At 34.4% G+C, this 72089-nt stretch overlaps 3 protein-coding genes across 3 annotated transcripts; 1 reads left to right on the top strand and 2 right to left on the bottom strand.

Moving 5' to 3' along the window:
- Positions 1-24090: 24090 nt before the first annotated feature.
- Positions 24091-28512, bottom strand: LOC131047172 (disease resistance protein Roq1-like). The gene is made up of 7 exons (XM_059208209.1): positions 28424-28512; positions 27158-27820; positions 25869-27039; positions 25506-25772; positions 25232-25397; positions 24687-25003; positions 24091-24570 (listed from the first exon to the last, which is right to left on the bottom strand). Exons 1-7 carry the CDS (start codon positions 28510-28512, stop codon positions 24091-24093), a joined length of 3153 nt encoding a protein of 1050 aa, XP_059064192.1.
- Positions 28513-43620: 15108 nt separating this feature from the next.
- On the bottom strand, positions 43621-45923 carry LOC131047171 (disease resistance protein Roq1-like). Its single transcript, XM_057981029.2, has 4 exons — positions 45730-45923; positions 44443-45610; positions 44080-44346; positions 43621-43971 (listed from the first exon to the last, which is right to left on the bottom strand). The coding sequence occupies exons 1-4, from the start codon at positions 45921-45923 to the stop codon at positions 43621-43623; spliced, it is 1980 nt and encodes a 659-aa protein (XP_057837012.2).
- A 12704-nt stretch (positions 45924-58627) lies between these two features.
- LOC131047204 (uncharacterized) lies at positions 58628-59901 on the top strand. The gene is made up of 3 exons (XM_057981066.2): positions 58628-58947; positions 59136-59619; positions 59791-59901. Exons 1-2 carry the CDS (start codon positions 58807-58809, stop codon positions 59577-59579), a joined length of 585 nt encoding a protein of 194 aa, XP_057837049.1. The 5' UTR covers positions 58628-58806; the 3' UTR covers positions 59580-59619; positions 59791-59901.
- The last annotated feature ends 12188 nt before the right edge of the window (positions 59902-72089 follow it).

The following is a 72089-nucleotide window of genomic DNA, read 5'->3' on the forward strand; positions in this document are numbered from 1 at the left end:
TTTACAAACTAGCATGAAAATGTGATTGATAATAGCTTCTTTGGAAGTGATTTTGTTAGCCCAAAGGATTCTTGTCAACTTACCATGTCATGACCTCTAATTGTCTTCTATGATCGTTTTACTTATCTTGATGAGTTTTTTGTTGGAAAAAATGGCTACGTCATTACCCTGAGGGTAATAATTTGATGAGGTCTTTAGATATATACCATGCTTAACTAGTCAATCACTAATTTGGGTTCAAAAAAGTGTCTAGACATTGTCAGGGATGATGGTTTAAGGGTCAAATCTACTTTTAGTTTTATCAATGAATTCTAGGAATGAAAATTTATTAGTGTCCTTTCAATGCAACTACTTCTATCCACCTGGTGAAGTATTTTGTAGCTGCCAATGTTCTCATTATTTCACTAGGAAAGAAAGCAACTCCTTAGAACAAAATGTAGGCACTATCTACACATACATGCAAACTAATAATGAGAAAAGTTCTCCACAAATGTGACTGATGAGCACTCCACAATGGAGAGACTAAGTACTTTGCATGAACAACAAATAAGGAGGGTGCTCTATAACTCCCATTCTTGACCTTTTAACTATAACTCATTCATACCCACTTGCAACAAGATTCCCATTACCTTAAAATATAATAATAAATAGATATTGTCTCCACTCTCATATGGACATCCAACTATTCACTCCATGAAATTTAAAGAATGCACATTATTTACATTCTACATCAATAATTAAGATAATTAAAATGTAAGATTAGCAAGGTGAATATCGCACCTAACCTTAATATATATCATTTTGATAAAATAAAATAATTATGTTATTAACAAATTGCAAACAATTATATTACAAATCTAGGTGTCTAATCTCCTAATTATCTACTTCTGTCTTTTCTTCTATCATTTGATATTGTAACTTCTAACTTTAAAAAATTTGTTGTAATTTGTCTAAAAATTAATAATTTAATAACCCAAACAATAAAATATTGTTAATTTATGTGACTCTCATATTCTCAATTCAACTTTAATAAAATCCAATATAATTCTATAAAATATTATAATTAAAAGATGCTGTATTGGTGAAAATCTCCCTACTTTTCACTTGGCATCACCTTAGATTGACAACTCATCCCCTGTTTTTCAGAGGGCGTCGCCACCATCCCTGGCAAACCCCATCCTGAGAACTCTGTGGCACACCGCTCTTCTCTGTTCTGCCTGTATCACAAAAGGGACATTTGGTAAGATGATATGGGGGACGAAATGATATTCATTCATGTTATAAAATGAATTCTACAAAAATATATTAGGAGCGCTCATCAAATTAAGGCTTCATGTTCCTTGCAAGGAATGCCATCTAAAGAGTCAAAGCCGAGAGTCATAAGCTACCTTGCGCACTAGGACAGTCTCTTATACATCCTGGAGTGATTAATATAAGTAGATCCCGGGTTTCCTATTCTTTTCCAGGCTATCCGAAGTTTCGATCAGACCACAAACTATGATTGCACTAACAGCACGTTGCGTTCTGAGCTTATCAATCAAAATTGAGTTGAGGCCATTAAAATCCTGTTCAGACACACTGAAATGGATTCCACTCACTGCATCCGCACCAATAACAGAACGAAGTAGTACTGAATTTAAGTATGACCAGTGACTAGTTTCATTCACATCTTTGAATGCTTCCCCAATTACAACCGTAACCTCTGATGGAAGTCTCTGCAATGTGGGGAAAAACATCTTTCAAATAACTTTTGCATATAGACAACAATTTTTCATCAATCTTTAAAGAAACATCTCTATTCAGAACAAACTTTTATTTAGAAAGTTGTGTTTAATAGATAAAAATAATAAAACGAAGAAAAAGAATAACAATATATTTTTCTCAGGATAGTAATTTCTTTATACCTGCAACCTCGGAATGCAATTGTGTAAGGCTTTATTGATGCCAGAAATATTCAAATATTTCAATCCGTTCAACTCTTCAATGCCTTGTAAATTGTGTAGCTTCAAACAATGGTGAAGCATAATCCTCTCTAGGCGGCCCATACTAGCCAGACATCCCCATTCTTCGAGCTCAGCGCAGTCTCTTATGTCCAATATTATAAGATTTGAGGCCGTACAGAGGTTCCCTGTAATTCTTTTCAGCCTTTTACAAGATCTTAATGTTAGAGACTTTGAAAGCCTCAATTCTAGTTCAATCATATTTTCCATAAATTCAAGGTGGAGAAACTCAAGGTTGGGCCACTTCTCTCCATAGATTTAGAGCTTGGATACACCACCTCCTCGGCCTGAAAGATGCAAAGATTTCAATCCTTTTAACTCAACACCTTCTATGTTCTGCAAATTCCAGCATTCGTTAATGATAGTGTTCTCAAGTAAACTGAGATCTTCAACATGAGAGCTCCCCAGATCACAGCTCTTTATATCAAAGCTCCCTGATAGTGTTTTCAGTTTTTTGCTATAAGCCATTAATTCAAGCTGCTGGCATTTCTGTATGTCCAATGTCGCGGACTTTACAGCCGTATCAAAACTTCTTGATATCTTCTTCAACTCACCGCAAAACCTTGATGTAAGAGAATGAAGTCTGTTGACACATATCGAATCCAATTCAATCATATTTTTCATGGACTCAAGGTGGAGAAATTCAAGATTGGGGAAACGCTTTCCAGAAATTGAGACCTTCGACACACCTCTTTCAATGCCTGAAAGATGCAAAGATCTCAATCCTTTTAGCATGCCAATTTCATTTTTGATCTGCAGATTTATACATCCACTAATAAAAATGTTTTCCAGGCAACTCAAACATACAAGTTTTGGAAACGCCACAAGTTGTGGACAGTCCTCAATTTTTAGAATTGCAATCTTTTTAGCCATATCAAAGTTCCCATCTATTGTTATCAAGCTTCTACAAGATCTGAATGTAAGAGACTTCAATTCTGTTACACAGTTCAAGTCCAATTCAATTAGATTTTTCATATTTTCAAAATGGACAGATTCAAGATTGGGGCAATTTTTTTCAGAATTTAAGAGCTTCGATACATCTCCTCCTCTGTTTGAAATATGCAAAGATTTTAATCCTTCTAAGTTTTCAATACCATCTAGAATCTGTAGATTCAGATATCCATTAAAGATAATCCTCTCCAAGCAAGTCAGACCTGCAAGGCTTGGAAACAGTGTAAGATTTGGACATTGCTCAATTTTCAGTGTTGCGAGCTTTTTAAGCCATATCAAAGCTTCCGGATATTATTATCAATCTTCTACAAGATCTAAATGTAAGAGACTTTAGTGCTGTTACACATGTCAGGTCCAATTCAATCAGATTTTTCATAGACTCAAGGTGGAGAGATTCAAGGTTGGGGCTATGCTCTCCAGAAATTGAGAGATTGGACATGTTAGAATAGTCTGGTAATTTCTACCAGTTACCACCACCAACCTACAATTAATGCTCAGTCTAGAAACATCGATAAACAGACAAGTTTAAGTGATGATAGAAGAGTCCAGAAGGGATGATCAATGAAGAAGAATGAAAAACCTAGAAAGATCCTATGGCAGTAATTCTAGATCATTCTCTGCAGAGCTCTATAAATAGAGGCGAAGTAACCTATTTTTGCAAGTAATAAAAAATATATGTTTGGTTTATGTACAGCAGTACACTTGCGTAATATAAAGTTTGTTTCATTAATGCCTCTGCCCATTTCATAGTGGTATCAGAGCCAACATTATTGCAGCCTGTAGGAGAAAAGACTCTTTGGTGAAAAAGTAATGGGATTGCAGGTTCAAGGAAGCAGAGTAAAGTAAAGAACCGTAAAAACAGGAGCCTGCAGACCAAGGAAAGCACATCAGTCAATACGTTTTGCCGAGACAATTAAATTTGTAGCTGTAAAGCAGAAGTAGACAAGAGATAATCGACAAAAATCCGAGGAAGAGCAAGCCGTTGATTGGAGAAGCCACTGAGAATTTGGAATTGAGGAAGGTTTGCCCTCATTATCAACTAAAAAGGAGTCGAAAGAGTGAAAGAGGCCACAACCAAACAAGGAGGAGATTAGTCATATTTCTCAAGAAGAAGAAGAGTTGTTGAAACACGAAATACAATCATGGCATCAGGTACAAATTATATGCAACCTCTAATTCCAGTGTTTACAGGAAAAAATTATGATACTTGGGCAATAAGAATGAAGACATTATTTCATTCTCAAAAATTGTTGGATATAGTATAAAAAGTGTTTGTAGAACCACAAAATGAGGCATCATTAACCCCAAATGAAAAGAATAAGCTTGAGGAGAATAGGAAGGACATAAGGGCCTTACAAATTATTCAACAAGGCATGGATGATATTGTTCTTGCTAGAACTAGTGGAGTTACTTCAGCCAAGAAAGTATGGGAAATATTAGAGAGAACATACTAGAAGGGATTTTGAAAATCTTCAAATGAAAGAATCTGATTCAGTAGAACAATTTTCAGTTCAAGTTATGAATGTTGTTAATCAAATTAGATTAAATGGTGATGAGCTAACAGATCAAAAAGTTGTAGAAAAGATTCTTAGAAGTTTGTCTAGCAAGTTTGATACTATTGTGGTTGCAATTGAAGAATCTAAAGACTTGTCAAAATTGTCTATAGATGAGTTGTTTGGATCATTATATAATCATGAATTCAGGGTGAATAGGAATAGTAATTCTTCATTAGAGAATGTCTTCAAGTCACAGATGACATTTGGTAGAGGCAGAGGAAGATGAAATTCAAGATTTAGAGGAAGAAGAAGAGGCAATTTTCAAAGAGAGGAGAGAAGAAGTCCCGAACCAGGAGGAAGGACAAATCAAAGTTTTAACACAAGAGGACGTAGCAATAATCAATCATCACAAAGGTATGATAAGTCCAATATTCAATGTTACTACTGCAAAAAGTATGGACACTTTGCTAGTGAATGTCGAAAGAAACAAGTTGATATAGGAAAGCAAAATGCCAATTTTTTTGAAAATAGTTCAGAAATATTGTTTATTACATGTCATATAGCACAAGAAAGTCCAAGTGATTCTTGGTTTGTAGATAGCGGGTGTAGCAATCACATGACAGGAAATAGAGATTTATTTGATTACTTGGATAGCTCAATTAAATCAGAAGTGAAATTAGGTAATAATGACATAGTGGAAGTAATGGGAAAAGGTACAATCAATGTGATGACAAATTTTGGTAAGAGGACTATTCCTGATGTTTATTATGTATCGGGTTTGAAACACAATCTCATAAGTGTGGGTCAACTTGTTCAAAAAGGTTATAAAGTTATCTTTGAGAATAATGTGTGTATTGTATTTGATAAATATTCTAGTAACATGATAATTGCAAGGATTGAAATGACAAGGAATAGGATGTACCCACTTTGAATGAAGAGTGAAAAGGTTGGAGAAGCCGAAGTGAATTTAAAGGCAACTTGTTTGGATCAAGCATGGGTATGACACTTGAGGTATGGTCATCTTCACTTCAAAGGATTGTCTTTATTACAGCAAAAGAAAATGGTAAAAGGATTACCCCCAATTAAAGAGCCACTAAATTCATGTAATAGTTGTATTTTGGCTAAACAACATAGAGATAAATTTCCAAAAGGGATGTCATATAGAGCATGGAAACCTCTAGAGATTATGCATACGGATATATGTGGTCCAATGCAAACACCATCATTAGAGGGGAGCATTTATTTTCTAACTTTTATTATGATTTTAGTAGAAAAATATAGGTTTATTTCCTTAAGAACAAATCATAAGCATTTGGAAAATTCAGAGAGTTTAGAGCATTGGTTGAGAAGCAAAATGGCCTACCCATCAAGGTATTGAGATCAGATAAAGGTGGAGAATACAAATCAAATGAGTTCTTAGATTATTGCAAGTATCATGGAATAAAGAAACAATTCACTACGAGTTACACACCTCAACAAAATGGTGTTGCAGAAAGAAAGAATAGAACAATAATGGAAATGGAAAGGAGTATGTTGAAGGGAAAGAACTTACCAAATGAATATTGGGCTGAAGCAGTAGCTTGTGCAGTATATATCTTAAACAAGAGTCCAACAAAAAGTTTGAAAGACAAGGTTCCACAACAAGCATGGAGTGGTAAGTCCCATTATGTATCTCATTTTAAAATTTTTGGATGTGTTGCATTTGCACATGTGCCTAAGGAAATAAGAAGTGAGTTGGATGATAGAGCTGAGAAATGCATCTTTATTGACTATTTTGAACAATCCAAAATATATAAGTTGTTTAATCCCATCACCAGGAAGGTTATCATTAGTAGAGATGTTGTTTTTAAAGAAGAAGAATCTTGGGATGGAAGCATAGACAAAGCAATCACAGGTACTATAGAAATACCTTATGATGAAGAGGAAGGAAAAGAACAAGACCAATTGCATGAACAAGAAGTAACTTCGTCAAGCAATCCACAAGGTGAAAACTCAACAAGGGATCTTGAACAAGATGAATCTTCAAGTCATTCCTCTCCTAACTCACAAGTAAGTAATGACTCTAATCCTACACTTGCATCATTAAGATCAAGGAATAGAAGTAAGAAAACTAGAAGTCTACAAGAAATTTATGATCAAGGAGATGGGATAGATTTGCAATCAAACTTTGCTTTATTTGCTCATGATCCTTCATATTTTGAAGATGTAATTAAAGAAGAATATTGGGTTAAAGCAATGAATGAAGAAATAGAATCAATAGAAAAGAATGACACATGGGAATTAGTAGATTTGCCAAAGGGAAAAGAATGCATAGAAGTAAAATGGGTTTACAAGACCAAATTTAATACAAATGGAGATATAGAAAAGCACAAGGCAACGTTAGTAGCCAAGGGATTTACACAACAATATGGAGTAGATTATAATGAAACATTTGCACCAGTCACAAGACTTGATACCGTTAGAATGGTATTAGCTATAGCAGCTCAAAACAAGTGGAAGGTTTACCAAATGGATGTCAAATCAGCTTTCTTAAATGGTTTTATAGAAGAAGAAGTTTATGTATAACAACCACCAGGATATGAGAAAAATGGGCAAGATAAGGTATACAGGTTGAAAAAGGCACTCTATGGACTAAAGCAAGCACCTAGAGCATGGTACGGTCAGATTGATACATACATGATGAATAATGGATTCAATAGAAGCAGTAGTGAGCCTACACTATACACGAAGGACAACAAACAAGGTTAGATTCTAATTGTTTATTTATATGTTGATGATTTGATTTTTACTGGAAGTTTATCTACTGATGAGTTTAAAATAGAAATGAAAAAGGAATTTGAGATGACAGATTTGGGATTAATGAGATATTTTCTTGGAATTGAAATTATACAAAATAATAAAGGGATTTTCATTTGTCAAACAAAATATGAAAAGGATGTATTGAAGAAGTTTAGAATGATAAATTGCAAACCAGCATCTACTCCTATAGCAATAGGGACAAAGTTTAGCAAAGAAGATAAAGAGTACAAAATTGATTCAACCATATTTAGAAGACTTGTTGGAAGCTTGATGTATCTCACTACAACTAGGCCAGATATTATGTATGGAGTTAGTTTGATATCTAGATTTATGGATAAACCTAAGAATTCGCATTGGCAAGTTGGAAAGAAAATATTGAGGTATATCGCACAGACAGTACACTATGGGATATTGTACTCCACAACAAATAATTTTAAATTGACAAGATATACAGATAGCAATTTTGTAGGGAGCATTGATGATCAAAAGAGTACTTCAAGTTATGCATTTCATCTTGGAACAGGAGTTGTTGCATGGGCATCAAAGAAACAACCAATAGTGACTATTCCATCCGCAGAAGTAGAATATGTAGCAGGAACATCAACGGCATGTCAAGTAGTATGGATACAAAGGATCTTGATGGACTTAAAACATGATAAAAAAGAGTCAACAACAATCTACTATGATAATAAGTCAACAATTGCACTATCAAAAAATCATGTCTTTCACAAAAGAAGCAAGCACATTGACACGAGGTACCACTTCATCCGAGAATTGGTTAATAATGGAGAAATCAACTTGAATTATTATAGATCTAAAGAACAATTGGCAGACATATTCACAAAGGCATTAACACAAGAACAATTTGAATATTTAAGAGAAAAGTTGAATATTGTAAATAGCAACGTAATTAGTAGAAACTAGGGCGGAGTGTTAGAATAGTCTTGTAATTTCTACCAGTTACCACCACCAACCTACAATTAATGCTTAGTCTAGAAACATCGATAAACAAACAAGTCTAAGTGATGATAGAAGAGTCCAGAAGGGATGACCAACGAAGAAGAATGAAAAATCTAAAAAGATCCTATGGTAGTAATTCTAGATCATTCTCTATAGACCTCTATAAATATAGGTGATGTAACCCATTTTTGCAAGTAATAAAAAATATATGTTTGGTTTATGTACAACAGTACACTTGCATAATATACACTTTGTTTCATTAATGCCTCCGCTCACTTCAGGACACACCTCCTTTGCTGCCTGAGACATGCAAACATTTCAAACTTTTTAACTCAATACCTTTAATGTTCTATAAATTAAAGCATCCATTAATCATAGTCGTCTCAAGCCAACTGAGATCTTCAACATTAAAGCTTCCCTAAGCAAAACTCTTCATAACAGAGCTTCCTGAGAGTATTTTCACATTTCTACTATAAGTCATTAATTCAAGTTGCTGGCATGTTTGTCTATACAATGTTGTAGGCTTAGCACCTATATTGAAACTTCTTGATATTTTCTTCAATCTACTACAAAACATTAATGTAAGAGCATGAAGTGTGTTCACACATCTTAAATCCAGTTCAATCAGAAATTACATGTATTCAAGGGAGAGAGATTTGGGATTGGGGCAATGCTCTCCAGAGATTGAGAGCTTGGACACACCTTCTTTGATGCTCGAAGTACTCAAAGATTTTAATCCTTCCAACTTCATAATTTCCTCTACAATATGTGGATGCAGATATCCATTGATGACAATCCTCTCCAGGCAACTCAGACCTCGAAGGCTTGGAAATGGTACAAGTTGCGGGCATTGGTCAATTTTTAGCATTGTAAGCTTTTTAGCCATATCAAAGCTTCCGGATATTGTTATCAATCTTCTACAAGATCTGAATGTAAGAGACTTTAGTGTTGTTACACATGTTAGGTCCAATTCAATTAGATTTTCCATAGACTCAAGGTGGAGAGATTCAAGGTTGGGGCTATGCTCTCCAGAAATTGAGAGCTTTGACACACCTCCTTCCCTGCCTGAAAGGTGCAAAGATTTCAATCCTTCTAACTCAATACCTTTTATGCTCTGGAAATTCTGGCATCCATTAATGATAGTCGTCTCGAGCCACCTGAGATCTTCAATATTAAAGCTCCATAGACCAGAGCTCTTTATATCAAAGCTTCCTGATAGTGTTTTCAATTTTCTACTATAAGCCATCAATCCAAGTTGTTGGCAATTCTGGATGCACAAAGTTGCAGGATTTGCAATCATATCAAAACTTCTTGATATCTTCATTAGTTGACCACAAAATCTAAATGGAAGAGAATGCAGCATGCTCACACATCTCAAATCCACTTCAATTAGATTTTTCATAGATTCAAGGTGTATAGATTCAAGATTGGGGCAATGCTCTCCAGAAATAGAGAGCTTGGAGAGACCTTCATCACCTGTAAGATGCAGAGATTTCAATCCTTCTAACTTTAGAGCACTACCTATAATCTACAGATTTTGACATCCATTAATAATAATGCTCTCCAGGCAACTCAGACCTGCAAGGCTTGGAAACTGTGTAAGTTGTGGGTATTTCTAAATTTCCAACATTACAAGCTTTCTAGCCATATCTAAGCTCCAAGATACTGTTATCAATCTTTCACAAGATCTAAATGTAAGAGATTTTATTTCTGTCAAACATGGCAGGTCCAATTCAATTAGGTTTTCCATAGACTCAAGCTCGAGAAATTCAAGGTTGAGGCTATGCTCTCCAGAAACTGAGAGCTTCAATACACCTCCTCCTCTGCTTGAAAGGTACAAATATTTCAATCCTTCTAACTCAATACCTTTTACATTCCTCAAACTCCAACATCCATTAATAATTGTGTTGTCAAGCCAACTGAAATCTTCAAAACTATCCTGACCAAAGCACTTTATATCAGAGCTACTTGATAGTGATTTCATTTTTCTACTGTAAGTAGTTAATCCAAGATGCTGACATTCATGTATGTGCAATCTTGCAGGCCTTGTATACGTATCAAAACTTCTTGATAATTTTTTCAAATCACCACAAAACCTTAATGTGAGAGAATTAAGCGTGTGGACATTTTTCAAATCCACTACAGCCAAATTTTCCAGGGATTCAAGGTGGACATATTCAAGATCGGGACAATACTCTCCACTGATTGAGATATTGTATGCACATAGCAGATCCCAAATCTATATGTTTTGGAGGCAGATACCTACAAGAGAATCCAAACTAGATGACTCTCCACCATACTTCAAAGATGGTTGGAGATCTAATCTGAGTTGGCATAAAATTAATCTTCTAAGCTTGGTAAGTTTTTTGAGGGTTTCTGATAAGGATCTTCCTGAAGTTAGCATATGATTCTCTTGTTCACTTTTCCCTTTTATCACTAGATCTTGCAACTGATTTATCATTCCTAATGAGCTAGAAATCTCCTCCAATGAGATTTGTTGGAGCACCAACTCTTTCAACTAGAGAGGGGCCTAAAATTTGAGCATAATTTATCTCAAATATTAATTTAACAGCTTTCACAAAAAATATTTCAAGAAGGCATTTTCAATTCTTAATCAAGACAACCTTTATGATAAGAAGGAAAAATCACCTGTGCATTGTCATACATACCACAATATTTTGAGACATCCAAAGATAATTCTTAAGCATTGCAAATTTCGTCAAGGAATCCATGAAGGGATGCTTATGAGTTGCACTTCACATAAGTAAAGCTCAAGCAACAACAAAATAGTTGATGTCTAAGAACAATCATCTAAGTTCCCTAGAAAGAATGTAATTTGACCACCAACAAATGTATCAAAAAATTAATGGAAACCCCTGAAGCTGTAGTAGTTGGTCTCATTGAGAATCTTTTGGAATCCTTTTAATTCCTACATTCAAAATTAAGGTAAAAATGCATTGCATTAAGGAAAAGAAATAAGTAGTGAAACAGAAAAATCTCCTAAAGGCTTTTGAAGAAATGAACATAATCAAATAGAGTGTGCATCTACAGTGAGCATCATACCATAGATTTAAGATCTTGGGGACATCGGAAGTGACAAGTATGTCTTTCTCCATCAACCATTTCTCTTCTGAAATCACGGACGTGGTCATGCATTCCCAGAATTCCATCAAGCTTGTTCATCATCAACCATTTGTCTTCCCAATAGATCATTTCAGCATTAGCTTCAAAAACAAGACTCTTATCCTTTAAAGTCTGAAGTGCATGCTCTATTTTCCATCCAAAACCTTCCCATATTCTTATAGCTATGCTTTTCTATTTTCCAATAAAGAAACATGCAACATCCATAAAAATCTCCTTTTCCTCTCTATCTAGTGCAGCATAGCAAATTTTAAGGCTTTGGTTTATGTCTCCAGGCACCATTTTACAAAGTTTATCTATCTCCATCTGCCAATAATGTCGGTCTATCTTACCAAAAACATGGTTCCCCAACATTTGAAGGGAGAGAGGCAAACCTCCACACCATATCCTGAAGCTCTCAACCAAATCCTCAAATCCCCTAGATGGATAGGGTTGTTGGAATGCATGCCAATAGAAGAGTTCTTTGTTGTGATTCTCATTCATTTCTTTCATCCTATATCAAAGAGGAATTGAAGCCCTAAAGAGCATCTTTTCATCATGGGTGGTGACAATTACCAAACTATCAGGATTCAGCATATCTATCACTAGTAGAGCATCTAACTGACCTATGTGATCGATATCGTCTATAACAATAAGGAAATGCTGAAGGAGGACCTTTGCTAGACAATTCTTGAGATAAATTATTCCTTCATCTGTACTATGAAACTTTGGATGATCCTCCATGAGCAGATACTTGAGGAGCTTAGTTTGCAACCAAGGCAATTCACCTTTCTTAGCCATTTCTCTCACATCAAATAGAAAAATGGATCCATTATACCCTAAACGTTTGCGGTTGAAGAATTCTTTGGCTAGCATAGTCTTGCCAAATCCACCCTTTCGGAAGATCCCAGTGACCTGAAAAGCCTTTTTTCCCATGTGCCTCCTAGAAAAGCTTTCAAAATCTTCCACCATTTCATCCAATCCCACTGAATATTTTGCAACATCTAAAGGAGATATCCTTTTGAACTCTTTTAGCAGAGCAGACATAATGATTTCACATAGCTTTTCGTAATCACTAACAATTTAAAAATGAAAATGAGTAGTCGACTAGAAAATCATTATGCTAAGCTAAAAGCAAATCAGTTTGACAAATGAAAATGATGTAAAGAATATGCAAAATTTCAATGGAAGAATCAAATCTTCAATGCTAGGTCAAAAGGAAAAAAAAATTCTTGCTTATTATGCATGTTGCATTCATAACCAGAGATCTATGAAACGAAGTGGAGGACTCTTTTCGACTCCTCGAGCTGGTCGAGGTATCTGCCTTTCTCTTTAAATGTGGCAAATGTTGCTGCATACACGCCCTTTTCAATGTATCTGAGATCAGAAGGAGACACATCATAAAACACAGGAATAATTTTGACGCCAGTTTGTATGATGATAGCCAGTTCAGCTAAACACCAAGCTGACCGCGCATATCCCTGAGAAAATATAGCAATGTGAACTGATGCAGAATTTGTTAGAAGAAGTTAATTTCTTCTATTCATAATCAGTCTATTCGATAAATCTTTCTCATGCGAATTCATGCAAATTCCTCCCTTCATGCAAATTCCTCCCTTCATGCAGGTAGACAAAATTAAGTTTAATAATCATGCGTACTTTCATGCAAACAGTTGTTTTAAGTTCCATAGTAATTTCTAATAAAAGCATTTGTCTACATGCAGCTGAGACTTCAATTCTCCATGCATGCAAACTATATCGTTTTCCTATGCATAGTAATAAATTATTAGTTTTTTTTGTTAAATCTTCTAATCGGTGGATTAGTCTTTACAACTTGTACTTCCACCACTCATAAAGTTTCTAAGTTATTTTTAGATATTCTGAAAGGATCGTTGGATCCTCTATAAATAAGAAGGGTGTTGTATTCGATTCAATGAATTATTAATAAAAGTCTGATTTTATCTCATTGTAGTAGCAATCTGTTTTTGTGCTAAAGCATGGATATATTGTTTTGTTTTCTATTTTTATTCTGATCTCTGCCTTCAATGTTGGTATCAGAGTTAAGGTTAAATGTTTTTGTAGATCTAAGTTATTTTTTGGTGCAGAATTTTTATGAGAGAGAAAGGAGATTTCTGTAGCAAGTCATGGCAACAAATAATACTCCAATTCAACCTCAAATTCCAATCTTCAGTGGTAAGAATTATGAGTTTTGGGCAATTAAAATAAAGACTTTGTTTTGCTCCCAAGATATTGAGATTTGGTAGAGAAAGGTTTTGCAGAACCATAGGATGATGCAGCTTATCAGAGATTACAACAAACAAAAAAAGACCTCTGTATCGAGGCAATATGTAATGGATGCATGATAAATAAAAATATATTTTTATTTGTTGTAGCATATGTGATTTTTTCTGTGTGTTTTATGTTTCTTCTTATGTCTTCAATTGGTAAAGATAATAAAAAAAAGGATGCAAAAGCCCTATTTTTAATTCAGCAAGCAATAGATGAGTTAATCTTTCCTAAGGTTTCGACTGCAACAAGATCTAAGAAAGCATGGGAGACTCTAGAGAGAGCCTATCAAGGTAATACAAAGGTGAAAGTGGCTAAATTACAATCTCTTAGGAGAAAATTTGAAAATTTACAAATGAAAGAATCTAAGTCTGTAGACCAATTTATGAATCAAGTATTGAATATTGTGAATCAAATTAGATCTAATGGAGAAGAATTAAAAGATCAAAAGGTGATTGAAAATTTTCTCAGGGGCTTGCCTAGTAAATTTGACTCTATAGTTGTAGCAATTTAAGAATCAAAAAAATTATCACAGTTATTAGTAGATGAGTTAACGGGTTATTTATTAACACACGAATCAAGATTGAATAGAAACAATAATACCTCTTTTGAGAATGCTTTCAAAGCACATGGTTCATCAAGAAGACGAAGAGGAAGATCAAATTCCAGAGGAAGAGGAAGAGGGAGAGGTGGACATATGAATACAGATCAAGGAGAAAGGACCAATCATTCCAATCGTAGTTTGAATAATAGAGGACGAGGTAGAAACCAATTTCAAGAACAATCATCAAGGTTTGATAAAATCCAATATTCAATGTTATTATTGTAACAAATGTGGTCATTTTGCAAATGAATGTAGAAAGAAACAAGCAAAATTTGAGAAACCTGGAGCAAATTATTCAGATGTATCTTATAATAATTCAAGTAGTTTATTTGTAACATGCAATGTGGCACAAGAAAGCTCTAAGAATGTATGGTTTTTAGATAGTGGTTGTAGTAACCATATGACTGGTAATAGAGAACTATTTTCTAATTTGGATGATTCTGTGAAATCTGAAATAAAATTTGGAAATGATACTGTAGTAAGGTTTATTCCTGATGTTTATTATGTGCCTGGATTAAAACACAATCTAATGGGTATTGGTCAATTAACTGAAAAAGGATATAGAGTTCTCTTTAAGAATGATGTTTGCACAATCTTGGATAGAAATCCTAGTGACAAGTTGATTGCCAAGGTCCAAATGACTAGGAACGGGATGTTTCCCCTTCAGATGTATGGAATAGAGGAGGCTAATTTCAAGGCAGAAATTTTAGACCAGACATGGCTCTGGCATTTGAGGTATGGATGCCTTAATTTTGATGGATTGATTTTATTGTAGAAGAGGAATATGGTAAAAGGTTTGTCACCTATCATGCAAGCTACTAATTCTTGTGAAAGTTGTATAATGGCAAAACAACATAGAGAAAAATTTCCTATAGGAAGTTCAAATAGAGCAAGAGTGCCTTTGGAGCTAGTCCACACTGATATATGTGGCCCAATGCAAACCCCATCTTTAGGAGGAAGTCTATATTTTTTGACATTTATTGATGATTTTAGTAGGAAAACTTGGATATATTTTTTGAAGGAGAAGTCTGATGCTTTCTATAAATTTAAGGAGTTCAAATCAATGGTGGAAAAACAAAGTGGACTCTTCATCAAGGTACTTAGATCTAATAGAGGTGGTGAATAAAGTTCTAATGAATTTTTGGATTTTTGCAGAGATCAGGGGATCAAGAAACAAATCACAACAAGGTACACACCACAATAGAATGGTGTAGCAGAGAGGAAGAACAAAACCATACTAGAGATGGCAAAGAGTATGCTAAAACCTAAAATTTTGTCTAATGATTTTTGGGATGAAGCAGTACTATGTGATGTATAAATTTTGAATAGAAGTCCCACAAAGAGTGTTAAAGACAGAATCCCTCAAGAAGCATGGAGTGGTAAGAAACATTTTGCATCTCATCTTAGAATCTTTGGATGTGTTGCATGTTTTAGTTCCAGATGAAATAAGGAGAAAATTGGATGATAAGAGTGAAAAATATATTTTTATTGGTTATAGTGAGCAATCAAAAGCTTACAAATTATATAAACCAACTTCAAAGAAGATGATTACAAGTAGGGATATCATATTTAAGGAGGAAGAAGCATGGGATGGAAATATTGATAGATCAGTCACAATTGGAGCACCAATACCAAATAATGAAGAAGAACAAGAAGAACATGTTGATCACCGAAATCGAGGAGGACCAAGCACTCCACCAAGAAATTTTGTGCAAGGTCAATCATCAAAGCATGCAGAGCATCCCACTCCAAAAGAAGGTAATGAGACAACTCCTACATTTACTAAATCAAAAGGTAAGAAAATGAGAAGCTTGAAAGAGATATATGAACAAGGTGAAGAATGCTTGGATTTTAGTTCAAATTTTGCTTTATTCTCTTGTGATCCTATGTGTATTGAAGAAGTAGTTAAGGAGGAACATTGGATCAAGGCCATAGATGAAGAAATTGATTCCATTGAAAGAAATCATACATGGGAGCTCGTGGATCTACCCGAAGGTAAAGATTGCATTGGTGTCAAATGGGTTTATAAAACCAAATTTAATGCAGAAGGTGAAATTGATAAACATAAGGCTAGATTAGTGGCAAAAGGTTATGCATAACAACATGGAATTGATTATGCTGAAACATTTGCACCAGTTGCTAGGCTTGATACAGTTAGAATGGTTTTAGCAATAGCCGCTCAAAATAATTGGAAAGTTTTTCAAATGGATGTTAAATCTGCATTTTTGAATGGTTTTCTAGAAGAAGAAGTTTATGTGAAACAGCCACCAAGTTATGAAGTGCATGGACATGAAGACAAGGTCTATAGATTGAAAAAGGCGCTCTATGGTCTCAAACAAGCAACTAGAGCATGGTATAGAAAGATTGATTCATACATGATTAGCAATGGTTTCAGCAGAAGCAGTAATGAGCCCACTCTATACACAAAGATTAACAAAGAAGGTCAGATTTTGATTGTGTGCTTATATGTAGACGATTTGATTTTCACTGGAAATTTGTCTATAGACAATTTTAAATCAACAATGATGAAGGAATTTGAAATGACAGATTTGGGGTTGATGAGATATTTCTTAGGTATTGAAGTTGTTCAATCTAATAAAGGAATTTTTATTTGTCAATCTAAGTATTCCAAGGATGTATTGAGGAAGTTTAATATGTTGAATTCTAAATCACCACCAACCTCGGTTACAACAGGGACAAAATTAAGCAGAGAGGACAAGGGATCAAATGTTGATCCAACTTTATTTAAGAGACCTGTTGGAAGTCTCATGTATCTCACAGCTACAAGGCCAGATATCATGTATGGTGTTAGTTTAATCTCAAGATTCATGGAGTCACCAAAAGACTCACATTGGCAAGTTGGAAAGAGGATATTGAGATATGTTGTAGGTACCAAGGGATACAAAATTTTATATTCCACCAGTAATGAGTTTGATTTGGTTGGTTATACTGACAGTGATTATGCAAGTGATATTGATGATAGGAAGAGTACTTCCAGATATATATTTCATTTTGGTACTGGTGCAATCTCATGGGCATCAAAGAAGTAGCCTATAGTCACCCTTTCATTAGCTGAAGCTGAATATGTAGCAGCAACATCAGTGGGGTGTCAAGCAATCTGGATGAGGAGAATATTGAAGGATCTATTACAAGCACAAGAGGAGCCTACACCAGTGTTTTGTGACAACAAATCAGCAATTGCATTATCAAAGAACCACATTTTTCACCAGAGGAGCAAGCACATTGATACGAGATATCACTTCATTAGAGAATTGGTCAATAATGGAGAAATCTATCTTGAATTCTGTAGATCTGAAGATCAATTAGATGATATTTTTACTAAAGCACTACCTAGAGAAATATTTGAATATCTACGAGAAAATTTGGGAATGAGTGTTCAAACTAAAATTGTTAGTAGAAGAAATTAAGGAGGAATGTTAGAAGAAGTTAATTTCTTCTATTCATAGTCAGTCTATTCAATAAATCTTTCTCATGCAGATTCATGGAGATTCCTCCCTTCATGCAGTCGGACAAAATCAAGCTTAATAATCATGCATACTTTCATGGAAACAGTTGTTTTAAGTTCCGTAGTAATTTCTAATAAAAGCGTTTGTCTACATGCAACTAAGACTTCAATTCTCCACCCATGCAAACTATATTGTTTTCCTATGCATAGTAATAAACTGTTAGTTTTGTTTATTGAATCTTCTAATCAGTGGATTAGTCTTTTACAACTTGTACTTCCACTGCTCATAAAGTTTCTAAGTGCTTTTCAGCTATTCTAGAAGGATTGTTGGATCCTCTATAAATAAGAAGAGTGTTGTATTCTAATCAATGAATTATTAATAAAAGTCTGATTTTATCTCATTGCAGTAGCAATCTATTTTTGTGCTGAAGCATGGATATATTGTTTTGTTTTCTGTTTTTATTCTGATCACTGCCTTCAGAATTTATGGTATTTTTAAGAATAGAGGCAATTGAATCTCCCAATTCGATCTCTTGAGAGTCAAGAAATGGTCGAAAACCCATTTCTTGATTGAATTATAAAGTAGGAGAGCCAAAGTATGTTTGACATCGGGTCCCCTATGATTGATGAATACATCATACAATCTTGAAGAACCACCTGATCTCGCCCTTGTGGAGGAACTTTCATTCTCATTCAAAGAGCCATATTCCACAATTTCTGATGGAAATGATGAAGCGGATGCCATGAATGAAAGACTGAAATTTGAATCTGGCCCAATAATGGAAAACAGATGAAAAGTTAAGCCTGAAGGAAAGAGGCAGACAAGAAAGTAAAAGTAAATAGAACATACAAATAAAATAGAGATAAACAGAAAATTATACTTATATTTCTTTATGCTCCAAAAAAACATATAGTTGTTTCATTCATTGACTGAGTTGCTACTCACAGATTAGAAGCAGAATCCCCTGTTTTGATCTTTCTTTGGTTCCTGTTGCTACAGCCCTACAACTTTTCTTTCTCTTTTTTACGTACTCTTAACTCACCAAGTGCCCCCAATTCTATTCGTATATGGCCATCAAACAAAGGAAAGTTAAACCTTGATATTAAATGCATAATTTGATGAATCTACAAGGAAGATTACAATCGGACTTCGTATTTTAAATCTGTCCTGTAGATGTTGACAAGATAGATGGAGAGGACAGCAAACCGTGAAGAAATGAGAAAAATCTACGAGAAATAAATGAAGGATTAAAGAATTACAATTAGTTCATACCTACTACAATAAAATTTATTCTATTCTAATTGTTAATTAAATATACATTTATTATTGATTTAATCTTTTTTTTTTTTTTCATATAAAATTATATTTATTTAATTAAGTTCAATCTATAAATCTGTATTTTATGAGAACTAATTAAATATAAACTAACACTTGCATTTCAATGAGGTGCAATGGTTACATCGATAGCAAGATATACTTTTATATTGTATAATCAACATGTGACCTCATCCTCTATTTTATTTTCCTTCTTTTTTGATAGTGAGGTTCTGGGATATATGCCACGTGTCTTCGAGACCTATAGAACAAAAGAAATGAGATGGTTAGAAATGTGTAGATTAGGTGTCACATTCTAGAAGAAAATTTATATCTTGAGTAAATAGTTAAAATGCATAATTATCTAAGAGGGAAATTAGATAGATTTTGAGCACTAATTTTTATTTTTGAAGTTTGAGTTTTGTAATGATTTGTGAGTGCCAAGAGGAGAGTTTTGGAAAAGAGAAATTTGTAACAGTTTAATTGATGCTATGTGGAAAATTGGAGAAATCTAAGGTAGAAAGGACTAAGAGTTTCATACATTCATTTCTTAGAGATAGAGTTGTTTTAATCGAGCTTGCTCTTGTTTCCTTATAATGTTTATTTTGCATTTTGGAGTATCTCGAAGAAGAAGAAAAACATTGGCTAAATGCAAAGGTCGTTTAAGAACCAACTATTGATATGGCTGTAAATATTAGTCCCTTTCTTCCTAGTTTTTCAATATTGATTGTTGCTTTGTACAATGTTAAACCTTGGGATTTGTGTATGGTATTATTGATATACTTTTGGGTTCATGTTCATTCCACAGTGGCTTGATGTAATTATCAATCCTTGCTACAACATACATTGAAACATTAGATGGTTTGAAACCAAGGCTATATATGATTTCAAGAACTTTGCCAAGAACTCCATTTACTAGTCCTACATGTGTCCATATGCTGGTTACGAGAATGATTTATTTCCCCTTACAAACCAGTACTTGTTTTTCAAGTTGTTTATTGTTAGCTGCATTATCTACTTCAATCTTAATGCTTGTCGCAATACTCATTGTAGATAGTTCAACAATTTCAACATTCTTTTGTTGTGCATTCTAACTAAATCATTAGTAGCAAAGAGGTCCATTAAGTTGTCAAATTATTCTTTTTCACTCGATGTGAGTTTGTTTTCTATTAATGCCATTAAAAGTTGTCAATCTTCTTGTGTTGCTTCTACATCTCATATGTTATACAACATTTGACAAAATTATCTTTGTGTTGGAGTCTCACCTTGTTGACAAAATACTATTTGTAAGGCAACAATGGTCGTAAATTAGTCTCATGGTATTTTTGAATTTGAGTGAGATGTGCATATAGGTTTGTCCATCACAAGTGGTAGTTGTGTGACATCACTAATCATTATTATAGACACTCCATCAGAGCACAGTTCTTTGTGAAAAAGAGAGCACTATTGCGTATTAGACACAAGATTGGTTGGTAATCAAGGCAAAAGCAACTTATGCATCTCAAAATAATAAGACAAAAATTACCAAAATTGTATAGCATTTACATCTGACCTACTAGTCGTGTCATCTCATCTCATCTAGCTCTACAGAATTTCACGTACACTTATCTACACCTCTTGCAATAAGAACTTTGCTGTTAATGACACTATTTACAATCATAAACAAAGTCCATATACAAAGATTTTCCCAAACAAAGAACCATTTAAACCTCCAAATCTGATCGGCGGTTGGCAATGGTTTGAATTGATCTTCATTTTCTTGCCCAACTGGCATGCCATCCCTTTCTCACTTATTTAGTTCGTTCACGTACTATCCCCGAAAATTCAATTGTATGTGACTTGTTATCAATTATCGAAGAGTATTGAAGTCTACATTAATTCGATTGTTTATTGTCAGAAATGGACAAAATTGTGTTAATAGTCATTTTGTCTTCCGATGTGTTTTGTACTTATCTAAGGATCTTCACGTATGTGGTAATAGAGTATCAAGTGAGCATAGAGTTCATACTTTTTTTTTCGATAGATTTTTTTATTTAATTATAAATTATGCTATTTGAATCCCTATTTACTTCATATTCTTACAGAAGCTAAGGATGCTATCAGTAAAAAAATTGAATGGAAAGTTTGAATCATATACATAGTTAAAATGAGTATAGTTATGTGAAGTTTACTATGTAATAAAGAGATATCATAAATAAATGATGTATGATTAGGTCATGATTGTATAAATCTAAGAGGAGATTATTTTAATTCTTTATAAGATTTTCTTATATAATAATGTTAATTATTGAAAGGATCTATTATTTAGAAGTTGTGACATATTTGATCTTATTAATAAGATAATGACTTTGCAAACATTGATTTGTGTTTAGATCTAAGGACTCTGTTAGGTTCCTTTCAAGAAACTCCAAGCAATGTACTCAATTACAAGTGGAGAGGTATGATGAGTTTCATGTCTAAATTTTTAACATCATAGATAGCTAGAGACAAAAATAGCTAACACCTAGAGCTTAGAACAACATTGCTTTACTTGTCAATCAAGTTGCCACTTGACATCTAAACCTAAACATTGCATAGATCACATGAAAAAATCATTCAAGCTACAACACCTGAATACACATATCAAGAAGCCGCTTGACCTTTTTTGAGACCTATTCTTACTAGAAACCTTACTATCAAAAGCAAAAATAATTAGCTCAACCAATTGAGACATAGAGTATCTACAAAATAGATAGTGCAACGTACATGTACACAAATCATAGATATCATATGTAGAACCATAACATATTATCTTCACAAATCAAAGGAATACAAGGTAATCTTCTAATGAGATGTTAAATATTATTTCTTGCATATAGAAACTTCCCCTATACAAATCTTCTAAAAACACCACACCTTCTTCACTAGATTACATACCAATACTAGAGCACTCAACACAGTATATAAATACTCTTTCCTACATATAGAAACATCTATTATATTATTCTTACTTCAAATCAATACAAGACAAGATGACTTCAATGACAACATAAGATAGGATTGACATTAATGACAAAAAGTTACAACAAATCAAGTTTCCAACATACTATTTGTAGCATATGACCATACAAATAAAGTATGGATCTATACAACCTTAATTATGACAAAAAAGATTGTAATACTTGGGGTCATAGAGTAAAAACTTAACAATTTTGCAAGCATTACTAAGGGTTTTGGGACTACTAGATGCAACAGTAGATTTTAACTTGTCCCAATCTTCTCTAAAACTTTAGCTACCTCCCAAATCCAGTAACTGTTAGCAAATAAGGTGAACATTGCCCCATTATAAATAACTTCTAGAATGCCACCTAGTACATAAGTAAACTTAACATGTGAATACATCCCTCATTAGATAATTAAAGGATGAAGATATTGACTAGTTACTAGACACTATTTGACGGCTACACTTTGTATGTTGTATTTAACAATTGAGTAAATATTCGATTGTGAGTTGCACAAAAGAAATTAATATTAGAAAAAAATTATTCCAAAAATAAATAGGGAAGACATGATTTTATAAGCTCATGTTATTAGATACATAGTTTATGTGTGGTAGTATTGTATCATTTATACATATTATTGTTAACATATCATGATGGTTATAAATAACAGGATGGAGAACTTCAAACAAGTGCTCAACTGGATTCAAAAGGAAAACAAGGGCATAAAAGTCAAGCAAGCCCATGAAGTTGGGAAAATTGAAACCATTCAGGCCCTAGGTTTCAAAAAATTCAACTCTCTCCTAGATTGTCTTGGTGAGCTAACCAAGGCGATTGGCAATGTAGAGGAGATTATAAATGCCAACCACAACACTTTTACTCGCCTGGAAAATAGAGCTGATGATACCGATCATAGACTGGATGGTATCGAGAATACACTTACAAAAATTGGGGAGCAGAGCCACAGGGTCCCAAAGGCTGCCTCGACGAGCATGAAAACCCTCATCCGCAAGCTGGAAAGCTACCAAGGGTATAAAGCTATGGAGGGTATTATTGAGGTCAAAGACGACACCCCTGAGGATAAGGAAACTGGGCTTGGAAGAAGAACCAGAGCCAGTACTAAAAGGATGCAGAACTAGAGCAAAGAAATAGAGGACATCGAGCTTTTGTCAGTCTTTTTTTGGTTTTTAGTCTATTATGATCTTTTGCTTGCTGGCATTTTGTATGCCAGTCGTCTTTTCTTTTGTTGTTGTCTTTCGTTTAGCTGTGTGTTAATGCTTATCTTTTGATCTTCCTTATGTACTAGGTTTCACGAACCCATCAAAACCTGTTTTCCCTTCATCAAAAACATATCATGATGGTCTTATGGAATTATTCTAATTATATTTTAGACATCTTGATCTTAGGATAGCAACCTCAATAGATCATCCCAACATGGTATCTATTTTAAGTTAACATTGATTAAATTTCTCTTATATAAAGCATTTGGGAAAAGAAACTTTAGAGAAAAAGGTCTACATTTAAAGGTACCTACTCTTATATGGATTACTCATTTGAGAGTCTTCATGACAACACTTTTAAATAAAAGCCTCTTGCTTGAAGATGTTCTACATTTTTTATAATTTGGGCTCATTTTTTTGCCCCATACAACTAGAACACACTATTGTAAGATCGATACTGATTATCTAGATATTGATTTATGAATAAGCATAACAATAAGATATATAGACCAAATATGTAGAGATACACACACATATGATAGACAATAAGCATAGGAAAGTATGTGAATACAACTAGATAAATAAACTCAACTTTATAGAAGATTACATCAATTGTTATAATATACATCAATTAAGACATTTTTTCAAAATATAAAATATTATAAAAATATTAATTTTGTCATTATACCCCACAAATTAATTGTATTTCTTTATTAAATTTTATTTTATATCAATATATTATATTCTTAACATTCACATTTTTGTTCTACACATATTTCTTATTTGCCTTAAAAAAGGGTAAACAAACACTAATATTCTCTCTCCAAAGTAAAACATCACATAGACACCATTACTTTGGACCAATATGTATGTGAAGACTGCCGTAAATTGTTCTTTATGTCTGGTAGAGCTTATACAAAATTATACGTGACACTTTCAAAATGTTATGTTCTTCATCTTTCATCACGGGAATGGTCACCCCTTTCACCATTACATCCTCGAGGGAACCAAGGTAGTCAAAGGGAAAACAGTATCCCTTGCTAGCAATGTAACTATTTATTTCATCTTGGTTGGTGGTTACCGAGGTAATTATCCATTCGCCGTGGCGAACCTCAAATTTTAGCCAGGGATTAATATCACATTCATAGATGAAGTCATTAATTGTCTCTGCTGCCGTAGGAGTATTAACCACAACCAGAGCGCATAAGATGATTGCTTTCACCGTACATCTACTCAGACAATTGCAAGCGTTATCGGTACCAATTTCAATAATTGAATTGGCCCTAATAAAGTCGCAGAAGAGATTTGCGTTGAGAATTGACTCCGCTCCATCGACTGCTCTATCAATTACTTTAATAGAGCTTGACGGCAGCTTCTGCATGAAACAAACGAAATCTGAGTGTATTCTCTTCGTTTACAACAAATGGAAATCCAAAGGTAAATTAAAAACTTTCTTTCAGAGGGAAAATTAAGGAATGTAGAAGTCAATACCTCCATGTTAAGAATACAATTCCGAATTGTTTCATTGCTGCAATACAAGAGCTGCATTCTTTCCAATGAATGCAATTTTACTATATCTGGTATTTTTTCCAGCTTCGGACAGCCGTAAATGTTCAATTTTACTGGGTTCCAAAATATCCCATTTATAGTCACCAAATTTTTGCAACCTTTTACTTCAAACCTCTTCAGTGTGAGAAGATCAGAAATTAAACAAAATTCTAGACGGCTGAGTTGAACAAGACACAACTCCTCAACTTTTTGACAGCTATTAATGTTCAATTCAACTAGCTTCGAAAGACCAGATAATCCTGTCACACTTTTCAGATGCCCACAATTATAAATTTTAATTCTTTCTAGGCAGCTCAGTTGAGTGAAATTTACCTCCTAAACCTTACATAGATCAATGTTCAATTCTACTAGCTTCTTAAGATAAGACATTCCTCCGAAACTTATAAGATTCCAACATTTATAAATTCTAATTTTTTCAAGACAGCTGAATCGAACAAAACTTAAATCCCTTAGATTCTGAAATTCACCAATGTTCAATTCTACTAGCTTCCTAAGATCAGATATTCCTGTGACACTTTTCAGATTCTTACAATCATGTATTGTAATTTCTTCCAGGAAGCGCAGAAACCCCAAACTTAACTTCTTCAGCTCCCATTGGTGGTAGATCCGCAGCTCTTTAAACTGGAACGGGACCTAAAAATCAAAAAAATATTAAATAAATGAAATTCCGGATTTGAAAAAGTCACGTAAGTATTATATAATGATGTACTCCGTTACCAAGACTTCACCTTGCAGACATACCTGAACATCATTCTGCCACAAACTTTCCAGACCTCCACCTCTGATCTGTAAATATTGCAAATTTTGAAGAGGAATCCATGGAGGAATGCTTGGGAGCGTATGCGTCCAATAATTAAGCTCAAGCCATAGTAAAGCGGTTGAAGTCTCAACTATATTGTCCGATTCCTCTAGAAAGTATTTAATTGTGAAACCCATGGATGCATCCGAAAAAGAATGCAAACACCGAAAATTGGCTTTGGTGAGAATATTCTCGTATCCCTTTGATTTCTGCATTCATGGAATCAGTTGAGATTTATATTGGAGTTAAAACTGAAGATTTCAAATATCTCACTAAAAAGCATTAATATGGAGCCAAGTTCATACCAAAGATTGGAGGTGTTGGGAACGCCAGAGGCGACGAGGATGACTCAGTTCATCTGCCATTTCTCGTCCCAAGTCCCGCAAGTGGTCATGCATTCTCAACACAAGCATTTCTTCTCTGGAATCTTCGAAGAGATCCTCAAATTGTCCCCTGAATTTATAATCTTTTATTTCTTCAACCAGACATTTATTTTTTAGTCTTAGCAGTGCATGTTGAGCGCTCCATCCCGATCCCTCCCACGCTCTGATGGCATCTTTAGTCAATTCTCCTATGAAGAAACATGCAACATCCATGAAAATTTGTTTTTCTTCATTGTCCAACATCTCAATACTTATTCTTAATCTTTTGTGTATGTCTTGAGGCAGCGTCTTTGTAACTTTATTCAATTCTAACTCCCAAAACTTCTGATCTTCGCCATGAACATGCTTGCCGAGAACTTGAAGAGACAGAGGTAAGCCACCACACACGTCTACGAAGAGGTCAACCAGCTTCTCGTATCCACTAGATGGATAAGGTTGGCTAAACGCATGCCAACAAAACAGCTCTTTAGCATCATCTGTATCCATTCCTTTCAAATGATAACCAACAGTAATTCCTGCGTTTATGAGAACTCCTACATCACGAGTTGTAACAATTACCAGACTATTGCTAGAATTATTGAGCTCATCACTGACCAATAGGGCATCTAACTGTTCCTGGTGATTGATATCATCTAGGACAATTAGGAAGTTCGGATTGCCGCTCCCTGTGAAATGATTGCTGAGACAGCTCGTGCCATCCTCTACGCTTGAAAAGCTTGGACGGTCTCTTTCATCAAAGAGTTCTCTGAGGAGCTTCATTTGCAAAGAATGCAGGTCCTTTTTCACAGGGGCTTCCCGAACATCAAACAAAAAACATGATCGACTATAATCTGAACGTTTACGGTTGAACAATTCTTTGGAGAGAGTTGTTTTTCCCACCCCACCCATGCCAAAAATACCAACAATCTTTGACTTAACTTCTCCTTGTTCGTTCATTTCAAACTGAGTTTCAAAATCTTGTACAAGCTTATCAATGCAGTGCCTTTCAAAATGTTCCACAAGCTTAGAAAGTCCTACCGGGTATTTGGCAACATGTAGAAATCTCCTCCTTTGTACTTCCTTTTGCACTGCTAACACCATCTTCTCGTAGTCTCTGAAACTTAATAAATAAAAGAATATTCAATGAGAAAAAAAAATGACCACTCTTGAAAGAAAGAAAAACATTTAACTAAGTATAAATATTAGATAAACTGAAGCCATAAAAATATTACCTGTTGAACTTTTCACCAGCAATAAATGAAATAGATTGAAGGGCTTGCTTCCACTCCTCAAGTTTTTCAGTGTACCTCTTCTTACTTTCATATTCACTGAATGCTTTGCCATACACTCCCTTTTCTATGTGGCCTAGTGCAGAAGGCTCCACGTCATTAAAAACGGGAATGATCTTAGCACTACTTTGTAACATGAGAACCAGCTCCGCCAAACACCATGGGGACTCTGCATATCCTTTGGAGAAGATGGCTATGTGAACTGCAGCGGAGCGGATGGCTGTCTCAATAGTGGATGGAAACGAAACTCCGAGTTCCTTCTCTTCCGAATCAAGAAACGCTTGTATTTCTAAATTCTGAAGGAAGTTGTAAAGTTGAAGAGCCAGAGTGTTTTTCACATCTGGGCCTCTGTGGTTTATGAAGACATCATATAATCTTGAAGATTCAGAAACCTTCCTCCTCTTGTTGGGAGGTTCGATTCCAGAGAAAACTGGACGATCCTCACCTTGTTTGTGGGACGAGGAAAAAGATGCCATAGATGCAAAATATGGTTGGGACAGAAAACTTGAAACAGGAGAGATTAGTTTTGAGGAAGGAAGGACTGAGTTGACTTCAAGAGAGCGTGCATGCAAATAGATGGGGTTGATGAAGCTTCGTAGAAACAACCTGGAAAAGAAAGAACAATTCCTGTAAATAATGAACGGAAGCAACGAGGAAAATTGTTAGGGAGATTTAGGTACGGGCCGTAGGAAAGAAAGCTATGGATTAAAGACTTCCGATTATTTTCTATGAAAGAAGATTCCAGAAGTCACGGGGTACCTCACTTTGCCCTAAAGAGGATGTAGAAGATTCCATAGAAAAGTCATGCTGTGCCTTGTATTGCTGGGAGGCGAGGAAGAAACGTTATACATGCACAATAGGGTTGAGGTAGAAATCTTGGAAAAATCGTGGTTAGTCTTGAGGAAGGGAAGGCTGAACTTACGTCGAGCAGAGCTTTCATATAAATATATGTCATTGATGAAGCTTCGGAGAAACAACTTGGAAAAGAAGGTTCATGTTCCTGCGCATATCATGAGGGGATGGCTTAAACAGCACACACTAAGCATTGACCGCACTTAGGTGGCTGGTGGGCCCTCTTCAACCATCCCATTTACCGTTCATAAGCTTCGTTTCTGTTGGCTTTCGAGCCCACGTAAATTTTAAATGTTTTTGAATGGTTTTATCTTGCCGCCCATATTATGTTCTTATGTGACAAACAACTTTCCAAACCGAACTGTTTTATGCGTACTCCCGGCTGCCAAAAATGGCAGCTTTGAAACAGGATATGGGTGATCCTCAGGATACGCTCTGGTAGACATGTATGCAAAATGTGGAAGAAAAGACAACGCATCTGAACTGTTTGTGGGATATGCACAGAACCCTGGTCTCCTTGAATGCTACGATTGTAGGATGTACACAAAATGCATTTATTGAAAAAGCTTCAGAAACCTTCAAGAGGATCTAATCGGCTGCAATCTTTGCCAACATCCTTCCTGCCTCTGTCAAAATGGGAGCTTTGAAACAGGGTTTGTGTTGCTCTTTGGTACTTTTGTCCTCGATGACAAGAAAGAAAAAAGGTGATGTGTTGGCATACACGGACATACTGACTTGGCTGACGTGTTAAGTGTTTTTAAAACATGTTCTTTGGAGCCATTTGGTGACACGATAGCTCTGACTTTGCATTTATGTTAATGACATTTTTGGTTTAAAATTGCTACGGTTTAAAGGGCATATTCCTCATGATACTTATTGTATCGAACAAGTTAATGTTTTTCTTGGAAGTTGCATTTGGCGTTTCATTTGTTTTGGTTTGGAGTCCGTCAAACCCTAACGCCGTGTGAGTCACAGTGCCGCTGGAGCTACAGAGCTCGAATCAGTTACAGAGAATGGTGCGAACAATGGTTTCATTCAAAAGATTAACGGTTGACTGGTTAGTTTATTTGTTCAGTTTGCGTTTAACAGGTATGGTTCTTGAAACACATGATTTAAGAGATTCTGTTTACCTTGGTTCGAATTTTTTAGTTATGCAAAATAAAAATAAGGAAGTGGTTGTGCTTTATTTTTGTTTTTCATGACTGGGAAATTAAAATGTCTTCCGTTTCTACTGTTTCCGTTGCACAGTTAGAATCAGTTATTTGTTTTTCAGTTTACAAATCTTGTAAGTTAACAGGTTATTTAAGATGAAAACGGGATTCTTTCTGGGTGTGCATAAAAACAGATTGACAAATCAGTCTGTGAGAAGAAAAACGGAGAAACACAGTGCCATAGTTTGAGTGTGAACAAAGTTCTAACATTAAAACAGAGAAATACAGTGCCGTGTTTTGAGTGTGAACAAAGTGGAAGCGTTAAACAGTGCCGTAGTTTAACAGAACCAGCCGAGGGTTTCTTGAGAATCAATACTCTATTTTTGTTACAGAGTATATGAGGCTTCATTGAATTGAAACCATATTATTCAGTGTTTATTGATTTGAAATCATACAGTACAGAGTATTTGAGGTTTTATTTGATTTGAAATCGTATTGTTCAGGGTTTGTTGATTTGAAATCATACTGTTCAGAGTATATGAGATTTTATTGATTTGAAACTATATTTTCAGAGATTGGATAGTGTTGAAGAATATTATTGCAAAATTTTCATATGTACAGACTGATAAAAATATTCTCGCTCCAATCCCTGATGGTTTTGTGACTGCAAGAATAAAGTGCATGCATAAAATCACCAGTGGTTGTAGCTCGAGTTGAAATATACATTGATAAGAAGAGGGGTTGGTGCTCCTTGAGGCCTTGTGGTTTCTAAAACATGTGAACTGAGTTGGTGCTCTTTTTGAATTAATATAAGGGATCTTCCGAGTGGTTTTTCTACCCCAAGAGGGTTTTCCACTCATGCAAAATATTGTGTTATGTTGCATTGTCGTGTTTCATTCTGTTTACTAGTGTATGCTCTGATACATCATATTCTAGTCCTCTTTATCTCATACTCTGTTTAGTTGGATATATGTAATGCAATATTGAAAGTATTTTTAATGTTTCAAGTTTGTGTAATATTTTTAATACCATTTTGTTAAACAAGGTCTGAATCAGATGTTTTAGTTGGTTCAATGGTATACTTTATGCTGCATTAATGTAATCCTTCAAAGTGTTAAGTCTCAGCCATCTGTTCACACTGTGAATTAAAATTGTCAAGGTCCATAAAAGTATAACTCGTTAAAATTTTGTCACACTCTGATTCACCCCCCCCTCTCAGAGTGTTTTCCACTTCCAACAGTTTGGTCATCCACCACAAGTGAAAGGTAAGGAATTTTATGGGATATTGTAGTTGCAACGGCTTTGTTATACATTATGCAAAATGCCTAAAACAATGTGGTCTCATGAAATGTCATGCTTGCAGGATATATGTAAAAGGGATTTTTTCAAAAGGCTTCAGAAACTTTCAACCAAATGCTATCATCCGATTTAGAGCCAGACTGTGCAACCTTAATGGACAGAGGACTTTTTTCATATGTATAAAGCTTAAGGGAAGGTGGGTTTTTGTCAGATACTATCATTCCAGAAATGCTCTAATAGATAGATATGGAAAATGTGGAGGCATAAACGAGGCACGTAAACTATTTGACAAAATGAAAAAAAAATTGGTCTCAGAGAATGCAATGTTTGTAGGATATGCTCAAAATGAATTTTTCAAGGATGCTCTCTAAATGTATTTGAACTAGTGAAGCAATTTAGAACATATTCTGAAACTAAATTTTGTGTTAAATGTGCATGCAGCCAGGCAGGTTTAGAGAATGTGGGTTTTACATATTTGAATCACATGGGTAACCTTTACTACGTTACATTTTCAATTGATCATTATGTATGTGCTTGAACTACTTGCTTGTGTTGTCTACCATGAGGACAACTTTAACTTTATCAAAAATATGTCAGTTAAGCCTAAGGTGGATGTGTGGATCTATTTTCTCTTGCTGTCTGCAAATCACATATGAATATAGACTTAGGAGTATTTCAGCAATGATTTTAAGAAATACTTGACAAATGTTCTTTATACTTTGAAACATCACCTCTAATTTTAGATAAAATCAAGGAACCTTTTGTTGATGTTGGTCCTTTTGAGCCCTTACTTTGCATAACATTCTTATTGAAAGGACTCTAATGTGCTTCTCATTTTTTTTAGTTTGATTTTGCTGCCTATGAAGCCTCTTATTGACATTTGATTAAAAAATTATGTTTTTGTCCTTATATTTATGTGATATCTAACTTACCCCTTTCTAGGTGATGTTGGGTTCTATATTAGGAAATGCAAATTTATCAAAGGCAAGTGCTTCCTTTCTTAATAGAACCATGTTTTGGCTACTATCTACAACCAATCTAAGAAATCCTTCAATAGACCTCCTTATTAGAAAATGTTCTTGTTGTAGCATTTTGCCTTTCATACTACTTGTCACATGCCTAAATATCTTAACCTATAGAAATTTATAAGTGTTAGAGGTGATTCTGTCAATTGGTAGCCTTTATTGGGCTCAAAGGTTTCCTCTTGCCAATATTCTCCCTTCATTCCTTGAAACCAAACATTTACATTTTTGTTTAAGACCTTTGGTTATTCTAGTCATTCAGACTCCTCATTACCTATATACTTTATCATCAATTTTCCTATTCTTTTGCTTAATACTTTACCTTTGGCACTAGGATTTATGTCTCCGTGTATTTATGTACCTATTAAGTTAAAAGACTAATCCATGAGCCTCAATTATTCACCATTTACAATTTCCATGATTTCTCTCCTTTAGCATTGAGTATTCACCATCCTTAATTCCTAATTTGAGGATTCACTTATCCTTTAAGTCTAAAAAATTTGAGTTTGTTTATTTTCCCTGCTCATTTTTCTCAACCCACTTCCCATCTCACTTCCTTTTTGTGGAACCCATACTTGTAGGATTACTCATACCATCATACCTAAAAGGTATAAAGCATGTGGTAAAACCAATCTTTAAACCTTGAAAGTCTTCCACCTTATTTCCCTTTCTATTTTTTCTTCTAGTAGTAGATACACCACATTAATAATCCCTAACCCATTTCCATTCACCTAATGTATGAACAAATAAATAAGCAAAATATGGAAGATGACAAACTAAGGAGGAATCAATAGAATATCATGAACAATGATTCAAAAGTATGGTTAGAAAGATACAAGATACCTTGACATAAAAGAAATGAATTTATTGTTTTATTTCAGGGTTAATCTCTCACATTATAGTAGAAATAGATAAGAAGGTTTTCTCTCAATACAAGGATGCAATAAAATTGATTACCATAATAAAATAATAGTCAAATATAAGGGAGAATGATCTAGTAGGAAATGATGAAATTGATCATTTTAATTAGGGTTCAAAAATGTAATATTGAAGTGATAAATTATAATGAAAGGTGAGAAAGTTGAGACTTCTCCCCCACCTACAGGAAGTCCAAATTTTGGTTTAAAAATTACATTAGGGAAGAATATCTAAGGAATGAATATTTGATAATCAAAGGCATGAAGATGGCTACCACACTAAGAGAACTTGAGAAATTATCTAGAAAGATAGCAAGTATATATTATAAAGTATAAAGCTACACCACCGAGTCCTCGAAGAAACTGTCCTGGGACAAAGATGACACAAATAGGTGTCCAATGTTACTCCATTAAGAAGAAGAATATGAACCAATTGTTCATGGATTGACTAGGGAAGAATTTTTTGGATGTGTATGGAGAAAACATAGGGTTTAACTATAAGAGCATTCAATGTTTGTTTGCCCTATGGTTATGGGAACCTTAATTAAGAAAAAGTATAAGACCACTTAACAATACATAGTATATGGTACTATAAATCAAGATATATGACCCTCCATGAGTTACCACAATAACTATTGAGGAGACGATAGGGGAAGCTACCACAATAATAATAGAGGTACCACACAAAGGACCAGAAGGCCAAGATATTATAACTATGCTAAACTAGGACATTATGCTAATAAGTGCAAAATTAAAAACGGAGGAAAATCTGTATATATAATTTTGTGGTGACAAATCATATGATATTTATAATTCTTACAAATTTAATAGCTCTATAATAACATGTTGGCACCATTGATTAGAAAGTGAATAATTATCTAGCCAAATGTAACATATGATGCTAAAGAAGATATGAATAACTAAAATAAAGGAGAAACCAAATCAAATATAGAAAGTGAATGTATAATAAGAGAATCCTCATAGAAAAAACAGGAAATAAAAAGTAATACAAAGGAGAAAAAAAAAAAAACTCAAGAAAAATGTGTCATGTAGAAACTTACGAAAAAAGAGAAAAAGAACTTCAATAGTTACTAGGGTTGGATTAATAGAAACATATCCTAGGAGATTATTATAAAAGTGAAGATGAAAAGATAATATTTAGTTAAAGGGGGACATGATTCAGTAATAAGGAATTCCAAAGAGATAATTAAGAAAAATAGGTCTATATACTAAAAAGAAATGGTGAAATTGGTAGAATAAGAAGAGGTTGGTGTTCAATGGTTGAATAGGATGAAGTTGGATAAGGTAATTTAAATAAACTCATGAAAGATGGAACTGGGGTTTTTTATGACAAAGAGGAGTAATGAAAATTCAATTAGTTTAGTCATTTCTAGGATTGGATTAAGGATAAAACTATAAGCTATTAATGTTCTTTGTATAATTATGGGTTTCTTAAGAAGATGACATTATCAAAAAATAGAGGTATCAAGGTCAAAGAGATGACCTTAAAGTGATCTATCACCTATAATACAAGGTGTTATAAAAGTTAGATATTTATGCAAGATATTTTGATTGCAAAAATTTGGAAAATATTCTTAATAAATACCCTCTTGATACTACAATAAAAAAGAAGATAGGAGATCTATGAAACGGGACATTATTAATAGAAGATAAAATCCATAACATCCTCATTTATGCCTTTATTATAGTGTATTATTCATGAAATTTACCTACAATCCTATATTGACTTGAATGTGTTCCATGAAAAAGATAAGTGAGATAAAGAAAGAAACCCATAGAATAGGTAGCTAAAGAGTAGAAACATTTTAAGGTGTTTTCATTAATGAAGTGAGAAAAGGATTAGCTATAAATTGAACATTAAATTAATACTTAATGCACATTGATCTATAAAGGATTGAATGTGTATATTAGGATCACTTATGTAATTAAATACATACATATATGTCAATGTTTGGAATGATGAGATACAACACTTGTGGATGATTTATTATAGACAAATATATTATTTTGTGGAGGAGGTTTAAGGTTCCAACCCCCAAGGTATATGATAGTGAGGTAATGGATAATTAGCATTTCTTGAAGATGATAAATGATATATACAAGTCCTAGGTTGGGAATATAAGGGTAAGAGATGTTAATTTTTTTGTTGTATGATAAAAGTATGCCAAGGGTTGTGAGGTTTAGGGTAGGATAGGATAGAGGGTGACGATAGTGGTAAGAGAGGATGAAGCAGGAAAAGTGAAGGGTAAGGATTGAGAGGATGACACATAGGGGTAGGACATAAAGTAGTTTTCTAAAAGAACATGATCATAGTTAAATATATGGAGAGAGAGAGAGAGAGAGAGAGAGAGAGAGAGAGAGAGAGAGAGAGAGAGAGAGAGAGAGAGAGAGAGAGAGAGAGTTGGCTAGATAAGCAGATTGTAACCATGCATTTCTTACATGCATTGTTTGTTAAGGAGGGCACAAGTAATCTAGTTTTGATATAAGGATGTTGGTACAGCTGTAGATTGCAACCATGCCTTTATTACATACATTATTTTAGAAAAAGGTCGAATTGATTACAATAATCAAAGAATGCTAAAATTTTTAAAAGAAATAAAGAATAGAATAAGAATGAATAATTCTTTGTAAATGAGTAAGAAATGTGGTCTCAAAATAATTCACACCCCTTGTCTATGCTTCCAAATTTTGTATACATGTCTCTATTAGAGTAGTTCTAACCATAACATCTAATAAATTGATCTATCCTTTATGATTTGAAGGATGTTCATACCATGTCCCAGAGCTCCATTTTTTTTACAAGCTATGAGGATGTGAGAAAAGATTGCAAAGTTTGGCTTTACACCTACCAATTACATTTTCTTGAAAGTTCCTAAAGACTACGTTAAATATTTGATTTTATGAATAATCTGCAATGGGTGCATTCCATGAGTGCACTTTTCTTCAAGACATTCTATCAAATATTTCACATAATAATGCATGTCCTGTGACCATGGCATTCCATGAGACCACATTTCTTTGAGGTATTTTATCAAATAGTTTATGTTCCTTGCTTATGCTTCCCAATTCTCCATATATGTCTCTTAGAGCATTTCAAACGATAATATTTGACAAATATCCTACTTTATTTAAACTTTTATGGATGTCCATACATATGATAAAATCTCTCCAACTTTTCTCTTTTGATTGATTGCATACCTTGTTCCAAGGCTCCATTTTGGCATGGTAAGGAGGACTTTGGAAAAGGTTGTGGATTGTGCTTTTACACCTACAAATTGCATTTTATTAAAAAAATTTGAAGCCTGTTCAACAAATCCCTTTTGTGTATATCCTACAACCATGTCATTCCATGAGATCAAATTTCTTTGAGGCATCCCATAGAATATTTTGTGTGCCTATATATGTATCCAAAATTTACATAAATGTCTACCAAGGAATTTTGAAATGTTATTTAAATAATCACATTCCTGTTATGCTTTGATGGATACCCATACCTTATTAAAAATCTCCTATTTATGCATAGACTAGTATTGCACTAGAAAATACAAATTGATCAAGGGTTGAGATGAAACATTAGAATGGAGAGAAAATGAAGTTAATAATGTCAAAAATAATTAGAATGTATAAAAAAAGAAATTAGATGGTTTTAAAATATGGAGAATAAGAAATTGACCAAAAAAGTATTGAAGTATTGAGACAGAGGAGTTCAATAATTCCCTTATTAATACATCGTTTATGGGCACCAACCCAAAGGAAACTACAATTCCATAATTTGAGCTCCAACTCAATACAAGAGAGGCACCAACCTTTTACAAATCAAGAGGCACCTACCTTAGAACTAATTACAATAGATAATAGAAATCCCCTATCTGAGATAGGATTAGAATGATATCAAATAGAACCTTTGTGATTCTACTTTGTCATTTTGACACTCTCTATTCCACTTGCTACTTTGCACTACACATACCACCTCTGTACTGAAAGATAGATCAAGACTTGCATGGATAGAACCACAAAGAAATTTAATTTGTCATGGATAACCTTAGTTAGTCCTACAAATTCACTCATACAAAAACAAAGAAAATTGATCTTCTTTAAATACATTTCTTTTCAATTCTAGATATGATCCTTATATTGGCTTAGATGCAATAAAATTATCACAAACAACATTTGTCCTCTATGCACTACAATAATCGTATTCGATCAGAGGCTAGCCCATTTTTTATTTGATTAAACACTTTATTATAGTAGCTCAAGAACAATGATGAGTTTGAATCTGAGCATGAATTTCCTTATGCGTAGGAACTGCTTGATAACCAGTGACTCTAATGGCAATTGTTTAGGAGAAGTGACTCTATATTCTAGGTTGTAGATGCAAAGGGGAAGTTCATACCATTAAGTATTTGTGATTGCAATTTTTTTTTAATTCTTTTGGTCTTGATATTTATTCTTACCAAACCCTAGGAACATATTAGTCTCCAAGTCAAGTAATAGGTGAGTGAACAATGACTTTTATGAAAAATAAAACTTTGGCCAAAGTGTTATATTTGTCACTCTATAAAGTATGGTTATGGAATCTTTAATAACCATGGACCCATGAGCTAGTATTTCTTTCAGTCATTGCTTCGTTACATTAGCAATATATTTCATCTCATCAATTTTTAAGGCATGCTCATTAAAGATAATAGTGGATATAGAAAACAACATTTGAGAATATTGAAGAGGTACATGACTCTAGGTGTTTAATATAAGAGGTCAATTGAAGTACTTATTCTTTTAGCTTATGATAGGTCTAGTTGCTTATTCATTTTAGAAATGATGGAAGTAACGATAGAGAGATTATTCTCAATTTATAATTGTCTTATCTATATTCCAAAATGAACCTTTAACACTTGATAGTCAGATGGTTGGAGGTCCCTTTGTCTTTATCCATAATTAGAGTGTACCAATATTTTATCGTTGACTATGGTGTATTAGTATAAATTAATAAATAGCTATATTTTTCTTTGCTTGAGGTGGTTTGTATAACATTGTTGAAATTGTTTACAAATCTATTACTGAAGGTTTGGAAACCCTCTTCATTTTCTTGGTAGTGATATTAGGCCATGTTAAAAATTCAACAAGAGATAAATCAACTTCTTTTGACTCTTTCCCCTACTCCTGGCATCTTGAACATTTTGCACATAAGTTTGTAGGGGAGGAGAAGAAATAGGTAGGAATTATATGCAAACATTAGAAATTAGATGAACCAATTTCCTAATTTTGAAATTGTAGTTGTATCCTCTAGAGGTGGGCATTTCTTTATATTTTCTCTATCAAATTGATCAAATAGAGCATAATAGTTTTATCCTTTTTGAAAATGTTTTTGTCTTGCCTAATTAAGGATAGGATTCATAAACCTTTTTTTTTCCGAGGCAATAATTCCAACTTTAACTAATCCAAGGTAAGGATCTTTCCTTGCTATAAGCTAAATTGGATATGAAGTCATATAGAAAATTTGACATCTTGAACTTGTAAAAATTTCTTATGTAAGGTGTCACTGATCAGGTTTCCCTAATTATTTATTTCTTTATTTTCAACGATGATAGTCACAAATTTGAACATCCAAGATTAAAAATTTCTAGCATTTTGATTTTCTACTAATATATTTAAAATGGATTGAAAATTATTAATTTATGCTTGGAAATCACTCTTAATTGGCATCTGAGGCACCCTTAAATCATTCTAGGTGCCTTCAACAATAGTTAGTGCATTATACTTTTGCATGATGAGAAATTTGAAATGTCTCATCAATCCACTCGTGCATGATATCTAGGAACACTTACAGACCATCTTTAAGGTTTTTTGCATGATATCTAGGAACACTTACAAACCATCTTTAACGTTTTCAAATATTTGGTGTGTTTTTGCAGTCCATCTTTGGATATTTTGGCAACCGTGAAGACACCCCAAATTCCATTTTGTTAATAGCCTGCAATCAAGGGCGTTCAGATGAGAACACATTTCACATTTCTTTGAGGCATTCTGTCAATCAGTTTGCGTGCCTTGTCTAAGCTTACACATTTTGCATACATCTACCATGGCAGTGCAGCTACATCATCTCTGTGATGGATGTCCATACCCTGTTCCAAAGCTCTCATTTTCCCACAGGCTGGCAGAAGGTCGCATAGTCTGGCTTTATACCAGCCAATCAAATTTGGTTGCAAGTTTTAAATCCTTTTCATCAAATGCGTTTTGTGCATATCCTGCAACCATGGCATTCAATGAGACCACGTTTCTTTTGAGGCATCCATACTTCCACATTTTGCAAACATGTCAAACAGAGCATTTCCAATTGTAGCATCTGATAATAATTGCCCTTTCGCCCTTCTTTAATGGATGTCCTTACGTTCTGCTTTAATCGATGCACATACCCTGTTTCAAAGCTCTCATTTTGGCACAGGTAGAGAGTATGTTGGCAAATAATACAGATCGGAATGGAAGCCTGTTTGCTGCATTGACTGCGTTGTGAGGATCCCCATGTTTTCTGTCCGCTGCATAAAGCAGAAAAGGTCGTGAAAATATCTCAGCGATGAGGTATTCAATTACAGCTGCGAGGTAGACGAGAGTGCCCTCTCCCATTCGGTTTATTCTATGCAAAGAAACACGCGGGAAGAGTGTTCAAATTCAAAATTCAAAATGTTAATGGTGATTATTTTCTTAACGGAAACGGATGGGAATGAACTGTCAGGGGAAGGAATGGGCCCACAGCCACCTAAGCAGTCAAAGCTTAGTGTGTGCTGTTTAAGGGTGGCCTATAAGGAGCGTAAGCAATAAGGAAAATGATCCCAGAAATAAAATGTATCAGCCGTATGAAAGAGAGCAATGAATTAAAGAAAATTAATTCCTGTAAAATACCTTGATTTGTACGCCCAGCGTTTAGATTAATCCAACTTAACTTACGCGACACGTTTGTGAAAGTTCGAGCAGAATATAATATTTAATTTAGTGTAGCTAAAAAGCTCAACAGGTAATAAAATATCAAGTATAATAGAATCGTATACATATAATTTGATTTAAATAAATATGTTGATCATAAAGGATGACTCCACAATGTAGTAGTTAGCTATGAGCCTCCTACATAGGAGGTCTTGGGTTCGAGTCTGCTCGAGCTTCATGTGTCCCTACACATAGGCAATGGGGAGATAAAGTGATGCTTGGGCGTGGAAGACATGAAGACACAAGGAGATATAAGGGTGTTAATGTCGAACAAATATGAGGATAGGGCTCCTCAAAAATGTGGTTTCACTGGTTCATAGCTCCAGTCAAAAGTGATTCGGCTTCGGCCCATTACCAAACAAAATAAATAAATAAAAATATATGTTTACCATAAAATACAAGCGTTTTGAAAGATTGTTATTACTGTTGTTGATGGCCAAGCATAAGTTTCTACTAAATGTGTACAATATTTTTTTGTACTTATCACTCTCTCTATTCAAATTTTTAATAAACAAAAGAAATGTTGAATAGGGATTTAAGTAATACTAAAAGAGGTGCTCTCCAAGATTTGAAATTTTCACATATAAATCCATTAAGTGTAGCAACAAATAGAACCATTTTCACCAAACTTTGTCTGTAAACCATAACCTATACCCATTTATTGTTAACAAATCTCTTAGTTATAAAACAACAACTAAGTTCATGAATATATGGCCACAAGAACAGTGAGAATTCTTCCAAGTAAATCTATAAGAATAAAACAAAGGAATAATATTCTTGATTGGTTATAGAGTTCTTTCATCATAGGATCTATTACTTGATTAGCATATCCCTTATTTCTCAATGGCCTTAAGGAATGTTCCTTCATTCTAGCATCTATTTATTGCATCATTAAAAGTCAACATAAACATTGTTGAAATTTGAAAGAAATTACATGGAATAGGGTTAAATATGGTATAAATTACATTGGATCCACTATTGGTTCTACCCAAAATTTTACTTGTAGCCTTAAATAATGAAACATTAAGGATCGCCTTGATCTTCTATAAAGATCCTTTAAAAGGATTTTGTAATGAGAAAGTTTAAAGTATGTCATAGATTCTATTTGAATTCTCATCAATATATGCCCGAGGGTTAAAATTTATCGTATATGTTCAATATTTTTTGTTGTTGTTACCATTATTAGAATATTTACATAGAGTATTGATAGTAAAATTGATATCTCTATTAGTAAATTTTTATGATTAATTAAGCTATATGTTTGAGGTTCACATAAGGATCGATATTTAAAGAATGTCTAGGCGAGAGTAATAATACAAGTTGACATTTTTATGAAGGATATAGCTATTCTATAATATTTATTGGGCTATAATTTAAAAATGGATTTGTTTTTCCATGGTTTTTAAGATGTATTTTTGTCTATTTGACTTACCTTGGAAAAAAATTCTACAATTCCAATTGAGCAAAATAAAGTTACAACTAGGGAGAACATAGTGTGATAAATTATATTTAACATGCCAAGGACCTTATTGATAACAAATTAAAGACATAAACCTTTGGCTATGATACAAAGTGAGTTAGATGATTATGGTTTCGTAGTACAAAATAAAGACTATCCCCATTATCATAGTGAGAACAAATATATTTATCAAGGACTAAGCAAGTTCAACGCGAAAGCTAGAGCTACTAGAGGTTGGATAAATTCTATAGTCTCAAGCTATCTTCTCTCCTGAAGATGGTACTTTGCATGAGATGGCAATTTAATATCTATGAATAATTTTGATTTATATCTATGAATAATTGAACATTTCTTAATCCATATAGCAAGAGGTGTGTATCTATGGGTAGTTTTTTACATCTTGATCCATAAAAGAAGAAACATTGTTGGTGAATAGTTGAGTATGTCTCAATTCACAATTGGTTTGTTGTGTTTTATTTTGGATAGTTGAGTATGTTTTAATTCACATGCAAAGTAGGATTATTTTAGATAGTTGAGTATGTCTTTATTCAAAAAAGGTGTGATGCACTAATGAATAGTTGAGTATGTATCAATTCATACATAAGATTTAATAGTCAATTCATCTATTGATGTAATTGATTTTGTGTGTTTTGAGTGACCAAAGAGATTTGGTCGATCCACTTCACCAAGTTTCTAAAGAGACTACTATATTAATTCTATGTGATGTTCAATTCTTTGTTTGGATTGATGTATTATAATTAGGGGACTATTATATTATTACACGAAGTAGATATTGATAATACCTATAAATTAACATGTTAGAATATAAATATTATTTAATAAGTAATAATTAAATTATATTTTCTTAAACTATTAGTTTTGTGAGTTTGTCATTGTATTTGAACTAAATTTTGTCAAGCTAATAAGATTAGAGTCATAAATGACCTAGTATATAGAAATTATATGTCTTTAAGGTAAAGGAGTATTACTAAATCTAATTGATAAAAAAAAATGATTACAAGCTTAGGAAATGTGACTATTAACACCTAAAATTGTCTTGTTTAATTAACTAAATATTTTATTTATTTAATTATTTTATCTTAATTCTTCTATTAATTAAAAAAAATCTTATTTATTTAATTAATTCATTTATCTTCTTCTAGCCTTTCTTCATTTAAATAAATATTTAAATTATCCTTTCCCTAAATTAAATAAGCCTTTATTTATTTAAATAATTCATTAGATTTTTCCCTTCTATGACACATGTCATTTATCTTTTAATAGGAAAAATGCAATATGTTTCTCATGATTTTTTTGTAAAACATCCAAAGATTTAGTATTTTTTGAGTGGCAGGAATAATTTATTTGAAGCAGTCTATAAACACATTCTTTTTAAAAATTGATAGAGTTTGACCATAAGCTTATTCTAATTTGTGGGTCTGTACCTAGTGCAAACAATGACTATTGTTGAATAGGTGGATCCCATAGGAAGGAGCAACAGAGTTTCCATAATGGGGGCTAGTGGGGTATGATTAATATTCATAGGCAGGGACCTGTTCGTTTTTGTTTTATCCATATTTCTCATAGGTAGGAGGAGCAAAAGATCCATATTGGATCCAATTTTAGAGGAGGGGTGCCATACCAGTTTGGTGGGGGAACTCCAAAAGGGTTGTATGGGTAGGCAACCATACTTGTAGAACAATTTTTAAGCTTCAAAAAAAATGCTTAAGGTACAAGATATTCTTAATATTTGAGTTCTCAGTAAAATCAAATCATAGATATTAAAAAAAAAAGAAAAATGGCTAATTTTACCAATTGTGAAGGAGGGAGATGGGGTGATTCTGCATTGGCAAATCCTCCTCCACCTGTCAAACCTTTTGGTTGTGATCATATTCCACAGTGGGTTTTTGTGAACGGGTGTTACATGGACAAAGCTCCAAAGGCAGATCTGTCATGGCAATCATCATGTGGTTTCGGCGGTCCTCATTCAAGGTATTGGCAAGGGTTTCGGCGTCCCCCTAGTTATTCTCAGAGGAAGAGGCGACACAAAAACACACTCCTCGAAATAGATCAAAAAGATTATAGCCTACTAGGGATGGGAGGTCTAGGGAAAATTTTGAATCGAGAGTGGCTCTACAGGCAAATACTAACCCTAATTTGCAAAGGTGTGAGCAGGAGAAAGAATTGCCTGTGAAGACCTGGGTTTCGGTACCTTTGATTGATGTTGAAAGTGATCATTTAAGTTGCAAAGCCTATACCTTCATTATTTTGTGATTATTTTTTAGCTCTGGGGGCAGTTGATCTCGTTGTCTCAACTTCATAAGTGCATTCGTGTGAATTGGCTTGGATCTCCTTTTTCGTCAGGTGCTACTTCTAATACCTTTGTTCTAGATTTTTATTTAGAGGAAGCAAAATCGAAGGTTTTGGAGGACTATTTTTACCAGTTTAGGCATAAATTGATTTTTGTGTTTCCTTGGCATCCCTTTTTGTCTGCCCACACTTGATCTGTTAGATAAAAATCCAATTTGGTTTTCTCTTCCAAATCTACCTTTTGAATTTTCAGATCCGAACATCCTTAGGATTGTGGGGAATTCTTTTTGGTCCTATTTGATGTTTGATGTTTCTATGGTGGATGGGGTTTTCAATATTAAGATATGTGTTTTGGTTGAATCAAGGAAGGCTATGCCACATTGTTTTAACATTAGATCTAAGGATGGACCTTGGCGACAGTCTTTACCTCCTCAACCTTGCATAGACCAATTTTCAATTCTACTAGCTTCTTAAGATAAGACATTCCTCCGAAGCTTATAAGATTCCAACATTTATAAATTCTAATTTTTTCAAGACAGCTGAATCGAACAAAACTTAAATCCCTTAGATTCTGACATTCACCAATGTTCAATTCTACTAGCTTCCTAAGATCAGATATTCCTGTGACACTTTTCAGATTCTTACAATCGTGTATTGTAATTTCTTCCAGGAAGCGCAGAAACCCCAAACTTAACTCCTTCAGCTCCCATTGGTGGTAGATCCGCAACACTTTAAGCTGGAACGGGACCTAAAAATCGAAAAAATACAAAATAAATGAAATTCCGGATTTGAAAAAGTCACGTAAGTATTATATAATGATGTACTCCGTTACCAAGACTTCACCTTGCAGACATACCTGAACATCATTCTGCCACAAACTTTCCAGACCTCCACCTCTGATCTGTAAATATTGCAAATTTTGAAGAGGAATCCATGGAGGAATGCTTGTGAGCGTATGCGTCCAATAATTAAGCTCAAGCCATAGTAAAGCGGTTGAAGTCTCAACTATATTGTCCGATTCCTCTAGAAAGTATTTAATTGTGAAACCCATGGATGCATCCGAAAAAGAATGCAAACACCGAAAATTGGCTTTGGTGAGAATATTCTCGAATCCCTTTGATTTCTGGCTTCACGGAATCAGTTGAGATTTATATTGGAGTTAAAACTGAAGATTTCAAATATCTCACTAAAAAGCATTAATATGGAGCCAAGTTCATACCAAAGATTGGAGGTGTTGAGAACGCCAGAGGCGACGAGGATGACTCAGTTCATCTGCCATTTCTTGTCCCAAGTCCCGCAAGTGGTCATGCATTCTCAACACAAGTATTTCTTCTCTGGAATCTTCGAAGAGATCCTCAAATTGTCCCCTGAATTTATAATCTTTTATTTCTTCAACCAGACATTTATTTTGTAGTCTTACCAGTGCATGTTGCCCGCTCCATCCCGATCCCTCCCACACTCTGATGGCATCTTTAGTCAATTCTCCTATGAAGAAACATGCAACATCCATGAAAATTTGTTTTTCTTCATTGTCCAACATCTCAATACTTATTCTTAATCTTTTGTGTATGTCTTGAGGCAGCGTCTTTTTAACTTTATTCAATTCTAACTCCCAAAACTTCTGATCTTCGCCATGAACATGCCTGTCGAGAACTTGAAGAGACAGAGGTAAGCCACCACACACGTCTACGAAGAGGTCAACCAGCTTCTCGTATCCACTAGATGGATAAGGTTGGCTAAACGCATGCCAACAAAACAGCTCTTTAGCATCATCTGTATCCATTCCTTTCAAATGATAACCAACAGTAATTCCTGCGTTTATGAGAACTCCTACATCACGAGCTGTAACAATTACCAGACTATTGCTAGAATTATTGAGCTCATCACTGACCAATAGGGCATCTAACTGTTCCTGGTGATTGATATCATCTAGGACAATTAGGAATTTCGGATTGCCGCTCCCTGTGAAATGATTGCTGAGACAGCTCGTGCCATCCTCTACGCTTGAAAAGCTTGGGTCTCTTTCATCAAAGAGTTCTCTGAGGAGCTTCATTTGCAAAGAATGCAGGTCATTTTTCACAGAGGCTTCCCGAACATCAAACAAAAAACATGATCGACTATAATCTGAACGTTTACGGTTGAACAATTCTTTGGAGAGAGTTGTTTTTCCCACCCCACCCATGCCAAAAATACCAACAATCTTAGACTTACCTTCTCCTTGTTCGTTCATTTCAAACTGAGTTTCAAAATCTTGTACAAGCTTATCAATGCAGTACCTTTCAAAATGTTCCACAAGCTTAGAAAGTCCTACCGGGTATTTGGAAACATGTAGAAATCTCCTCCTTTGTACTTCCTTTTGCACTGCTAACACCATCTTCTCGTAGTCACTGAAACTCAATAAATAAAAGAGAATTCAATGAGAAAAAAAAAAAGACTACTCTTGAAAGAAAGAAAAACATTTAACTAAGTATAAATATTAGATAAACTGAAGCCATAAAAATATTACCTGTTGAACTTTTCACCAGCAATAAATGAAATAGATTGAAGGGCTTGCTTCCACTCCTCGAGTTTTTCAGTGTACCTCTTCTTACTTTCATATTCACTGAATGCTTTGCCATACACTCCCTTTTCTATGTGGCCTAGTGCAGAAGGCTCCACGTCATAAAAAACGGGAATGATCTTAGCACTACTTTGTAACATGAGAACCAGCTCCGCCAAACACCATTGGGACTCTGCATATCCTTTGGAGAAGATGGCTATGTGAACTGCAGCGGAGCCACCCTTAAACAGCACACACTAAGCTTTGACTGCTTAGGTGGCTGTGGGCCCATTCCTTCCCCTGACAGTTCATTCCCATCCGTTTCCGTTAAGAAAACAATCACCGTTAACATTTTGAATTTTGAATTTGAACACTCTTCCCGCGTGTTTCTTTGCATAGAATAAACCGAATGGGAGAGGGCACTCTCGTCTACCTCGCAGCTGTAATTGAATACCTCATCGCTGAGATATTTTCACGACCTTTTCTGCTTTATGCAGCGGACAGAAAACATGGGGATCCTCACAACGCAGTCAATGCAGCAAACAGGCTTCCATTCCGATCTGTATTATTTGCCAACGTACTCTCTGCCTGTGCCAAAATGAGAGCTTTGAAACAGGGTATGTGCATCCATTAAAGCAGAACGTAAGGACATCCATTAAAGAAGGGCCAAAGGGCAATTATTATCAGATGCTACAATTGGAAATGCTCTGTTTGACATGTTTGCAAAATGTGGAAATATGGATGCCTCAAAAGAAACGTGGTCTCATTGAATGCCATGGTTGCAGGATATGCACAAAACGCATTTGATGAAAAGGATTTAAAACTTGCAACCAAATTTGATTGGCTGGTATAAAGCCAGACTATGCGACCTTCTGCCAGCCTGTGGGAAAATGAGAGCTTTGGAACAGGGTATGGACATCCATCACAGAGATGATGTAGCTGCACTGCCATGGTAGATGTATGCAAAATGTGTAAGCTTAGACAAGGCACGCAAACTGATTGACAGAATGCCTCAAAGAAATGTGAAATGTGTTCTCATCTGAACGCCCTTGATTGCAGGCTATTAACAAAATGGAATTTGGGGTGTCTTCACGGTTGCCAAAATATCCAAAGATGGACTGCAAAAACACACCAAATATTTGAAAACCTTAAAGATGGTTTGTAAGTGTTCCTAGATATCATGCAAAAAACCTTAAAGATGGTCTGTAAGTGTTCCTAGATATCATGCACGAGTGGATTGATGAGACATTTCAAATTTCTCATCATGCAAAAGTATAATGCACTAACTGTTGTTGAAGGCACCTAGAATGATTTAAGGGTGCCTCAGATGCCAATTAAGAGTGATTTCCAAACATAAATTAATAATTTTCAATCCATTTTAAATATATTAGTAGAAAATCAAAATGCTAGAAATTTTTAACCTTGGATGTTCAAATTTGTGACTATCATCCTTGAAAATAAAGAAATAAATGATTAGGAAAACCTGATCAGTGACACCTTACATAAGAAATTTTTACGAGTTCAAGATGTCAAATTTTCTATATGACTTCATATCCAATTTAGCTTATAGCAAGGAAAGCTCCTTACCTTGGATTAGTTAAAGTTGGAATTATTGCCTCAGAAAAAAAAAAGGTTTATGAATCCTATCCTTAATTAGGCAAGACAAAAACATTTTCAAAAAGGATAAAACTATTATGTTCTATTTGATCAATTTGATAGAGAAAATATAAAGAAATGCCCACCTCTAGAGGATACAACTACAATTTCAAAATTAGGAAATTAGTTCATCTAATTTCTAATGTTTGCATATAATTCCTACCTATTTCTTCTCCTCCCCTACAAACTTATGTGCAAAATGTTCAAGATGCCAGGAGTAGGGGAAAGAGTCAAAAGAAGTTGATTTATCTCTTGTTGAATTTTTAACATGGCCTAATATCACTACCAAGAAAATGAAGATGGTTTCCAAACCTTTAGTAATAGATTTGTAAACAATTTCAAAAATGTTATACAAACCACCTCAAGCAAAGAAAAATATAGTTATTTATTAATTTATACTAATACACCATAGTCAACGATAAAATATTGGTACACTCTAATTATGGATAAAGACAAAGGAACCTCCAACCATCTGATTATCAAGTGTTAAAGGTTCATTTTGGAATATAGATAAGACAATTATAAATTGAGAATAATCTCTCTATCATTACTTCCATCATTTCTAAAATGAATAAGCAACTAGACCTATCATAAGCTAAAAGAATAAGTACTTCAATTGACCTCTTATATTAAACACCTAGAGTCATGTACCTCTTCAATATTCTCAAATGTTGTTTTCTATACCCACTATTATCTTTAATGAGCATGCCTTAAAAATTGATGAGATGAAATATATTGCTAATGTAACGAAGCAATGACTAAAAGAAATACTAGCTCATGGGTCCATGGTTATTAAAGATTCCATAACCATACTTTATAGAGTGACAAATATAACACTTTGGCCAAAGTTTTATTTTTCATAAAAGTCATTGTTCGCTCACCTATTACTCGACTTGGAGACTAATATGTTCCTAGGGTTTGGTAAGAATAAATATCAAGACCTAAAGAATTAAAAAAAAATTGCAATCACAAATACTTAATGGTATGGACTTCCCCTTTGCATCTACAACCTAGAATATAGAGTCACTTCTCCTAAACAATTGCCATTAGAGTCACTGGTTATCAAGCAGTTCCTACGCATAAGGAAACTCATGCTCAGATTCAAACTCATCATTGTTCTTGAGCTACTATAATAAAGTGTTTGATCAAATAAAAAATGGGCTAGCCTCTGATTGAATACGATTATTGTAGTGCATAGAAGACAAATGTTGTTTGTGATAATTTTATTGCATCTAAGCCAATATAAGGATCATATCTAGAATTGAAAAGAAATCTATTTAAAGAAGATCAATTTTCTTTGCTTTTGTATGAGTGAATATGTAGGACTAACTAAGGTTATCCATGACAAATTAAATTTCTTTGTGGTTCTATCCATGCGAGTCTTGATCTATCTTTCAGTACAGAGGTGGTATGTGTAGTGCAAAGTAGCAAGTGGACTAGAGAGTGTCAATATGACAAAGTAGAATCACAAAGGTTCTATTTGATATCATTCTAATCCTATCTCAGATAAGGGATTTCTATTATCTGTTGTAATTAGTTCTAAGGTAGGTGCCTCTTGATTTGTAAAAGGTTGGTGCCTCTCTTGTATTGAGTTGGAGCTCAAATTAGGGAATTGTAGTTTCCTTTGGGTTGGTGCCCATAAACGATGTATTAATAAGGGAACTATTGAACTCCTCTTTCTCAATACTTCAATACTTCTTTGGTCAATTTCTTATTCTCCATATTTTAAAACCATTTAATTTCTTTTTCTATACATTCTAATTATTTTTGACATTATTAACTTCATTTTCTCTCCATTCTAATGTTTCATCTCAACCCTTGATCAATTTGTATTTTCTAGTGCAATACTAGTCTATGCATAAATAGGAGCTTTGTAATAAGGTATGGGCATCCATCAAAGCATAACAGGAATGTGATTATTTAAATAACATTTGGAAATTCCTTGGTAGACATTTATGTAAAGTTTGGATACATATATAGGCACACAAAATATTCTATGGGATGCCTCGAAGAAATTTGATCTCATGAAATGACATGGTTGTAGGATATACACAAAAGGGATTTGTTGAACAAGCTTCAAATTTTTTTAATAAAATGCAATTTGTAGGTGTAAAAGCACAATCCACAACCTTTTCCAAAATCCTCCTTACCATGCCAAAATGGAGCCTTGGAACAAGGCATGCAATCAATCAAAAGAGAAAAGTTGGAGAGATTTTATCATATGTATGGACATCCATAAAAGCTTAAATAAAGTAGGATATTTGTCAAATATTATCGTTTGAAATGCTTTAAGAGACATATATGGAGAATTGGGAAGCATAAGCAAGGAACATAAACTATTTGATAAAATACCTCAAAGAAATGTGGTCTCATGGAATGCCATGGTCACAGGACATGCATAATTATGTGAAATATTTGATAGAATGTCTTGAAGATAAGTGCACTCATGGAATGCACCCATTGCAGATTATTCATAAAATCAAATATTTAACGTAGTCTTTAGGAACTTTCAAGAAAATGTAATTGGTAGATGTAAAGCCAAACTCTGCAATCTTTTCTCACATCCTCATAGCTTGTAAAAAAAATGGAGCTTTGGGACATGGTATGAACATCCTTCAAATCATAAAGGATAGATCAATTTATTAGATGTTATGGTTAGAACTACTCTAATAGACACATGTATATAAAATTTGGAAGCGTAGACAAGGGGTGTGAATTATTTTGAGACCACATTTCTTACTCATTTACAAAGAATTATTCATTCTTATTCTATTCTTTATTTCTTTTAAAATTTTTAGCATTCTTTGATTATTGTAATCAATTCGACCTTTTTCTAAAATAATGTATGTAATAAAGGCATGGTTGCAATCTACAGTTGTACCAACGTCCTTATATCAAAACTAGACTACTTGTACACTCCTTAACAAACAATGCATGTGAGAAATGCATGGTTACAATATGCTTATCTAGCCTGATCTCTCTCTCTCTCTCTCTCTCTCTCTCTCTCTCTCTCTCTCTCTCTCTCTCTCTCTCTCTCTCTCTCTCTCTCTCTCTCTCTCCTCTCTCTCTCTCTCTCTCTCTCTCTCTCTCTCTCACTCTCTCTCTCTCTCTCTCTCTCTCTCTCTCTCTCTCTCTCTCTCTCTCTCCATATATTTAACTATGATCATGTTCTTTCAGAAAACTACTTTATCTCCTACCCTTATGTGTCATCCTCTCAATCCTTACCCTTCACTTTTCTTGCTTCATCCTCTCTTACCACTATCGTCACCCTCTATCCTATCCTACCCTAAACCTCACAACCCTTGGCATACTTTTATCATATAACAAAAAAATTAACATCTCTTACCCTTATATTCCCAACCTAGGACTTGTATATATCATTTATCATCTTCAAGAAATGCTAATTATCCATTACCTCACTATCATATACCTTGGGGGTTGGAACCTTAAACCTCCTCCACAAAATAATATATTTGTCTATAATAAATCATCCACAAGTGTTGTATTTCATCATTCCAAACATTGACATATATGTATGCATTTAATTACATAAGTGATCCTAATATACACATTCAATCCTTTATAGATCAATGTGCATTAGGTATTACTTTAATGTTCAATTTATAGCTAATCCTTTTCTCACTTCATTAATGAAAACACCTTCAAATGTTTCTACTCTTTAGCTACCTATTCCATGGGTTTCTTTCTTTATCTCACTTATCTTTTTCATGGAACACATTCAAGTCAATATAGGATTGTAGGTAAATTTCATCAATAATACACTATAATAAAGGCATAAATGAGGATGTTATGGATTTTTTCTTCTATTATTAATGTCCCTTTTCATAGATCTCCTATCTTCTTTTTTATTGTACTATCAAGAGGGTATTTATTAAGAATATTTTCCAAATTTTTGCAATCAAAATATCTTACATAAATATCTAACTTTTATAACACCTTGTATTATAGGTGATAGATCACTTTAAAGTCATCTCTTTGACCTTGATACCTCTATTTTTTGACAATGTCATCTTCTTAAGAAACTCATAATTATACAAAGAACATTAATAGCTTATAGTTTTATCCTTAATCCAATCCTAGAAATGACTAAACTAATTGAATTTTCATTACTCCTCTTTGTCATAAAAAACCCCAGTTCCATCTTTCATGAGTTTATTTAAATTACCTTATCCAACTTCATCCTATTCAACCATTGAACACCAACCTCTTCTTATTCTACCAATTTCACCATTTCTTTTTAGTATATAGACCTATTTTTCTTAATTATCTCTTTGGAATTCCTTATCACTGAATCATGTCCCCCTTTAACTAAATATTATCTTTTCATCTTCACTTTTATAATAATCTCCTAGGATATGTTTCTATTAATCCAACCCTAGTAACTATTGAAGTTCTTTTTCTCTGTTTTCTTAAGTTTCTACATGACACATTTTTCTTGAGTTTTTCTTTTTTTCCTCCTTTGTATTACTTTTTATTTCCTTTTTTTCAATGAGGATTCTCTTATTATACATTCACTTTCTATATTTGATTTGGTTTCTCCTTTATTTTAGTTATTCATATCTTCTTTAGCATCATATGTTACATTTGGACTAGACAATTATTCACTTTCTAATCAATGGTGCCAACACGTTATTATAGAGCTATTAAATTTGTAAGAATTATAAATATCATATGATTTATCACCACAAAATTATATATACAAATTTTCCTCCTTTTTTAATTTTGCACTTATTAGCATAATGTCCTAGTTTACCATAGTTATAATATCTTGGCCTTCTGGTCCTTTGTGTGGTACCTCTATTATTATTGTGGTAGCCTCCCCTACTATCTCCTCAATAGTTATTGCGGTAACTCATGGAGGGTCATATATCTTGATTTATAGTACCATATACTATGTATTGTTAAGTGGTCCTATACTTTTTCTTAATTAAGGTTCCCATAACCATAGGGCAAACAAACATTGAATGCTCTTATAGTTAAACCCTATGTTCTCTCCATACACATCCAAAAAATTCTTCCCTAGTCAATCTATGAACAATTGGTTCATATTCTTCTTCTTAATGGAGTAACATTGGAGACCTATTTGTGTCATCTTTGTCCCAGGACAGTTTCTTTGAGGACCCGGTGGTGTAGCTTTATACTTTATAATATATACTTGCTATCTTTCTAAATAATTTCTCAAGTTCTCTTAGTGTGGTAGCCATCTTCATGCCTTTGATTATCAAATATTAATTCCCTAGATATTCTTTCCTAATGTAATTTTTAAACCAAAACTTGGACTTCCTCTAGGTGGGGGAGAAGTCTCAACTTTCTCACCTTTCATTATAATTTATCACTTCAATATTACATTTTTGAACCCTAATTAAAATGATCAATTTCATCATTTCCTACTAGATCATTCTCCCTTATATTTGACTATTATTTTATTATGGTAATCAATTTTATTGCATCCTTGTATTGAGAGAAAACCTTCTTATCTATTTCTACTATAATGTGAGACATTAACCCTGAAATAAAACAATAAATTCATTTCTTTTATGTCGAGGTATCTTGTATCTTTCTAACCATACTTTTGAATCATTGTTCATGATATTCTATTGATTCCTCCTTAGTTTGTCATCTTCCATATTTTGCTTATTTTTTTGCTCATACATTAGGTGAATGGAAATGGGTTAGGGATTATTAATGTGGTGTATCTACTACTAGAAGAAAAAATAGAAAGGGAAATAAGGTGGAAGACTTTCAAGGTTTAAAGATTGGTTTTACCACATACTTTATACCTTTTAGGTATGATGGTATGAGTAATCCTACAAGTATGGGTTCCATAAAAAGGAAGTGAGATGGGAAGTGGGTTGAGAAAAATGAGTAGGGAAAATAAACAAACTCAAGTTTTTTAGACTTAAAGGATAAGTGAATCCTCAAATTAGGAATTAAGGATGGTGAATACTCAATGCTAAAGGAGAGAAATCATGGAAATTGTAAATGGAGAATAATTGAGGCTCATGGATTAGTCTTTTAACTTAATAGGTACATAAATACACGGAGACATAAATCCTAGTGCCAAAGGTAAAGTATTAAGCAAAAGAATAGGAAAATTGATGATAAAGTACATAGGTAATGAGGAGTCTGAATGACTAAAATAACCAAAGGTCTTAAACAAAAATGTAAATGTTTGGTTTCAAGGAATGAAGGGAGAATATTGGCAAGAGGAAACCTTTGAGCCCAATAAAGGCTACCAATTGACAGAATCACCTCTAACACTTATAAATTTCTATAGGTTAAGATATTTAGGCATGTGACAAGTAGTATGAAAGGCAAAATGCTACAACAAGAACATTTTCTGATAAGGAGGTCTATTGAAGGATTTCTTAGATTGGTTGTAGATAGTAGCCAAAACATGGTTCTATTAAGAAAGGAAGCACTTGCCTTTGATAAATTTGCATTTCCTAATATAGACCCAACATCACCTAGAAAGGGGTAAGTCAGATATCACATAAATATAAGTACAAAAACATAATTTTTTTATCAAATGTCAATAAGAGGCTTCATAGGAAACAAAATCAAACTAAAAAAAATGAGAAGCACATTAGAGTCCTTTCAATAAGAATGTTATGCAAAGTAAAGGCTCAAAAGGACCATCAACAAAGGGTTCCTTGATTTTATCTAAAATTAGAGGTGATGTTTCAAAGTATAAAGAACATTTGTCAAGTATTTCTTAAAATCATTGCTGAAATACTCCTAAGCCTATATTCATATGTGATTTGCAGACAGCAAGAGAAAACAGATCCACACATCCACCTTTGGCTTAATTGACATATTTTTGATAAAGTTAAAGTTGTCTTCATGGTAGACAACACAAGCAAGTAGTTCAAGCACATACATAATGATCAATTGAAAATGTAATGTAGTAAAGGTTACCCATGTGATTCAAATATGTAAAACCCACATTCTCTAAACCTGCCTGGCTGCATGCACATTTAACACGAAATTTAGTTTCAGAATATGTTCTAAATTGCTTCACTAATTCAAATACATTTAGAGAGCATCCTTGAAAAATTCATTTTGTGCATATCCTACAAACATTGCATTCTCTGAGACAACTTTTTTTTTTTCATTTTGTCAAATAGTTTACGTGCCTCATTTATGCCTCCACATTTTCCATATCTGTCTATTAGAGCATTTCTGGAATGATAGTATCTGACAAAAATCCACCTTCCCTTAAGCTTTATACATATGAAAAAAGCCCTCTGTCCATTAAGGTTGCACAGTCTGGCTCTAAGTCGGATGATAACATTTGGTTGAAAGTTTCTGAAGCCTTTTGAAAAAATCCCTTTTACGTATATCCTGCAAGCATGACATTTCATGAGACCACATTGTTTTAGGCATTTTGCATAATGTATAACAAAGCCGTTGCAACTACAATATCCCATAAAATTCCTTACCTTTCACTTGTGGTGGATGACCAAACCCTGTTTCAAAGCTCCCATTTTGACACAGGCAGGAAGGATGCTGGCAAAGATTGCTGCCGATTAGATCCTCTTGAAGGTTTCTGAAGCTTTTTCAACAAATGCACTCTGTGTATATCCTGCAATCGTAGCATTCAAGGAGACCAGGGTTCTGTGCATATCCCACAAACAGTTCAGATGCGTTGTCTTTTCTTCCACATTTTGCATACATGTCTACTAGAGTGTTTCCTGAGGATCGCCCATATCCTGTTTCAAAGCTGTCATTTTTGGCAGCCGGGAGTACGCATAACCGGGAGTACGCATAAAACAGTTCGGTTTGGAAAGTTGTTTGTCACGTATGAACATAATATGGGCGGCAAGATAAAACCATTCAAAAACATTTAAAATTTATGCAGGCTCGAAAGCCAACAGAAACGGATCTTGTGAACGGTAAATGGGATGGTTGAAGAGGGCCCACCAGCCACCTAAGCGCGGTCAACGCTTAGTGTGTGCTGTTTAAGCCATCCCGTCTTTGAAGTATGGTGGAGAGTCATCTAGTTTGGATTCTCTTGTAGGTATCCCCCTCCAGAACATACAGATTTGGGATCTGCTACATGCATGGAATATCTCAATCAGTGGAGAGCATTGTCCTGATCTTGAATATGTCCACCTTGAATCCCTGGAAAGTCTGGCTGCAGTGGATCTGAAAAATGTCAACACGCTTAATTGTCTCACATTAAGTTTTTGTGGTGATTTGAAAAAATTATCAAGAAGTTTTGATACGTATGCAAGGCCTGCAAGATTGCACATACATGAATGTCAGCATCTTGGATTAACTGCTTACGGTAGAAAAATGAAATCACTATCAGGTAGCTTCGATATAAAGGACTTCGGTCAGGATAGTTTTGAAGATTTCTTTTGGCTTGACAGCACAATTAACAATGGATGCTGGAGTTTGCAGAATGTAAAAGGAATTGAGTTAGAAGGATTGAAATATTTGTACCTTTCAGGCAGAGGAGGAGGTGTATCGAAGCTCTCAGTTTCTGGAGAGCATAGCCTCAACCTTGAATTTCTCGACCTCGAGTCTATGGAAAACCTAATTGAAGTGGACCTGACATGTTTGACAAAAACAAAATCTCTTACAGTTAGATCTTGTGAAAGATTGATAACAGTATCTGGGAGCTTAGATATGGCTAGAAAGTTTGTAATGTTGCAAATTGAGAAATGCCCACAACTTACACAGTTTCCAAGTCTTGCAGGTCTGAGTTGCCTGGAGAGCATTATTATTAATGGATGTCAGAATCTGCAGATTATAGGTAGTGCTTCAAAGTTAGAAGGATGCTCTAAAGTTAGAAGGATTGAAATCTCTGCATCTTACAGGCGATGAAGGTCTCTCCAAGCTCTCTATTTCTGGAGAGCATTGCCCCAATCTTGAATCTATATACCTTGAATCTATGAAAAATCTAATTGAAGTGGATTTGAGATGTGTGAGCACACTGCTTTCTCTTACATTCAGATTTTGTGGTGAACTGACGAAGATATCAAGAAGTTTTGATATGATTGCAAAGCCTGCAACTTTGTGCATCCAGAATTGCCAGCAGCTTGGATTGATGGCTTATAGTAGAAAATTGAAAACACTATCAGGAAGCTTTGATATAAAGAGCTCTGGTCTATGGAGCTTTAATATTGAAGATCTCAGGTGGCTCGAGACGACTATCATTAATGGATGCCAGAATTTCCAGAGCATAAAAGGTATTGAGTTAGAAGGATTGAAATCTTTGCACCTTTCAGGCAGGGAAGGAGGTGTGTCAAAGCTCTCAATTTCTGGAGAGCATAGCCCCAACCTTGAATCTCTCCACCTTGAGTCTATGGAAAATCTAATTGAATTGGAGCTGACATGTGTAACAACACTAAAGTCTCTTACATTCAAATCTTGTAGAAGATTGATAACAATATCTGGAAGCTTGGATATGGCTAAAAAGCTTGCAATGCTGAAAATTGACCAATGCCCCCAACTTGCACCGTTTCCAAGCCTTCGAGGTCTGAGTTACCTGGAGAGGATTGTCATCAATGGATATCTGCATCCACATATTGTAGAGGAAATTGTGAAGTTGGAAGGATTGAAATCTTTGAGTACTTCGGGCATCAGAGAAGGTGTGTCCAAGCTCTCAATCTCTGGAGAGCATTGCCCCAATCTCAAATCTCTCTCCCTTGAATACATGGAATTTCTGATTGAACTGGATTTAAGATGTGTGAACACGCTTCATGCTCTTACATTAAGGTTTTGTAGTAGATTGAAGAAAATATCAAGAAGTTTCGATATAGGTGCTAAGCCTGCAACATTGTACATACGAACATGCCAGCAGCTTGAATTAATGACTTATAGTAGAAAATTGAAAACACTCTCAGGAAGCTCTGTTATGAAGAGTTTTGCTCAGGGAAGCTTTAATGTTGAAGATCTCAGTTGGCTTGAGACGACTATAATTAATGGAAGCTTTTATTTACAGAACATTAAAGGTATTGAGTTAGAAAGTTTGAAATGTTTGCATCTCTCAGGCAGCAAAGGGGGTGTGTCCAATCTCTCAATTTCTGGAGAGCATAGCCCCAACCTTGAATCTCTCCACCTTGAGTCTATGGAAAATCTGATTGAATTGAACCTGACGTGTAACAGCACTAAAGTCTCTTACATTTAGATCTTGTAGAAGATTGATAATAATATCCGGAAGCTTTGATATGGCTAAAAAGCTCTCAACACTGAAAATTGAGCAATGTCCAAATCTTACACTGTTTCCAAGCCTTGCAGGTCTGACTTGCTTGGAGAGGATTATCTTTAATGGATATCTGAATCTACAGATTCTAGATGGTATTGAAAATTTAGAAGGATTAAAATCTTTGCATATTTCAAACAGTGGAGGAGATGTATCGAAGCTATTAAATTCTGCAAAGCATTGCCCCAATCTTGAATCTGTCCACCTTGAAAATATGAAAAATCTAGTTGAATTGGACTTGAACTCTGTAACAGAATTGAAGTCTCTTACATTCAGATCTTGTAGAAGCTTGATAACAATAGATGGGAACTTTGATATGGCTAAAAAGATTGCAATTCTAAAAATTGAGGACTGTCCACAACTTGTGGCGTTTCCAAAACTTGTATGTCTGAGTTGCCTGGAAAACATTATTATTAGTTAAATGTATAAATCTGCAGATCAAAAATGAAATTGGCATGCTAAAAAGATTGAAATCTTTGCATCTTTCAGGCATTGAAAGAGGTGTATCGAAGGTCTCAATTTCTGGAAAGCGTTTCCCCAATCTTGAATTTCTCCACCTTGAGTCCATGAAAAATCTGATTGAATTGGATTTGATATGTCTCAACAGACTTCATTCTCTTACATTAAGGTTTTGCGGTGAGTTGAAGAAGATATCAAGAAGTTTTGATACGGCTGTAAAGCCCGCGACATTGGACATACATAAATGCCAGCAGCTTGAATTAATGGCTTATAGCAAAAAACTCAAAACACTATCAGGGAGCTTTGATATAAAGAGCTGTGATCTGGGGAGCTCTCATGTTGAAGATCTCAGTTTATTTGAGAACACTATCATTAACGAATGCTGGAATTTGCAGAACATAGAAGGTGTTGAGTTAAAAGGATTGAACTCTTTGCATCTTTCAGGCCGATGAGGTGGTGTATCCAAGCTCTCAATCTATGGAGAGAAGTGGCCCAACCTTGAGTTTCTCCACCTTGAATTTATGGAAAATATGATTGAACTAGAATTGAGGCTTTCAAAGTCTCTTAAATCTCTTACATTAAGATCTTGTTAAAGGCTGAAAAGAATAACAGGGAACCTCTGTACGGCCTCAAATCTTGTAATATTGGACATAAGAGACTGCACTGAGCTCGAAGAATGGGGATGTCTGGCTAGTATGGGCCGCCTAGAGAGGATTATGCTTCACCATTGTTTGAAGCTGCACAATTTAGAAGGCATTGAAGAGTTGAACGGATTGAAATATTTGAATATTTCTGGCATCAATAAAGCCTTACACAATTGCATTCCCAGGTTGCAGGTATAAAGAAATTACTATCCTGAGAAAAATATATTGTTATTCTTTTTCATTCTCTTATTATTTTTATCTATTAAACACAACTTTCTAAATAAAAGTTAGTTCTGAATAGAGATGTTTCTTTAAAGATTGATGAAAAATGTTGTCTATATGCAAAAGTTATTTGAAAGATGTTTTTCCCCACATTGCAGAGACTTCCATCAGAGGTTACGGTTGTAATTGGGGAAGCATTCAAAGATGTGAATGAAACTAGTCACTGGTCATACTTAAATTCAGTACTACTTCCTTCTGTTGTTGGTGCGGATGCAGTGAGTGGAATCCATTCCAGTGTGTCTGAACAGGATTTTAATGGCCTCAACTCAATTTTGATTGATAAGCTCAGAACGCAACGTGCTCTTAGTGCAATCATAGTTTGTGCTCTGATCGAAACTTCGGATAGCCTGGAAAAGCTTGGAATTCTCCTTTCTCCTAATAATCTGGTAGAAACCCAAGTGAAATCTGGACAATGGATGGCCACCATTGTAATTGCTGGCCAAGAAGAAGTAAATCATGCGCAGCAGAATATCTACGAGTGGATTCCGAGAGCTCCGTCAGGTGCATTAAAGAATGGGAAGCCCGGGTTCTACTTAGATTAATCACAGCCAGGATGCATAAGAGACTCTCCTAGTGCGCAAGGTAGCTTATGACTCTCGGCTTTGACTCTTTAGATGGCATTCCTTGCAAGGAACATGAAGCCTTAATTTGATGAGCTCTCCTAATATATTTTTGTAGAATTCATTTTATACCATGAATGAATTTCATTTCGTCCCCCATATCATCTTACCAAATGTCCCTTTTGTGATACAGGCAGATCAGAGAAGACCGGTGTGCCACAGAGTTGTCAGGATGGGGTTTGCCAGGGATGGTGGCGACGCCCTCTGAAAAACAGGGGATGAGTTGTCAATCTAAGGTGATGCCAAGTGAAAAGTAGGGAGATTTTCACCAATACAGCATCTTTTAATTATAATATATTATAGAATTATATTGGATTTTTTTAAAGTTGAATTGAGAATATGAGAGTCACACATTAATTAACAATATTTTATTGTTTGGGTTATTAAATTATTAATTTTTAGACAAATTACAACAATTTTTTTAAAGTTAGAAGTTACTAATAATATAATTATTTTATTTTATCAAAATGATATATATTAAGGTTAGGTGCGATATTCACCTTGCTAATCTTACATTTTAACTATCGTAATTATTGACATAGAATGTAATTAATGTGTATTCTTTAGATTTCATGGAGTGAATACTTGGATGTCCATATGAGAGCGGAGACAATATCTATTTATTATTATATTTTAAGGTAATGGGAATCTTGTTGCAAGTGGGTATGAATGAGATATAGTTAAAAGGTCAAGAATGGGAGTTATACAACATCCTCCTTATTTGTTGTTCATGCAAAGTACTTAGTCTCTCCATTGTGGAGTGCTCGTCAATCACATTTGTGGAGAACTTTTCTCATTATTAGTTTGCATGCATGTGTAGATAGTGCCTATATTTTGTTCTAAGGAGTTGCTTTCTTTCCTAGTGAAATAATGAGAACATTGGCAGCTACAAAATAATTCACCAGGTGGATAGAATTAGTTGCATTGAAAGGACGCTAATAAATTTTCATTCCTAGAATTCATTGATAAAACTACAAGTAGATTTGACCCTTAAACCATCATCCCTGACAATGTCTAGACACTTGTTGGAACCCAAATTAGTGATTGACTAGTTAAGCATGGTATATATCTGAAGACCTCATCAGATTATTACCCTCAGGGTAATGACATAGCCAATTTTTCCAGCAAAAAACTCATCAAGATAAGTAAAATGACCATAGAAGACAATTAGAGGTCATGGCATGGTAAGTTGACAAGAATCCTTTGGGCTAACAAAATCACTTCCAAAGATGCTATTGTCAATCACATTTTCATGCTAGTTTATAAAGTGGAAGCTAGAATACCATTATCATTAGAGATTTATTCTCTTGAGTTGGTAAATCCGTAGAAATTAGAAAAAAAAATGATGCCATGATAGTGAGGTTGGTTGAACTAATGAAGTTAGAAGAAAGCAAAAGAAAGCAACTGTAAGTATATGCATATCAAATTGATTCACCAAGGATAGATCAAGACAATTTTTTATAATAAAGCTATCAATAGAGTGTTCTAGAACCAAGAATTGGTACTAAGGTGGGATGTAGATAGAGCCGAGACTAGGAGGTATACAAGGATTGATGCTATATGGAGTGGTTTGTATGTGTTGGTGCTTGCAATTTTCTCTACTTACATTTACTTAAGTTACACTTAGGTAACCAACATTGAATTGGGTAGTTGAGTAGTTGTTGACTCTACCTACCCTCCTATGTGATTGAGGCACTTGTCCACATCTTGTGTTGTCTCATCTTTTGCTTTTGTTTTTATAAGAAAGGCTCATCTTGTACATTTTTATGTCCATTAGCAATATGATCAAGCTTACATTGTGATGTAATCTTCTTGTCATTTTCTTGTGGAAATTATTTTGGTCTCATAGATCATGAGGGTGCTGTGAAATCACCTAATACTCTAACTTTGTATTAGAGCTCTGAAAGTGGGAAGACTCTTCCTCAAGGGACATAATTTTGGCTTGAATCTATTGTTGGGTTTAGTTAAAGGCTGATTGGACATCATCATTGTGTTTGGGAGGTTGTTCCAGTGAATTTTGAAGTCCTACAAATATGCCTATATTTAAAATAAATTTGTTTCTATAAAAAAAATTTATTTATTTGGAGGGCCATTTGCCCGTCTTGAGTAGCAAATTAGAGAAATATTTCTGTCATTCATTTATTTTCTACATTTATATTTGAGTTGGACAATATAAGAGAAGAGCACTAGTTATCGTTTAGGTTCCAATAACTGTTCACTAATTGCACACCCAATCCCCCAATTACTAACTTTAAAAAAACCAAAAAACAAATAACTAAACGCTCATTAATAAATTACACATGTACCAATAGCCGAATATTATTTAGCTTTTTTGGACCATAATTGGCCCATTTGTGCACTTTTATTGGTACCCATAACACACAACTAGAGCATTTATGCATAAATGTTGGCGATTTTAAGTGCATGATTATTGGGTCGTCTTTAAATAGATCGAGTGATACTTGCATACTTTTTTACCCTTGCGTGCATAAAGGATCCCACAATGTGCATCGTTACTACACAAAAGCCAAGACAATAGCTTTAAGCAATTAAGTCGCATGTGAAGGCAACCAAAAAAATGTCAAAATCTGATGTATTGTTTAGAATCTGTGGATGCACGAAGTTAGCTATAACGACTACTGATACGGTTCCCCTATCATTTTAGAAAAAATATTTTATTTTTTAGGTGCAATATACTATTGGCCAAGAGGTTGTAAGTGGTTAGTCCTAGCATCATTGGTTTGTACTTGTTGGATTGGCCAGATCACTGTATTTGTAGGTTGATGCATCGACCAGTGCCCCCTTCACAAAGAGTGTTTTGATCTCTTTGCTTTGACCAGTGTTAAGATCTGTAGGCTTTTATCGACCCCTTTTCACTGGCCAATCTTAAACCACACACACTAAACAACATATTAAGCCTAGAGGATGTTAGTCAACTCTGAGTTTTTAACACTTTTATGTCTAGAAGTGTACTCTTAGTGTGACAACATACTTCAAGCAACATATTAAGCTTAGAAAATATTAATTAACTTTGAGTATTTAACAGTTTTAAGCGTAGAAATATAAGCTTAGTATCTATGATTTAAGCCATTAAGCTGTTCCCTTTTCACTTGTTCTTGCAGATCTAAAATGTTTTGGCTTGTGGTAGTTTGCTGAAGTCATCTTTTCCCACGCTATTATCAAATCAAGCAGTTTAAGAGGTGTTTGTTGAATTCGCAACTTAGATCGATGTTTCACACTGGTGTATGCTTGGTTAGTGACACACCCTTCTTGTCGGTTAGCCGATCTTCTTGGTTGTGATCGACAGGCGTCCTATTCACTCGCTGTTCATTGCGTCTTCATTGTGATCATTTAGTGGAGTGGCCGGACGTATCCACTGACAGAGTTTGTTGTTTGCAGGTCGACGTATTTCTCGACTGAGCTGTATTTGGTGATCGAGTAAAGCTTCACATTTACTTGGGCATGGCCCGTATTCTCTCCTACTCAGCCCACGCTAGGCAAACCTTTATTTGCATTGGCTAAGAGTTTATTATGAGAAGCTTTTTGGGCGTACTCACTTGTCCGTGGGAAGCTTTCTGAGGGTGATTTTATTTGGCACTGACTTCACTTTCTTTGGCATTTAACTCCTTGCACATGACACCCATCTTCATTTTTCGCGGCAGTTTACTTCTTTTCTTGGGCGTTCAAGGTTTAAACACTGTGCGGAACAGATTGGTGGGTACGTGTAAAAAGGCCTATAGAAAAGGTGATATTATTTTTAAGTGCCTTAACCATTGTGGGGCTTGGCGAAAATTGTTTTTCTATGTTATTGGTTGGCCCAACAAATTGGTGGTTTGATTTTCTTGTGTGGAGTGCGTTTTGGAAGTTGATGTTCTTGACGCTCCTTTTGAGTCTATAAGGGGATATTTTTCTTTTGTTCATAACATGAGCAAACGGACGCCTTTTTTTGACAAATGAGATATCGACTGGTTCTGTCAACTTTGTAGTACTGCAGGTATTTTTTGTTTTAGTGATTTTGCTGTTTGATTCTGATTTCTTGCTGTTGAAGTCGGATCGTTGTTTTGCACTTCCGATCTTATAATTTTTTTTTATTTTTTATTTTGGCTTAGAACTCCATTTTCCTTTATTCAAGTTGGATCAAAAAAATATTGAGAACTTTAGTTTTCTTCATGCACTCTTTGTAGACTATATCAAAATTTCTTTATTTCAGTCAGTTACTAAATTGGTATCTTTGAATATATTCTTATACATTTGCAAAAATTGTGTAACTTTCTTTTGTATAAAGGGGTTAATTATTTATATCGTGGGGGTAATTAGTTGTTCTATTTTTGTACTCTTCATTATACATTTGTACAAAGTTGTATCACTAACTCCATATAATTAACATGAATGGAAATCACAAATGGAGTTATTGTTGCTAATATTGAAGTTGCATAGAATCACTTTTGGCCAAGATCTAGAACCCATTGGTGCTACATAAAAGAGGAAATGGTTTGATCGAAGATATGAAACTCTTGGCACACTTATTATATCTATCTCTCCTAATTTGAGATATCATGTTGTATCTTGTAAAACTCTCACGAAATTTGGACTACTTGAGAGAGTCTCTTTGGTAAGCTATATAAAGTAAGGAAATTCGATTTGGAGAATAAATTAATTAGTCTAAATCCTTGTGATTTTGACAATATCCAAGACTTCTTCTCTAAACTCAATTCTCTTAGATTGGAGCTATCTAATTGTTGGGTCACAAAAGATAATGTGCAATTGATTCTCTCTATTTGCTCTAAGCTAGGTCTTGAATATTTAGTTTTTGTTTCTAAATTCTATGCTATGATGGATGCTCCTAATAGTGCACAAAAAATGCCTTCTCTTGATGGATTTTCAGCTCAATTCACAGAGGAAAAAGAAAATTTGGTACACATGGGCTCATTGAAGCTGTCAAAATATCAAGCACTTCTTGCAAAGGATTCAAGTGGAAAACAACAAAAGCAACATAACGATGCTAAATCTAGTGAGAAAGTAAAGGATTCTCTTTCCAAGCACACTCATGTGTCCAAGAAATATTCTAAAGATGATTAAGTAAACAAGAAGTTGAAATTTTCTTATTATAAAAGGCTAGGACATGGTTAGCATAAGTGCTACAGTAAGAAGATTGATGAATTCACTCACATTCTTCAACAGAGTAACATTAAGCTTGCATTCTTAGTGTCTCCTCCTTCTTCAACATCACAATCAACAACTTCTACTTCTACACGGTCAAGAACTATAGGTATTTCACATGGCATTGATAAGATGAAAGGTAAAGTACTCTTGGCATCTATTATTCCTAAAAATGGGAGATGACTGCCTGATTCAAGTGTCTCTCATCATATGGCATCCTCTAGGGAAATGTTATCTTCTTTTGAGCCATGTATTTCTCCTAACATATTGATGGATAATAACATATATATGAAGGTTTGTGGGAGAGGTTCTATTGACATGGGAGAAGGAACATTTAATGATGTTCTTTGTGTACCATCTTTGACCATTGACCTCCTTTCAATTTATCAAATAACTTATGGAGCACAAGGTAAAATAGTTGAGTTCACTCTTGATTATGTCTTCATCAAGGACATAGAGACTAGAGAGGTCATAGTTACAAGATTTGTTTGATCATTCATCTTGATTGTATTGCTTTTCTAATTTTGCTCAAGATGATGATAATGTTCCTTTGGTTGATGTTCGCACCCTTCCATCAAAGGTGAATAATGTTTGTGAGGAGAAGTTTAGACAATTGAATCTTGTTATTCTTGAAAAGAGTGTTGAAATTTCTACTCCTCCACCTCCTACTTCTTTTGACTTGAATTCTACTTATTAGTAGTATGATCATAGTGTTTTAGATCTTACAGTGTGGGATGAGTATTTGGCAGGTGCTTTAGACTTGTTTGTGGAGTCTCACATTGTAGATTTGAAATGCATGCTAGAGGGGAGTCTCATGATTTAGGCGATGCATATGGAGACAATAAATTTTTGAGATGAATTATGCTAATCTAGGATGCACGACAAAAAAGCAGATCCTATTCGAACAAGGATGAGTGTGTGTGTATGTCTTTCATTCTGAAATGCACTAATTGAATTGAAGGTAGGAAAGGTTTCAGAGATAGGAATTCTATCCATTCTCAGAAAACTGTAGACCATCCAACCTAACACACTATGTAACCAAGATCTAGAATGGAGGCGCGAAAAACTTCTCCATCAATTCTTGAAACTTTGATCTTCTTTTTCCCATGTGCCTGCATTTGAGTTTATTTTGATTCTTTTAACTATCAAAGACCGTTGGAATCCTATGTGGCCAGCTACATGAGTTATTCTAACTTCAAAAGCATCCTGGATAGAGCCTCGCTTCTAGCAAGCTTTTAGGGCTCTGACGAGGTTACACACCATAATCTCTTGAATATTGCTCCATTGCCAATAGGTGTCCATAGCCCTGATGGAGTTATTCGCATGTTCCCATAGTCAAGATTTTTGTTGCACTTGTATGCATGATATTTCAACTATATCTCTTTGCTCTTTTTGATTTGAGATGGATATTGGCATAACACTTTTTTCTTTTATTTTCTTGCCTTGACTTGTAAGTAATGAAACCTACCTGGGTATTACAATTACAATGGCACTGAAGCATAATACTGGATTTTTCACTAGCCACATGACCAACTAGGTATCTGTAATGACTTAGAGCTATTGATTAATGTGTGAGATATAGAAATTGATAGATTTTGGGTAACAAGACTTGATAGTGAAACTATGACCAAGGATAAAGCTCAATCGCAAGGTGACATTGAAGATGAATGACTAAAGACCTCCTAAAGACTTCATTAACAAGTATCTAGGAAAAGAGACAACCTTTGTTCATTTTAGTGCAGACAGGTGAATGACTCAGACAATCATCATGTTTTTATTGATGTAACTATATGAGAAAGCAATAATGATATGCAGCTATATGTTGTGCAATGGTGATATGCAAGAAACTATGATGTACTCTGAAATGAAGATATGCAATGCAGTACTAAAAATTGAAATGAACCCACCCTTAGATGTAATATCATTTTAGGTGCATGTTGTTATTGAGTTGGTATGAATTTTGTGTAGATAATTTATTGGTCTTTGTTTGAAGAGTTGGATGAACCTGTCTTCTTCAATAGGATAGTCATCTAGGAGTCTTTCATGTACAATGTTTGCTATAGCCTTCTTATTTTCAAACCAATCCAACTATGGTAGACCTTCTTTCCCCCAGTCTTTCAAGTGTGGGTGTATGAGGCAAATAGATTTCGGTTTCAAAGTTGTGACATGAGCAGGTGTTATGCTTGTTTTTATTGATGCACTTGAAGAGTATGATGAAGCCAACCAGGTGTTGATCTCATTTGTTGGTGTTATTATTGTTCCTGTCACTACATTGGCATTTGATGATGGCGCACATACCATTGTTGATAAATTATTCTCTGTAGTATGATCTTGATTGGTGATTTCATTGATGAGGGGTTAATGAACAACTTGTATAGAGACATTGAGATCATGAGGAAGACTAGGAGATATGGTAGATTCATTTGGTGAGATGGAATCTTGTGAGAGATATGGAGGATTATGACATGAAAATGATTGGATGGAGGGATCTTGACAAGAATCTCGAGAAATAATGAGATCTTGTTTAGAACATGAAGGTGAAGGGATACTTCTATCTTGACTTGGAAAGAGATTATTAGGAAGGATGGAAGGGATGTCCTGATCTTGCTTAGGAGGTGGATGTTGGATGGAACTTGAAAGAATATCTTGCTCTTGACAAACAAGGGTGTTATTATGAATGGAATAGAAAAGAATGAGGGGATCATCATAAGATTCTTGATAGGTGGAGTCTTCATAAAAAAATGGGTAGGATGAAAAGGTTTGTTCTTGATCTTGATTTATTTCATGACTGATTTCTTCTGATTTTGGATTATCCTCCGAACATGGGGAAAGAGTTTGGATATTCATGGGAGATTCTTGGAAGGTTTCAACATTTTGACTTGATGAGAAAGGATTTTGAATGAGACTCTCTGAAGCATGACTTGGATTAGATTGGATTTGTGCTATGGATAGCCCTTGGGAGATTGTGCTATTGGGTAGAGACGGTGTGGATTGCTCTTGTGTAACTTCAGGCGATGATGAAATGGTAGATAGATATGGTTGATTTGGACTTTGGTTGAAAGACATTTGGTTTGGGTTCAAAGAGTTTTAGATTTGGGTGAAAGAGGTTTGAATGCTAGGTTGGTGTGAATTTTGATTTGGACTTTGGTTGAAAGGGGGTTGATTTTGGTTGAAAGGAGTATTATTTTGGGTGAAAAAGGTTTGAATGTTGGGTTGGTGTGAATTTTGATTTGGACTTTGGTTGAATGGGGTTTGATTTTGGTTGAAAGAGGTTTGAATGTTGTGCTGGTGTGAATTTTGATTTGGACTTTGATTGAATGGGGTTTGATTTTGGTTGAAAGAGGTTTGATTTGGGTTGAAAAACGTTTGGTTCTCGTTGAAAGAGGTACTTTGAATGTTGGGTTGATATGATTGGTATGATAGATATGTTGGGTTGAAAGAAGGTTGACATGACTCTAATGTTGGTTGAACTGAGGTAGGAATGATTTTGTTGAAGAATGAAGGTTGGCATGTTTGAATGGTATCAAAAGAAAAAGAAGGTTGGCCTAATAATGATTCCCTTGTGGTTATCACCTCCCTCATCATATTTTCTAACCAACCCCTATGGTTGCTAGGACTAATCACGTCTCTCAGTTGTTATTGTAAAGTATTGATTTGTTGAGCTAAGATTTCTATGGATGGTGATGGAATAGGAATGGAAGGGATGAATTCTTCACCTTCCCTATGAAATGCATAAGTTTTCTTGATTGGTTTGGACTAGGATCACAACATGTAAGATGTTTTTTCCATTTCTAGAATGTTGCGATGTTTGATTGATTTGTTGATCTTGACAAGCTTGTTTGCTACGAGGTTTTGAGCTTGTTGAGATTGAAACTTGACTTTGTTGAGGGGTTTGATCTTGTTGATGTTGAAACTTGACTTTGTTGAGGGATTTGATATTGTTGATGTTGAAACTTGACTTTGTTGAGGGATTTGATCTTGTTGATGTTGTTGACTAAACTTGGTTGAGATTCCACTTTATTTTTGGTATTTTCTAAAATATTTGAATTTGTGAAATGTAGCAAAGGACACAACAGGCACATCAAAAAGAATGATAACACATAAAGAATACTTATTTACAAAAAAATTTCAAATTCTCATGAATGTTGGAGTCTTTTTTAAAACCTCATTTTGTTTTCGCTACAATTGGTCAATCGATAACACATCAAACAAACTCTCCAAATGGTCAAAAAGTCACAAGTATTACCACAACCCACAACTTGATACTCCGTCAGCTCAAACAACCCTGTTACACCTTAAGGTGCGCCCTTTTTTTTTTCCTTTTTCTAGAAATTAGACTAAAGAAGATTGCTCTTCAATTGACCCATTATCCTAGGAGATATATGGTGAGTGTCTTGGGGCGGATTCTTCCCCACCCTTGCACTGTGATAATCCAAGTGTCTGGTTAGTGACCTAGTTGAGCTTCTAATTTCTAAGGTGTTTAGAAAGGGTTCCATTCGAGTGGTCACAATCAGCAACATTTTACATTCTATTGAGGGAGGCCTCCTAGTCTATAGAGGTTACGCTCTATAGATTTTAACTTACCGTATAGGCATTGAGGGAGACATAATGCCATTGTGACAACATATAACACTCGTCACATATGATTTTCATCACATATGTATTTATTTATAGTGGCTTGGATTACTTCGCTTTAGTCGTTGCCATTTAGGTCGTTCCCTCTCACTTGGCCTTATAGGCTACTTGGGAGGCAGACCTTCTAAAGATGTTATCTTAATGCAAAAAATGAAATAAAGTATGAAAAAGGTGGGTGTGGCTTTTTTATCACCCAAAAAAGGGGAGAGCATATACCTATCACCTTGAAGACATGAAGAACAATGATTCCTTTTAAACCTTCATTGCAATGTTTTCTAAACTATTGGAGATGTTGCTCCAAAAAGGCATGGGGTTCATTTTAATCATCATAGCAATGATGAAAGTTGTATTGTTCTTTATTAAAAGCACCAAAAAGAAAGATTTAGTTAAACTAAGTTCAACTATCCCTGCAAGAAACCATGAGGATTGTTAGCACATTGTGGGCTCTCCAGCCTAGTTTTCTTCCTTTGGTTACAAAAATCTGCTTCAATGTTTATCAATGATCTATTATAAAACAAAACACTAAAAGACTAGAATTTAAGAAAAATGAAAGAATAAAGAGTTTTATTTTTTTAATTTATTTTTTACATGAGGAACTTGCTAAAAATGGAAACTGCTAAAAATAGAAACTTTTCAGAAACAAAAACCTACCAAAAATGGAAACTTGCCAAAATGGAAACCTTTCAGAAATGGAAACTTGCAAAAAGTGAAAACTTTCCAAAAATGTAAACCTAGAAAAAATGAAAACTTTCAAAAAATGGAAACCTACCAAAAATGAAAAACATGCCAAAAATGGAAAATTTCCAGAAGTGGAAACTTTCCAAAATCGAAAGCCTGCAAAAAATGGAAACTTGCCAGAAGTGGAAACCTGCCAAGAACAAAAAGTTTCTAGAATTGGAAACCTGCAAAAAATGAAAACTTTCAAAAAAATGGAAACCTGCCAAAAATAGAAACTTTCCAAAAATCAAAATCTAAAAAATGAAAACTTTCCAAAAATGGAAAGCTGCAAAAATGAAAACTTTTCAAAAATGGAAACCTGCCAAAAATGGAAACTTTATAGAAATGGAAACATGCCAAAAATGGAAACTTTCAGAAATGGAAACCTGCCAAAAATGGAAACCTGCAGGCATACACAAAATTTCAAATTGTTGTTAGTTCACGTCAGGTTCACCAAATGTACTCAGGGTTAAAATCATCATAATTAATCAAATTATAAGAGCAAATCATAATTAATCAAATTATAAGAGCAAATCATAATTAATCAAATTATAAGAGCGAATCACAAACTCTAATCTAATTAAAATTAAACTTAAATAACAATCGGATAATGCAAAAACAATTGAATAATGAAAAAATGAATTTAATTAAGACTCCCTCAATCTATTTGACAAAGCTTCCATTGCTCTTCTCTTTAGTTGTTGTAGAATTGGTTCTCAGGTATTGCACTGATTTCGTGCATAGATTAGACAACTATTTCAAAGATTGTGATTATGTGATTCTAGCTTGAATTGAGAAAATGATGTTGAATTTATAGATTGTCAACTCAAAGGGGGTGAGAAATAGAACTCAAGTGTTGATTGATAGATAACTAAAATTGATTGATCAGTGAACTAGTCACGATTGATTTGTTAATTCAATAGATTGATCTATTAACATGATTGATTGGAGAGTGAACTCAATAGATTGGCTAGTAAACTCATTTGATTGATCAATGAACTGAATAGACTAGGGAGATGACTGAATTGATGGATTAGTCATAAAAAGATGATTTTGAGTTTAAAAATATGATTGATGAGTTAACTGAGTTAACTGATTAGACAACTTATTTGATCAATTAGTTCTGATTTTAGCATGTGCTGTAGGATTTTGAAATTGAATTTGATTTTCATTTTCTATTTGGGTTTGAATTTGGATTTTAGAATGCTGAAATGCACATGAAATTAACTGAAATTTAGATTTGGTGAAATGTGAATTTGATGATTTGGAATTAGATGAAATTAATTGAAATTTGAATTTGGGGAAATATGAATTTGAGAGAAATGAAATTATTTGAAATTATAATTTGGGGATTTGGAAGAATAATTTAATTAATTTAAATAAAATTATTTAAACATTAGAAATGAGCTTAATTAAATAATAAAGATAAATCAATAAAAAGATAAGACTCGTAAATTAAAACAAGTCAAACAAACATAATGATCTTGGTTGTCAAAAGGGATAATGTTGTGATAAAAGGACAATCACGCTAACTGGTTTTAGGGAATGCAGTACCCTGTAAGACCCATGATAATGTTGATAAAGAGACTGATAATGTTGATGTTGTTGATTGATACGACAACTTTGATTAGTTTGAATGCTTTCTCGTTTGAACTGTTCATCTGTTGATACGTGATTTTTTTTAAGCATAGTGTTTATCGTGTTATTGCTTGACGTCTACGCAAAATGTTTGTCTATACACAAAGGGGATAGTTTATTGGCAAAATGAAAGAAAATATTATTTTTTTATTTTGATGTTTTCCAAAATCTTTAGGGGTTTTTAAAGTTTTCTGGTTTTTTTTTTTTTTGTGCTTTTTTCAGAACATTTTACAATGCTTTTGTATTATTTCAAGACATTTTTCGAATGTTTTTTACTTTTTT

This window comes from Cryptomeria japonica, chromosome 7 (genome assembly GCF_030272615.1).
Source record: "Cryptomeria japonica chromosome 7, Sugi_1.0, whole genome shotgun sequence".
In the NCBI taxonomy this organism is placed as follows: domain Eukaryota; kingdom Viridiplantae; phylum Streptophyta; class Pinopsida; order Cupressales; family Cupressaceae; genus Cryptomeria; species Cryptomeria japonica.

Bases quoted from the DNA above. Each gene is read 5' to 3' on its own strand.
- LOC131047172 (XM_059208209.1), bottom strand. From the start codon at position 28,512: ATGTCTACCAGAGCGTATCCTGAGGATCACCCATATCCTGTTTCAAAG. The intron at 27,821-28,423 runs GTTTGGAAAGTT...TTTCTTTTCCAG, and splicing joins AGTACGCATAAAACAGTTCG to GTTGTTTCTACGAAGCTTCA. The intron at 24,571-24,686 runs GTATTGACTTCT...TGTTTCATGCAG, and splicing joins ATTGTATTCTTAACATGGAG to AAGCTGCCGTCAAGCTCTAT.
- LOC131047171 (XM_057981029.2), bottom strand. From the start codon at position 45,923: ATGTTACAAAGTAGTGCTAAGATCATTCCCGTTTTTTATGACGTGGAG. The intron at 45,611-45,729 runs GTAATATTTTTA...ATTGAGTTTCAG, and splicing joins GCTGGTGAAAAGTTCAACAG to TGACTACGAGAAGATGGTGT. The intron at 44,347-44,442 runs GTATGAACTTGG...CCGTGAAGCCAG, and splicing joins CTCAACACCTCCAATCTTTG to AAATCAAAGGGATTCGAGAA.
- LOC131047204 (XM_057981066.2), top strand. From the start codon at position 58,807: ATGGGCCGCCTAGAGAGGATTATGCTTCACCATTGTTTGAAGCTGCAC. The intron at 58,948-59,135 runs GTATAAAGAAAT...CCCACATTGCAG, and splicing joins ATTGCATTCCCAGGTTGCAG to AGACTTCCATCAGAGGTTAC.